The 72,089-nt window shown below is 37.6% G+C and overlaps 1 protein-coding gene and 2 pseudogenes across 5 annotated transcripts; all 3 read left to right on the top strand.

Annotated features, from left to right (window-relative positions):
• Positions 1–2,475: 2,475 nt before the first annotated feature.
• Positions 2,476–3,034, top strand: LOC116866378 (annotated as a pseudogene).
• Positions 3,035–17,414: 14,380 nt separating this feature from the next.
• On the top strand, positions 17,415–23,525 carry LOC116866377 (annotated as a pseudogene).
• Positions 23,526–37,392: 13,867 nt separating this feature from the next.
• Positions 37,393–71,830, top strand: CPSF6 (cleavage and polyadenylation specific factor 6). 5 transcript variants are annotated; one of them, XM_032854851.1, is made up of 11 exons: positions 37,393–37,525; positions 45,263–45,472; positions 46,985–47,088; positions 50,449–50,594; positions 51,471–51,644; positions 51,775–51,885; positions 52,359–52,863; positions 55,286–55,401; positions 55,897–56,050; positions 60,060–60,252; positions 66,947–71,830. In XM_032854851.1, the coding sequence occupies exons 1-10, from the start codon at positions 37,466–37,468 to the stop codon at positions 60,244–60,246; spliced, it is 1,767 nt and encodes a 588-aa protein (XP_032710742.1). In that variant the 5' UTR covers positions 37,393–37,465; the 3' UTR covers positions 60,247–60,252; positions 66,947–71,830. The 5 variants fall into 5 exon arrangements, with proteins under 5 accessions (XP_032710742.1, XP_032710740.1, XP_032710741.1 ...); XM_032854849.1 differs by having other exon boundaries at positions 60,057–60,252; XM_032854850.1 differs by lacking the exon at positions 66,947–71,830 and adding an exon at positions 60,333–60,453 and having other exon boundaries at positions 60,057–60,252.
• The last annotated feature ends 259 nt before the right edge of the window (positions 71,831–72,089 follow it).

Genomic DNA, 72,089 nt, shown 5'->3' with positions numbered 1-72,089 from the left:
TTAAAAAAAAGAAAAGACAGGTTTTTTGAAACTAGGATTGATATAGTGATTTGTCTTTACAATATAATTGAATAGATTTTTTTCAAAACTAGGACCCCTGCTTCCCCCATCAAACATACTACCATCTCTCTTCTGATTTCTTTGGGAAACTAACAAAAGACACATGGGGATCATAAACTGTAGCTTTACTTCTGGCTCTCCCTCTGATCTTCCATATGATTGTAGAGCATTTCATGTAAATAACTTCCATGTCTGAATTCAAATTTGGTTTTTAATTTATACTCAAAGACCAGGAATACGCAGGTGTTACTGAAATGACTGTTGCGTGACTAATGATTTTTCCACATTAGGCACAAATAAAGGACTGCCCTTTGGTTTGTGGTTACAGGAGCTCTTCACAGGACCTGCCTCCACAGTCTGCCACTGGGAGTCGACAGGAAAGCACTTACACTCTGATTGCGTTCTCAGCTCTCAGTCACACGGCCTGCCACACATTGCATCACAATCTGTCCTTCAGACAGACCACCAAGTGGCTGACTGAGCTAAACATTCATTGCAACTAAATGAGATCATTGCCAGGCAAGGTCATCAATTGTTGGGTAACTAGCTGCCACAGTGGCAAAACCCACCAAATGGCAAAACCCACAGTGGCAAAACCCACCCACTTTTGATTTGTTGAAATGGCAGCAGTTTTTGGTTTGGGAAGGAGCAGTGTGGGGTGTGGAATAAGGGGTTAGTCTGGAGTCAGCTCAAACTTTGTAGGACTTTTTACTGAGCCTCCTATCAGCTGGATTGCCTTGGACTGTTTCTTAATCTCTTTAACCTTGAATTTCCTTATCTGTAAAATGAAGAGATAAGAAAGCCTACTTCTTAGACTGTTGCAAATATTTCAGAGAAATACATAAAATTCTATCACAGAGACTGGCACATAGTAGGCACTCAGTTAAAGGTAGCTAGTTTCTGAGACCCCTTCAATCCATTCTCCCATTGCTGTCAGGTGATACCTTCCTCAAATACTATTTTTATTTTGCCTTTTTCTATTGGCAATCTCCTATGCAAACATGCCTGCCCTGTCCATAATTCTCATACAAATGGTCCTTTCTTGTTCTTGCCTGGGTTTTCCCTAGCCTGGAAAGTCCTCCTCCTTTGCCTCTGTTTATCCAAATTGTTCCCATGTTTTTATTTGTTTTTTAAACCCAGCCCAAGTCTTAATTCCTTCTTTAGGGGAAGCCTGACTCATTGACTTCCCACTCTGTTTGGAAATGGCTCCTGTAGGCTGTACTTCACTCTAACTCATACCAAGATTTCTTCTGTGCTAATCTTTTTTCAACAGCAGATGGTAAGGTTCTTGGTACGGGGATGGTTATTACAAATTATATCTATATCTACCATGGTATTCAGTCTAAAGCCGACCACATAATAGACTCTCACACTTCTGTGTACAGATACAGCATTGTCACCTTCATGTTAATTTTGCTTGATGAGTAGTTACCTGTAATAGTCATGCTTTTGTTGGACCCAGAACACAGCTTTGAATGAAACAGAAGTCAAATTAGTTTTAAAATCTTTCTTAGAATTCAATTATAGAATCACAGAAACACCGTTTTCAAGCTTAAGTGTCCTACAGAGTTATCTAAATCGGATCCTTGTTATTTTACCGTTGAGAAAACCAAGAAGCATAGAGATGAAATTACTTGTCCACCATACCCAGTTCATGTGAGATCCAAAAGGACAAGTTGGTTTCCTAACGTCCAGGCAGTGACACAAGAAGGGGACAGTCCCCGGTACGTCTAGCACTGAGATGTACACACAATTAAGCGGGTACTCCTGATGGTGAATTGAATGTGTCAACTTGACTAAGCCATGGGCTGCTTAGGTGTTTGGGTAAATATTATTCTGGGTATGTTTGTGAGGGTGTTTCTGAAAGAGATTAATATTTGAATTGGTAGAATGAGCAAAGCAGCTTACCCTCCCCAGTGTGGGTGGGTCTCATCCAATCTGTTGAGGGCCTGAATAGAACAGAAGGTGGAGTAAGGGAGAGTTTATTCTCTGCCTGTCTTCAGGTATGTTGGTCTTTTCCTGACATTGGGCTTGAACACTGAATGAAACTTGGACCATCAGCCTCTTGGTTCTCAGGTCTTTGGATTCAGGCTGGAACTGCACCATTGGCTCTCCCATGTCTTGAGTTTGCCCACTGCTATCTTGGGACTTCTCAGCCTTGATAACCACAGGAGCCAATTCCTTATAATAAAATCATATAGATAATCTCCTATTGGCTCTGTTTCTCTCTGGAGAACCGAAACTAATACAATACTCAGCAATGAATGTCAGGGATTGACATTTTCACAGCTCAATAGTGAGAATTGTGAATTCCAACATCCTGGAACTGAGTCCTGGTTCTGACTCATGTGTTTTCCACAGAGCCACGTAAGCCATCTGCATCTCAGTCCTCCAGTTGTAAAATAGAAAAAGGAAATGGGGCTTGGTGTAGCTGCACGGAAGACCACATCGGGGAAAATGGCAGGAGAGGAGAAGCCTGTGAAGCCTCAGCAAGCTGGAGCAACCAAAGTAACGGAGGGGAAAGTTCCAGTCACAACGCTGAGAAGCGATCCACTGAAGAAGAAGCTGCAGACCTCCCAAAAAAGCCTACAAAGATCTCCAAGTTTGGATTTGCCGTAGGCAGTCACATGGCAAAGAAAGCCTTGGCCATACCCATCAAACTCGGATCAAAGAAGCCTAAAGAAACTGTTCCAACTCTTGCCCCAAAAACCCTGTCTGTAGAAGCAGCTTTTAATGAAGATGAAGATAGTGAACCAGAGGAAACGCCTCAAGAAGCAAAGATGAAGATTAAGGGATTGGAAGGGATACACAAACTTCAGCAGGACCAAACTCCTTCAGGAAAGGAAAGCATGGTTTTTCTGAAAGCCAGAAGGTATGGGAGCAAAATATAAAATCTCATCTTGGAAATGTCCATGACCAAGACAATTAAATGATATGTTTTGAAAATGAGGTGTCGGGTGAGTGTAAAGTTAAAAGAAACAGTTTCCTTTTTTAAAGAATGGTAGAAAACTATATTTGGAGCCACCTTTTTTTTTTTCCTTTAAGATTGAGTGGTTGGGGTACCTGGGTGGCTCAGTTGGTGAAGCATCTGATTTCGGCTCTGGTCATGATCCCAGGGTCCTGAGATCAAGCCATGCATCAGTCTCTGCATTCAGTGGGGTGTCTGCTTACCCCTTTGTCCCTCTCTTTCCTTCTGCCCCTCCCCCTGCTCATGTGCACACACGTGTTCTCTCTCTCTCTCTCTCAAATAAATAAATAAATAAATAAAATCTTAAAAAAAAAAGATTGAGTGGTGCACTAATAAATGAGAGCTTGAAATTAAAAAAAAAAAAAAAAAGAAAGAAAGAAAAAGGAGATGGGACTAGACATACATTCCTTGCTCCTTACCAGGTTGGTATCAGCCTCCAAAGAGATAAAGGATATAAAGGTATTTTACACTTAAAAATTACTAAGATGTTGTCGGCTTTTCTGAGTGACTTTTAAAATATCATGGGAAATAACAACATAAATGCTGTTGGCAGCAAATACAAATCAGATTTGTGGGTCTAAAAAATACTCTGGTAGCTTGCTTGTTCCATTTATCTTCCTTCAGGAGAAGCACCTTGAAGCCATTTAAGGTCTTAAATGGCAGAAAGAAAGAAAGAAAGAAAGAGAGGGAAGGAGGGAGGGAGGAAGGAAGGAGGAAGGAAGGAAGGAAGGAAGGAAGGAAGGAAGGAAGGGAAGAAAGGGAGGGAGGAATTTAGAGCCTTTTGTGTATAGTAGAATTCTCTTGTCTTGGGGAGGAATATCCACAAATGCTTGGGATATTTGCCTAAGTGCAGAGATAAGCTTTTAGAAAGGGCTGGTGGTAAGTTTTCTGCTAGGGTTTTCCTTGTTATTTTAAAGAGATAAGATATTTTTGTAGCGACTGTTTTCATTCTAGTTTATGACATTCTAAGGCATCTCTAAAATCTCTAAACCAATTACTTTTTACTTACTTGATGGTTAAAAAAGAAGTAGAGCTCACAGAGTATTTTTAGCAAACAGGTAAGATCAAAGGGTCTCAAGGTCAAACAAATCATTTGTTTGATTCCAAGAACACTGAGACTTACAGCTTGGTATTGACTGAATAGCCGTGTGCAGTAGAGTGCATGCACAACAGAAACAGCAGGCAACAAACAGAAAGCACCAGAGTGGAGTCAGAGTTTGGGGAAGGACTGGACCAAGGTCCACGACCTCTGTGGCCAATAGAAGTAAAGAGTAAGTGAAGGTTTCCTAACTGTAGATAATCCAGACTTGGCTGGAGAGCGCAGTTCTCCGAAAACTACCAAGTGAATTTCCAGGAATCAAGTGGCAATAAAGAATGCCATCACCAGAGAAACGGGTGGTGGATAAGGAACATCTAGGGCAGTGATTCTCAATTCTGGCTGTACAGGGAACCACTGGGGAAGATTTTTTCTTAATCAGAGTATCAGTCTATCACCCCTTTAGACTCTTATTTATTTATTTATTTATTTATTTTGTAAAGATTTTATTTATTTATTTGACAGACAGAGATCACAAGTAGGCAGAGAGGCAGGCAGAGAGAGAAAGAGAGGAGGAAGCAGGCTCCCTACCAAGCAGGGAGCCCAGTGTGGGACTTGATCCCAGGACTCCGAGATCACAACCTGAGCTGAAGGCAGAGGCTTAACCCACTGAGCCACCCAGGCACCCCTAGACTCTAATTTAATTGAGAGTCCAAGCACTCCCCATTTGTGTATGTGTGTGTGTGTGCATGGTTCTGTTTTAAAGTTTCTTGGTTAACGTTACTGTGTAGCCAGCATTGAGAACCACTGGTCAAGGTTAGTTGCAGTTCCTAAGAACCAACAGGCTTAATCATCATAGCTACAAGTGTTTAACTGCTATGAGGAGGGTCATCCCTTCTCTAGGACATTCCCTTTCCCAGACAGTTACTCTAATAAGTTAATATAAAGGTGCTGTTGACTCCACTCTGATCTACGTTAAGCACCATCCTTGCACCTGGGCAAGCAGAACCCGGAAGCGGGGCCCCACCCTTCCTCTTTCATTGCAGCACCTTCCTCAAAATTTTCTAGACCCTGTCCGGTGCATGGAACCCCAGGCTAGACCAGGATTTGTGTGGATCCTAGTCCCCATTTCTGTAATTTGGGCAACTCTTCAATACCATATCAGAGAGGTCGGCCAGGTGCCCAGAAGAGCTCTGGTATCTGTACCTTTAGAATCACCTTAGAAGCCCATGGATGGCTCCTGTTCCAAGAGGACAATAGTAACCATATGGCCTACTGGCCAGCAGACATCTTTTCCTCTTGCAATCATGTGAAATTGGGCCACTGAAATGGTGCTGACACACTGATACCAAGCGACGCAGATTGAGCCATACATCTAGGAGTGGTCCTGCCCAAGAGAATCTTAACTCATTCCCTTGAAATAAATCCATGTTATCTTTCTGAGATCCCTTATAGTTTCTCATTTTCCCAGCCTCCCTCCAGCCAAATTCCTTCTGGTATCTCATTCTCTGTAGAGTCTGGATTTCTTGCCTCTAAATCCCAGTGTCCTCATGAGTGAGGCACTAATACCAGCTGATGACTATCTTGAATGCCAACTGTATACAAAGACCTGCAGATAATGGTGAATTAAATCTCATTGACTGAGTCCCTTAAGTCCTAGATATCCAGGATTCTGGATTCAGTATAAACAATTGTCTAATGGTATTTCCATACTTCTCTCTCCCCTCCCATCCCTTTTACCTCCTTCTTCCAATAAGCTGATGTCCCAAGTTCAGTCTTGAACACATGTGTCCGGTGCTGTTTCCTGTGTTCAGACTTGCAGGCTTAACTGTGAATCCGCTTGCATTCTGGTTCTGGCCTCTAGACTACATGGATTGTCCCTATTGAAGAACATAATTATGACAGATGCTGTAAAATTCTGGCTAGAGCAAGAACAAGCATCCAAATATGGACAGTTCTAGGTTTCCCATAGCAGGTAATAAAGGAAAAAATGAAATAACTATTGTGTTTTGTTTTGTTTTGTTTTGTTTTTGCTGAATTACTGGTATTTGTAGAAGTTATGGCCCAAGGTAGTGATGACAGCAGGAAACTTTTATTAGTCATTTACTCAAAAATAAGTTCTGATGCTGAAAAAAAGAGAAAACTTTAGTATTTACTGACTGCTTACCATATTCCAAGTACAACCCCATGAGTTGGGCATTTTATCATTATCCCTATTTTTCAGATGAGGAAACTAAGGCAAAGAGAGGCTAAATAACATGTGTGTGGTCAAATGGACCATCAGTAGTAGAGCTGAAGTAGGAGACCCATCTTTCTAACACAGAGGCCTGCCTGTTAACTCCTGACGAGATTAACTTTAAAGATTTAGTTACTTATTTGAGAGAGAGAAAGAGAGTGGGAGGGGAGAGGCAGAGCAGGAGTCTTCAGCAGGCTCCTCGCTGAGTGTGGAGCCCAACACCTGGAGCTCTGTCTCATGACCCTAAGATCATGACCCTGACTGAGATCATGACCCTGACTGAGATCATGACCCTGAGATCAGGAACTGAGGCCAAACCAAGCTTCAGATGCTTAACAGCCTGTGCCAACCAGGCACCCCCCCTTATGAGTTTTACTGTAAAAAGGCAACTTTCCTAGCACTTATACAAAATAAACTGAATATTTGAAGGATGGTGCTTTCCTTTTCTACTTCAATACGCAAATCCATAGGGTCAGTGAGAATTCTCAATCAGGAAAGAGTCTAGTGATACATGCAGAAAAATTAAGAATGAATTGTGCATTTAACTAAGAAAATTTCTGATAAATGTTAGTTTTTTATTATTATATAGAAATGTTTAAAATATATATTAATAATTTAATTTTATTTTAAATACTAAATTCATTTGTGTGTCAGATGTCTTATTGTTCTGGCAACTGATGCCTATTTAAGGCTCCCAACTACTATTCTGGTAGGCTTCCTTCTTTTTTTTTTTTTTTTTTAAGATTTTATTTATTTATTTGACAGAGATCACAAGTAGGCAGAGAGGAAGGCAGAGAGAGAGGGAGGGAAGCACGCTCCCTGCTGAGCAGAGAGCCCCATTCGGTGCTTGATCCCAAGACCCGGGGATCATGACCTGAGCCGAAGGCAGAGGCTTTAACCCACTGAGCCACCCAGGAGCCCTGGTAGGCTTCCTTCTGACAAAGAAATTCAAGAATGATATTGGGGTGCCTGGGTGGCTCAGTGGGGTAAGTCTCTGGCTTGGGCTCAGGCATGATCTCAGGGTTCTGGGATCAAGCCCTGCATTGGGCTCTTTGCTCAGCAGGGAGCTGGCTTCCCCCTCTCTCTCTACCTGCCTCTCTAGCTACCTGTGATCTCTCTCTCTGTGTCAAATAAATAAACGAAATCTTAAAAAAAATGATATTGAAGCATATTCCCATCTTTCTTCTTCCCTTACACCTACTCCCCCATATTATCCTCCCACTTGAACTTGGAATTAATCAGAATGTATCTAAATTCCAAGATCAAGTAGCAATGGAAAAGTGACTTATTTTTCCAAGTCTGAAAGCCTGACGTTTATCTTTCCATCCACGGTAGCACATCCGGTCTAAGACAGACTCCCTCTGTGATTTATTTACGTAATTGAAGGATTCTTGAGAATTCCCATTACTGAATAGTCAATTAGGAGTTTGTTATTTTTCTAATCTAAAAAATTCCATAGTGGAACATTTAAACAGACTGAAGGAGAAGAGTGTCACTAAAGAACACTCTGTGGTAGATTTTAAATGATATCATTCGTTTAGTAACATGAATCAGCACAAGAATCACTTCAGACATAGCACAGAGAACAAAAAATGAGCTATTTTCTTCATACAAGAACACAGTAGCAACAGGACCGTAATCTTCTTACGGCTGGTACCTAATGGTTGAACAAAGTATCTAAACATGTAGGTTGATTATTTCTGAATGAATGTGTAATGTTATTATATTATTTCACTATTATTACTATGTCTATTATTATGTTATTTATTATTTTTGATGCAAATATAAATTTCTTATTTGATGTTTCAAGGAATCTGGTGGATTTTTTTTAAGTCATTTTTGATGGACATATCATTTGAGAAGGATGATTTTATACACTTCTGCATTCTGGCCAATATTGATTAATTAAGCCCGCTGATAACAATTGAACTACTACTTTGAGGTGGTTGCTAAGCAAGACTTTCCTTGTTCTACATGCATATGCACTTTGTGTCTCTTACTGCCCTCTATTGGCTGGAGCAAGATGTGCTGACTTGAATGGAATTGTTGGTTCACGGACCTCAAATCTATTTACAGTAAATACATGCGCAAGGCACTTAATACAAGTTACCCTCCAGAACAGTCTGGTCTTAAGAATCGACACTAAGATTAATTGGCACCTACCATAGAGTATGATGGTGTGTGAAAACCCCGAAAATATTTCTAGGGATGAACCCAGAACACCGGCAGATGCATCGTTTCTCACAAACTCCTCATCTTGCAAATACGGTGTAGAAGCTAAACTCCGCACGAATCTGAGTTCAAAGTTTGTGCTTGTCCCACATCACCATGCTGCTTCTCTTTCATATAATTAATGTGAGGTCCTTCTACCACCTGGTTTCTTCTGTCTAGAACTCTTTCACATTTCTAGATTAAAGAAACAGCTTTGGTAACTACACATTTTTCATAGTGGGATGCCACTAAATATTTTTTAACACTAGTAAAACTACAAATAGGAGATTATAGAGAGGTAACAATCAGGAAAATAAAGGGAGGAATAGTTAAAAGTGGTTATCTAGTGGAGTGGGGCTGGGAATGGGGAAGAAGGGAGACAAGAGTCTTTTACTTTGATTTCAGACTCTCTTGTACTGTTTTATTTTTGTACATGTGTATGTATCAGTTTTATAATTATCTTTCTAAACTTTAATTCTTTCATAATTAGTGTAGTTCGGAGACACTGGAAGAACGATTTCTGTGCCTGGGGAATGTTATGGTGTTGTGGTAGGTGTATTAGTTAGGGTAAGCTAGCTGCTATAATAAATTAATCCCCAAATGTATAAGGACCTAAACACCATATAAGTTTATTCTCTCTCAGAACAAGACAGTTCCAGGTGGTTGATTTGGGGCTGGAGGAGGAGGAGGGAGAGATGGTGTGTTGCACACAGTCGTTCATGGACCCAGAAGGCAGAGGCTCTGCTATCTTGTACATATGGTTTCAAAGGTCGCCTGAGAATCAACATCAGGTGAACAGAAGGGGAAAAAACATGGAAAAGTATGAATGGGAGGATACTTTTGGGCCAGGCTTGGTAGTGGTACACATTACTTCTGCTCACATTCCATTGTTGGAACTCAGTTAGTTGGCCATACCTAACTGCAAGGGACGCTGAGAAATATGGGCAGCAGAATGCCCAGGAAGAAGAGAATGTGGATTTTTGGTTAGCAATAGCAGTTCTGTCACAGAAGACAATCATACTTACTTCAAGAGTTCTTGCTTCTGGGGGACCCATAGTCATGTCTAAAGATACTTGAATTAAAGGTTTCCCCCAAAAAGAAGATGTAGAAGATGGTTTGGGCACATCTCCTTAGCCTACCTCTGATGTCCACTGAAATTGAGCAAACCCCATGCTCACTGCCCATGTCCCACACTGACTGCCCTATAACTCTTAGCTCTTCTGCCTCTGGGGTTTTTCTGAAGCCACAAGAGTTCCTTTTTCCCTTGTGCAGAACAGCCCAAAAGTACAGGGGAATTAACATCCTGGGGACAAACCTCAGTCAATGGTGGGCAGAGTAGGTGGGTTCTAAGAAACATAGCACATGGATTTTCAGAAAGTTTCCACTACAGTGGAGCCCCCGTCACTCGGTGGTAACCAAGCCAGTAATAAGCCATGTACTGACTTTTTCCTCCTGCCCTACAACACCCTCTGCTTGCTCCTCATTCCTGCTTCCTTAAGTCACCGGGCAAATAAACTAACTGAACTCAAGTCCTGGTCCAAGTCTCTGCCTTGGGAAAGAATGACCCAAATTAAGACCAAAGAGTTAAATGCTTCTCCTGGTTTCTCAAGAAAGGGACTCTAGGAATTTAAGAACCCACCCTAAGGAAGGACTGGGGAAGGATTTGTTCTCTATTTTAGAGTCCTAGGCTAGAACCTGCTAGAAGGTGTTGCTGGCGCAGCTTCGAAGTGTCCATAACAGATTCCTGGCTTCCAAACACTTGGTAACATTCTCTCAAAGTGGGAATTGCACACTTGACAGAATAAGGCTCCCTCTGGGACTGCAAGGGCCATAGTCTAGGTGATTTGTTTGCAAGAAACAGAAAGCCTCTCAAGGTGGCTCAAGGAAAGAGTTTCATTATGAGAATTCAAGGGACTTCCAAGGAACTCAATGCAGGAAGTACAGTCAGGTCTATGGTAACCAGAAATCGCTGAGCAGCCTTTCTCCTTCTCTATCTTTCTGGGGACAGTGTGTTCTCTCAACTCTGCTGTATATCCACTTCAGTCTCTGGAGTCTGGCTTCTGGGTAAGGCTTTTAGTTTCTGCTCCTCCATAGCATCATAATTTCTTTTTAAGATTTATTTATTTGAGAGAGAGGGAGAGAGAGAGTGCATGTGCATAAACACGGTGTGCCTGATTGGGGGGGGGGCAGAGAGAGAAGGAGAAAGACAGAAGTAGACTCCCTGCTGAGCAGAGTCTGACACAGGGCTCAGTCCCACAACCCTGAGATCATGACCTGAGCCGAAACCAAGAGTCAGATGCTCAGCCAACTGAGCCACCCAGGCACCCCCCATAGGGTCTTAATTCATGTGGCTTTGCATCAAAAATGCATCAGCCTTAGCTTAAATGCTGTATAACCATACTTAAATGCCTTCCTCTGCAGCTGGGGCTTGGTGTGTGGGAATGTTGGAGATGGAAGTCAAACTAGAAAAAGAAGTTGGTCGTGGCAGGGAAATTAAGATGGATATAGTTTTGAGGTGGAAACTTTGGGACAGAATGACCTCAGAAGGAATCAATCTTCTGCATTTAAGGCCAAAGCAAGTTAGAAAGGGAGCCAGAGAAGGTCTGAGTGTTAAGTGTCTAAGGTAGAAGGCAAAATTAAGGCAGAGCTGGATAGTGAAAGGAACTGAAGCAAGTTATAGCACAAGTGTTAGGAGAGCTGTGGGGCCATGCCAAGAAATGTATATATCTATAACTGCAAGTGATAGAATGCCCAAGTGTGGCTAAAACAATAAGAATAATTATGTCACATTAGAAACCTGGGGATGGGTTGTTCCAGAATTGAATAATAAAGAGTTTGAAGGTGTCAGGACTCTGGGTTGGCTTCTCTGTCGTTCTCTGGGTATTACTCTAAGACTGCCTTAATACCAAAATATCACATGCTCCCATATGCAAGGCAGAGTTTTTCTTTGAAAGTCTCCCTCTTATCAAGGAGTAACACCTTTCGCAGATGTCTACAGCATGTCTCTTCAGGTACCATTGCCTAGAATGGGGTCACATACTTCGTCTCTAATCAATTACTTGCAAAGGACAATTTCACAACAGCAGGGACTTGACCTGTTTTATTCACTGTTGCATCTCAGAACTGAGAGTATGTTTGGTATATAGTAAGGATTCAATAAATATTTGCTGAATGAACAGATTACCATGACTGACTTGGATCAATCTGCAATTCATCTCCTGAGGCCGGGGCCATAGCACATCTTCCCTGAGCGTATTCTGTCCCATAACTATACCTCATTTGGTTTTGACCCTTGTTTCACACCATCCACAAGATGGATTGTCCAGCTAAATAAAAAGGTAAAGCAATAAAACTTACAGAAGAAAACATAGGAAAATATGTTAATGACTACAATGATCTTTTGATATATCAACTTGACTAAGTTATAGTCCCCACTCATTCAATCAGACACTAATCTAGATATTGGCATTTTATAGATGTAATTAAAGTTCAAAATCAGTTGACTTTAAGTAAGGGAACTATCCTAGATAATGTGGATGAATCTGACTCAATCAGTGGATGGTTTTAACAGGACTCAAAAAGCATGATTATAAAAGAAAAGAACATGATAAATTGCACTTCATTAAAAATGCCATTAAAAGAATAAAAAACCAAGTCACACACTGGGAAAAGTTATTCCCAACACATATTTCTGACAAAAGACTTATGTTCAGAATATGTAAATAACTCCTACAACTCAAAAGAAAAAAGGGGTGCCTGAGTGGCTCATTCAGTTAAGCACCCAACTCTTGATTTTGGTTCAGGTCATGATCTCAGGGATGGAGCCCTGCATTAGGGTCTGCATAGGACATGGAGCCTGCTTAAGAGTCTCTCTCTCTCCTTCTACCCCCACCCCCCACCCCGCCAAAAAAGAAAGGGAAAAAAAAGAACAACCCAACCAAAAGTGGACATACAACTCGAACAGGCATTTCACAAAATAAGACAACCAAACATCCAATATGCATATGAAAAAGTGCTCAGCAATACTACTCATTAGGAAAGTGTAAATTTAAAACCATAATGAAATACTACCAGACACCAACCAGAATAACTGGGTTAAGAGGACTTAGAGTGCCAAATGATGGCAAATATTTGGAAGAACGGAGATTCTTTACATTGCTGATGGGAATGAAAAATGTTATAACTACTTCATAAGCCAACTTGACAGTTTCTGCTAAAGCTAAACACTGCCAACCCTATGATAGCAACTCCAGTTCTAGGAATTTACTCAAGAGAAAGGAGTACTGACGTCCACAAAGAATGTGCATAAGAATGTCAATCACAGCTTTATCTGTATTAGCCAAGGTGGAAACAACTCAACGCCAATCAACAGAAGAATAGATAAGTAAGTTGTGGTTTATGCATGAAGTAAAATACTACATAGTGATTAAAAGAAGAGAACAGGGCACCTGGGTGGCTCAGTGGGTTAAGCCTCTACCTTCAGCTCAGGTCATGATCTCAGGGTCCTAGGATCGAGTCCCGCATTGGGCTCTCTGCTTGGCAGGGAGCCTGCTTCCTCCTCTCTCTCTCTGCCTGCCTCTCTGCCTACTTGTGATCTCTGTCTGTCAAATAAATAAATAAAATCTTAAAAAAAAAAAGAGAAGAGAACAGACTACTGGTACATGCAACAACATGAAGTATCTTACAAATATTAAACTGAGTGAAAGAAGCCAAATTTAAGAGAATACATACTTGTATGTTTCTACTTCAAGTTTAAGAACAGTCAAAACTAGTAAATAATGATAGAACTGAGAATACTAATCACCTCCCCCATTGTTTTACAGTACAAATGTGGAAGAAATAAAAAGGCATCTTTTGAGGTCCTGGGAATTTTCTACATCTTGATCTGTGTGATGACACAAGTGCATGTGTGTACAACAATTCATTGAGCTATGCACTTAGGATTGGTGTTTTTGTGTATATGTATTGTCCCTCCACAAAAGTTATTTTAAGAAAGAAAGAAAGAAAGAAAGAAAGAAAGAAAGAAAGAAAGAAAGAAAGAAAGAAAAGAAAAACCCACTGGGAATTCTATTCCCAAGGAATCTTTGGGTAAGCAATGGGTATACCCACTTTAGGCAGTCTGAGAACAGAGGTTCCTACTCTTCCTACAATATCTCAAGTGCATTCCCCACTTAGCCTCCAAAGAAAGAGGGTTTCAGGAGCACTCTCATAGGACATCTATCTAGAAAGCTGGTGGAGTTAGAGTTCTGGGAGCTCAGAATTCTAGTTACTATTCCTCCGATTTTTACTTGGCTTGGTGCAGTGGTGTATAAAAGGAAAGCAAAAGGATCAGATGGGATTTCTTCAAATTTAAACCAGTGCCAAAAATTCAATTTCATGAACATTGTAGGAGGCCTGGGTTTTTACTGTCAGAACCAGTAAAGAAGATAGATCTGGAGACATCATTATTTATGGTCAGCACAAATATACACAAATCTCAGTTGACAACTGGGAGGCCTCCCTTTCTTCCTGCTAGTTTCATGCAAGACTACATTGAAATTTCTAGTTTCTAAGGTTGGTACCCAGGAACATCTCCTCATGTATTCCATTTGGCTAGAAGGCTTAATTTCAATAAAGCAGCAGGTAAAGACTTTCTGCTATCAAAATTATGCAAAGCTTGTTCTAAATTACTTCCTTCAAAATATAGAGCCATCTGTTTGTTAAACATTCCACTTAAACTTTATGCCTATTTCTTCCTTAAAATATGTCAGACTGAGGATTTCTGGATTGATACTTTATACAAGATTCAATAGAGTTGCAAGCACAAATACTCTACTATTACTTAATGGAAAAAATTATTGAAAATAATAGGTGAAAGGGATTAAAAGTACGCTCCTTGTGATGAGCACAGAGTAATGTATAGACTTGTTGAATCATTATTGTACATCTGAAACTAATATGACACTGTATGTTAATTATACTTGAACAAAAATATATGTAATGGGTTATTAGTGACCTCCCATTCTTGAAATTAAATGAGTATGACTTTAAAACTTAAATAAATGAATTACAGAGTTGATTTTTTCCTGTTTGCCCTTAACTTACCTCTTTTCTGCCTTTACTCCTTTACTCTAGGCAAAGCTTCCTGAACACAGTATCAATTCCTAGTTATTGATTTTTTTAAAGATTTTATTTATTTATTTATCAGAGAGAGAGAGGGAGAGAGAGCACAAGCAGGCAGAGGCAGAGAGAGAAGCAGGCTCCCTGCTGAGCAAGGAGCTCAATGTGGGACTCAATCCCAGGACCCTAGAACTATGACCTGAGCTGAAGGCAGCGGCTTAACCTACTGAACCACCCAGGCATCCCCTAGTTATTGATTCTTAACAAAAGCTGCATTTTAACATCTTAGCAAGAGTCAGTATCTGTCTTCAGATAGATCTATCTCCTGGAAAACCAGATAACTATACTGAAGGGCCTAAAGCAGGACTACATTTTTCCTCCTTCCCATAGTTTCCTTTTAACTGTTCTTTGTATGATAGAAAACCATTCAGTGATCTGGCTGCATTCCCTTCCTGTTGGAGACACGAATTAGGAATGGCTTTCATGTTTAAAAATGAGCTTGCCACGGGAGCATTATGTAGCTTTTTCTATGTCTGTGATGAGTGATTAGAAAAGCTTCCTTGAAAATCTTCCATGCTAAGTCACTTTGCCTACATTCTATGATTAAAAAAAAAAATAAAAACCTTGAAAGACTTTGATTTATTCACTTACTGAAGACTCAGAATGGGGTCCTTAAGAAAAATTCTGTCTTGGTTATAGGTACTCCCTTGGTGGACCTTTGAAATGAGGAGGGTGTGGCAGATCGTATTTGACAAAAATGGCTACAACAATACTTCTGGTCCCACATGCTCTTCCAAACCCTGCCACTTCCCCATCAATGTCTCTTGGAGTCTATTTCCCCTACTCTTGAAACTGGGCAGATTTTCATGCATGCCTCAATGAATAGAATGTTGTAGAAATGACAGTGCATGACTGACCTCCAACACTAGGTCAAAAAAAGATAATATGCCTTCCATCTGGTTCTCTCTCTCCATCTTCTCTTTCTCTCCCTCTTCCTGAGTCCCTGTGTAAGAAGTCCAGCTATCCTGAACCCATACTCTGGAGAAAACATGTGCAGAGTTGAGCATAAAGACTTGCCCATGGAGCCTCACTATTCCAGCCCCCGCTGATCAAGTCTTCTTAACCTGGTACCAGACGGGTGAGTGAGCGGGCCTTCAGATGATTCCAACCCCAGTCACTGTCTGTAACTATATGAGGAAAGCTGAGCAAGAACTGCCTAGTTGAGCCCAGTCAGCCCCTATAACCATTGAAGATAATAGTAATTGCCATTGCTGTCTTAAGCCACTAAGTTGAAAGATAGTTTGCTAGGCAGCAATAGATAACTGGAACAGAGGGTAGCTAATTGACCATCCTGAAGGTTTTGGTTAGATACCTCCATTTTCATAAAAGCTTGTAAAAAATATCATCTAATGATGATAATATATATTTCTACTTCAAATGAATGACATAGAACAAGGAAATTTCAGGCCTTGAGAGAAGACACAAAGTCCAATGATCAGCTCCCAACCCTTGTGAAAGGTCTGGTTCAGAGAGGGGATCTCAGTGGGGAAGTGTCTGAAGGACTTGAATCCTCTGGGTTTCCTAGATGTGTTATACTTTTGATTTAGCTAAAATTTTAGAAAGTTTCAGTCTAACACCATATTTCCTTGATCTCCTATAAAATTACTTCTGTGAGTTGCACCATAGGACAAGCCTCAGGTCTTCATGCTATAAGACACAACTTTTAAAAAGCCCTATAGGATTTGCTGTAAGAATGTCATTGAGGACACGGTTTACTACATCACTCACTGTCCCAGATATAAATCTCCACACCAGAAACTTATTTTAGAGCTAAGTTCCAAGAAAGGCTTGAAAAACTAGAATGTTTTGCCTTTGTTGTCAAGAGAATCATTTTTGGCCTTTATTTTTTTTTTCAGCAGAAAACTCAGTTCTGACCCTGTGGCTTGGATAATTACGTGGAGCCCTACTGCTTGCATACTCATTCTTCTCCACTGACTTGTCTTTTCCCAATGCATGTTTGTAATGACCCTGGCTTTATTTATTATTTATATTTTCTATTTGATCATATGTATTCTTATAAGCTTTTGCAAATCCCTTGTGGAACAAGACATAACAGAAATAAAGTGAGAACTAAATGAATATATAAGTAAATTACCCTTCTGGGATATCACCAAATTATAAACCTTCCACTGGCTTAATGATTCATCCATTTACTTCACAAATATGGATTAAGCATCGGCTAGGAGCCAGGCATTGTATTAGGGAGGGTCAGAGCTGAAAAGATCTTTAATTTTTTAGAAGATTTATTTATTTATTTAAGAGAGAGAGAGAGAGAGAGAGAGAGAGAGAGAATGGCAGGGAGAAGGAAGATCAGAGGGAGAGGGTAAGAGTCCCAAGCAGACTGTGCTGAGCATGGAGCCCAACTTGGGCTCAATCCTAAGACCCTGAGATCATTACCTGACCCAAAACCAAGAGTCAGTCACTTAACCAAACCCTGCCACCCAGGGGCCCCTGAAAAGACTTTTAAAAAACCACAGTCCTTGCCCTCAGGAAATATAATGCTTAAGGGGTTCAGAAATTTGGGGCCCAGTATCAGCAATCAGCAATTTCAAATACTGACCTCTTTGAGGTTCTGTTAGTCATCATAAAGCCAGAGCTCCTAAGCTTTTTGGTAAATAAATCCAGGGGCTGGGAGGAGGAAGGGAGGGCTTTGGGAAGGTAGATAATCAATGAATACTCACCTTTAGATTCCTGGCCAGGAACTTGAAGACACCACCATCTCAAAAACTTCCTGTTTTGGAGAAATGGTTGGCAACATTTGCCCCTCAGATCCCGATCGCCACTTGTACACTAACCGGTTGAATTCTCCCCTGTGAGACCAACGCTTGTAACTCTAGTTTGTGACTTGGCTTCTGGTTTCCCTTCTTACCTGAGTTTCTGATGCCTACTCAGGTCATCTATCTTTGTATCAGCTGGGTAAACTTTTACACCTGTCTCCCAGGACACACCAAGGTCCTCCAACTCTGCAAGTTCTTGGCTTCTTGGGCCAAGGATGGCAATAAATCTGATCTGCCTTGTCCACCTTAAGCCTTCACTTTTTGACTCATTTCTGACAGTGCGACGTGAATGCCTTCATTTTGGTCTTTGCCCTTTCTTGCCAGCAGGGGGCTCTGTACTCTTGTGTCCAGGAGTCTTCCTACCAGTCGGAGTACTTTGTGGTCTTTTCCTAAAAGAGCCACCCCTTCTCATTCCAACAGTGGCTAATGCGGTTACTAATCCTATTACCCTAGAACCTAGATTCCAAAGAAGATGCTTGATTTGCAAATGCAAATACTTATAAGTATTTTATAATTAAATAATGAATCCCTTCTGGCCTCACGAAACTCCCAGTTCTGGGTATTTAACAATGAAAATAAGCCTGTTTTTCTATAGCCCTTCTCTATGGAGTTTGAACAAACTGTAGTACTCTGAGCTAAATTTAAATAGGTTAAAATATGCTTTTTTTGAAATATTCATATGCTGTCTTCCATTTATCTAATAAGAGATATGTGACCTCAACTAATTTCCCAGGCAAATTGCTTGTCAAAAAGGGTGAGTGTGGGGCACCTGTGTTGCTTAGTTGGTTAAGCGTCTGCCTTCGGCTCAGGTCATGATCCTGGGGTCCTGGGATCCAGCCCTGCATTGGGCTCCCTGCTCAGTGGAGTGTCTGCTACCCCTACTTGTACTCTCTCTCTCTCTCTCTCTCTCACTCACTCTCTGCCCAATTAATTAGTTAATTAATTGAAAAAACGTGTGATTGCTCTTCCTGGCAGAGTCTTCATGGCTGCCATTTTTTTCTCAGTTGAATGGAAAATGGAAATAAGATTCTCCCTTCCACATAGAAAAAAATCATGTAGGGGTGACTTTAGTAATTGTCCACATCATCAGCCACTGAGCACTCTTTGCTTAATGATTACTTAAAGAGTCAGCTGCAGAATGAAACCACATTTAGGTGATGATGGCCCTATGACTTCAACACAAAACCTGAAGGCTGAAGCCATCCCTCATCAGTATGGTACATTTCATCCTGCTTAGGCCTCCGTTAACACCATCTACCCTCCCTCCCTCAAAGGGATATGTCAAAGAAATATCTGCCTGTAAGAATCATTCACCCCAGTTTGGCTGCTGTTTTGAAGGATGAGGTTTGAAAAAGGCATTATTTTACATCCTCCTGTCCACCTGATTGTGCATAGTAAGTCTTAGAGCAAGACCTTCATGTTGTGCTTCTGCAGAGAATGACTAGGTCTATCTCATAAACAAAGAGTATTTTATCCACAACTCACCGCATTTCTCTACCCAGAACACATTCTTTCACAGCAGCAGGTTCCACATTTGCTATTTACCCATACCTTTAAGCACCACCATTACCACCACCTGCTCCCCCCACCGCCCCACTCCGTGGCCAACTGGCCAGTACCTACAGAAGCCATTGACAGAAGCTTGCAGGAAATCTACCTATCTGCCAAAAAGCAACATTTTACTGCAGTGAACGCCAAAAAAATTTATTAAGGGGAGAACACCATCTAGCTATTTTTCTTATGCAAATATATCATCTGCTCAGCTAAAACTGAGATGACCAGCACTGGGGTTCCTCCAGGTCTGGAAAAACATTGACCACATAGCCTACTCTTATCAGTCAGAATGTATTCTATTGCAAGTCATGGAAAATTATTTAAATGATTAAAAATGATCTAAACAACAAAGGCAAATTAGCTCATAACTCATGTAACTCAGAGGTCCAGAATGAGGCTGGCTTGAAGAGGCTTGAAGCTGCAGTGCAACTCATGTCACTAAGGACTGGGTTTCTCCCTTGTCTCCACACAATGTTCGCCTCATTCTCAGTCTCTATACCAGGGCCCTGGGGTAGTTCTAGAATCCTCTCATGATAATGAAATGACTGCAGCAGTTCTAGCACATTCCATCACACCGCACCATCCAGCCAGATGCAAATAGTTCCTGAAGAATGAGAGACTTTCCTAGAAGTCCCAGCAAACATTCCTTGGGTCTCATCAGCTGTGACTAAAATACGTGACCAACCACTCGGCTCGGGTCATGATCTCAGGGTCCTGGGATCGAGTTCCGCATCGGGTTCTCTGCTCAGCGGGGAGCCTGCTTCTTCCTCTCTCTCTCTGCCTGCCTCTCTGCCTACTTGTGATCTCGCTCTGTCAAATAAATAAATAAAATCTTAAAAAAAAAAACTGTTTCCCTTTTTAAAAAAATGACTAAAATTCGTGACCAACCCTGAACAAATAATGTATCTAAAAAATGAGATAGGAGCTGAGGAAAGAAAACAAGATGAGGACTGGATTTGGGGGTAATGGAAACAATGTCTATAAAAACTTCCTACACATGTGCATTTACCCTGTCTTGCATAACTCCCCACACTACTTGACACCAGTGAGAGAAAACTTTGTTCATCTTAAATTGATGTAATTTTTCTGTTTTCAACTCAGGTGACCACTCTCCTCAAGTTAGCTCATCCACTGCCAAGGCCTTAAATACCTTCCACATGAGAGTTGACTCTCAAAGCAGTACCTTCAAGCCAGGAAGTTTCTCCTGAAAGTTAAAGAGATATGTTCGACTCAACCAGCTATCTACATTTGTTTTGTTCAAAAACATTTCAAACTCTCATTTTTTAAAAAAGAATCCTATCTCTCAGAGATACATACTGAAATAGTTATAGAAGAAATGATACGACATTTGGGATTTGCTTCGAAGTCCTCCAGTGGAGACAGGAAGCAGCTCAGGTTGAGCTGAAATAAAATGAAATGGTAGTTGTTGAAGACAAAGGTGAGTATGCATGAAATTATTATACTATTCTTTCTGCTTTTGTGTATGTTTGACGTTTTTCATAAGAAACTTCCTAAAGGTACTTCAAACTCAGCCCGTTTGTGAAAGTTGAGATATAGATTCAGCTATACAAATAGAGACCAAAAATAATACTGGCTCTACAGAAGAAAAGGATCTATTTCTCCTTCATGTAAAAGTCTGATATATCACTCCACAGTGTCTGAGACCCAAGTTCCTCCCATCTTATTGCTCCACTATCCATCGTATGGAGTTCTTTTGGGCTCCACGGACCCAGGTGGCTCAATGTCATCACATTTTGAGCAGCAAAAAGGAAGAGAGGAAGAGAGTATGCCACTCCTTTAAGAGCTCACCCCAGATGGGGCACCTGGGTGGCTCAGTCAGTTAAGCCTCCGATTCTTGAATTTGACTCAGGTCATGATCTCAGGGTTGTGAGATGGAGCCCCACCTCAGGCCCAGTCAGGCTCCGTGCTCAGCAGGGAGTCTACTTCTCTCCCTCTCCCTCTGCCCCTCCCCAGGCATGCGTGAGCTCGCTCGCTCTCTGTCATAAATAAATAAATCTTAAAAAAAAAAAAAAAAGAGTGCAGCCCAGAAGTCACGAACATTACTCCCACTCAGGTACCATTGCCCATGACTTAATCATATGAAAAACTGAACTGAAATTTATTGTCTTTCTGGAGAGACATGTGCCAGGCTAAAGACTTCTAATACCAAGAAAGAAGAGAGAAAGATATTGAGGGGAAACTATCAGTCTCTGGCACATTTTCCCCACTGAGTCTCCCGAACTTCCTCTCTGGGGAGACAAACCACCAAAGTTCCATCCAGTTTCTGCATCCAGCTCTGGGTAATTCTCAGTCCTCTTTATCATGGTCCCGTCATGGTCCGGTCGCCTATAAACTAAACTATAAACTAAAAGACAAGAGGGCTGCCCTCCAATCTTCCTGTTATAAATTGTAGAGCAGGAATGGGGTAGCCAATATGCACATACACTTTAAATCTACTTGAAAAAAGGAAGAATGGGAAGAAAACAGCAGCCTCTAGTTCATAGCAATCATCAAATCCCACAGAGCAGTAACTGCAAAGAATTCCTACCCTACTAGTAGAGTTAAGTTCTGAGATTATCCCTAGGAACATCTGGCAGTTGGTATTCTTGTTGCCTGGGGGTAGGCGGTGGGGGGGGCGGTCAGTGGAGACCTCTCTCCCTTCCCTTCCTCTCCATGACCCCAGTTTTTGCCCTATGGGAGGTTCTTCTTGTCCATTTGTCTCCCGTGCCACCCCTGAAATAGGATTGGCAGAATGTGCCCTACTTAGGTCTGCTTAGTTTTCAAAAGGGACTTCTGCGTACAGGAATGGGGGCTTTTGTGCAGTAATCAAACAGCCTGGGGGCTCCTCAGTGGCTCAGTGGGTTAAAGCCTCTGCCTTCGGCTCAGGTCATGGTCCCAGGATCCTGGAATCAAGCCCTGCATCGGGCTCTCTGCTCAGCTGGGAGCCTGCTTCCTCCTCTCTCTCTGCCTGCCTCTCTGCCAACTTGTGATCTCTGTCTGTCAAATAAGTAAATAAAATCTTTTAAAAAATAAGACACAAACAGCCTGTGGTTTCCTCTAGACATTTGTTCAAGTCTACAGACTGATCTTTTATGGAAAAGACATGGAAATAGACTCTTTCCTAAAGCCAGGCAGGCCCATTTCAGACTTCTGACTTCCAGTACTCTAAGATAATACATTGGGGTTGTTTTAAGTCACTAGGTTTGTGGTCATTGGTTAGAGCAGCCATTGGAACTAATACATAAGCCTTCTATTTATTAACATAGGGAAGCTGTGATACTACTGAACCGAGGGGTGAGGAAGGTATGTTGGTGGTGCCTTGGCTCCGGAAGACCTGAGCACACATTCTCGGGCCATATGGAGGAACATGCAATAAAGCCTGCGTTAAGAGCTTCCAACCAGGTATATAGACAGGCCCAGACTGCAGGCTCTTCATCAGATCTTTTTTCTCCCCTCTTCTGTCCCTGGCTTTTCAATTCCTGGCACAATTCTCTGACTTCTAATATCTGCCTCTGACCTTCACCCTCAGTCTGAAGATCCAGAATTCTCTTCTGCAGCTCACTCAGCTTGGCAATGCATATACCTCTGTGTTTGACACACTCCCTTGATTCCTGTGACATTTAAAATTTCAGGAAACAGACCTCTCCCACCAGCCCGCTGGTGCTTACAACTTAGGGAAGCAGGGATTCGGAGAAGAACAATGTTGTGATTAGGGTATCATGTTATGAAAGACTTTGCATCAAATAAATCACAAATTTGACCTATTAAATATAAAAAATATATAAACAACTAGAAAAGCCTGTAGCACCTAGAAATTGTAATAAGCTGCTCAAGTATTATAAAAGAGAAATAAATGTCCTATCTGCATAGATTTCCTAAGAAGACCAACTACACTATGAAGAATATAATCAGAACATTCAATTCAACATTATTAAATCATACATTTGACTTACCCGGGGCAAATATGCTAATTATATACATTTTAATAACTAATTAGACATTCAATTAATGCCTTGCTGATGACTTCCTTGTATTTATAATAACTTTGATGGAAAATCTAGGGGATCCGAATGTCATTAAAAATTATTCTGGAGAGGCGTGGAATGGGCGGCCGTGGCCTTTGGGCTGGGATGAACTGCACTCTCCGTGGAGGCCAGGGAGCTGAGCCAGAGCTGTGGCCAGTACAGTGGGAGCAGCTGGACTGATCACGGCTGCCACTGGATTTGCAGGCCATTATATTTTGCAAGCCATGAAACATATGGAGCCTCAAGTAAAACAAGTTTTTAAAGGTCTACCAAAATCTGTCTTCAGTGGTGGCTATCATAAAGGTGGGTTTGAACCCTAAATGATGAAACAGAAGCAGCATTAATAGTAGGCATAAACCCTGCTGCCAATAAAGGGGAAATAAGAGATGCTCATCAATGAATTATGCTTTTAAATCACCCACACAGGGTTGGATCTCCTTATTTTGCAGCCAAAATCAATGAAGCACAAGATTTACTAGACAGTCAAGCTAAAAAATGAAGTAATCATGTGGTGAATTTTAAGTTCTTGCTAGTTTATGTATACAAGTGTCAGCTTTTATAACAAAATGTCTCAAAGATACATGCTTTAAAAAAATTATTCTGAAATATGATTATTGTTACAGCATCTATAAGCGAAACAACTTAATACTATGAATAATTTAAATATTCAACAAGAGAACAATAACTAAGATGGTTATGCACAGCCATAAAATATCATTTGATCATTCAAATTTATCTTTAGAAAAATATCTTAGTAATATGAGAAATTGCTAATTTTATAGTAAATGAATAAAGCAAGATGGGAAATGATATACAGTATCATTTCAACTTTGTAAAAATATGCATTGAGAAATAGGGTAAGGTCACACAAAGGTAATATATACCCATAAAAGTGATATAAAAGGATATTTATTGATATAAAAAGACAACATTATATCCTTGGGTGAAAAGGGGGCACACATCATGACACCATTTTTTAAAACAAATGTATATTTCTACATGTGCATCAGAATATCTGGAAAGATATACATGAAATGTAATAGGATTATCTCTAGTTATAATGCTAATTTTTACTTTCCCCTTTTTACTTTTCAGCATTGTCTACATTTTTCCATAATTATCATATATCAGTTTCCTATGGCATATAAAAAAATACACAGTTACTTCCAGTCAGGGAAAGAAGCAAAGGAAAATACTCAAAGAAAATACCCAATATGTTATTAGTAGTTGCCTCTACACAGTGATTCTTCCTTTTACTTTTTTCTTTTTTATGCATTCCAACATGAAAGAAGATACATCACTAGGTACAGATTTCCAGTCATAAGGTAAGTAAGGACTGAAGATGTAATGTCCACGATGACCAGAGTTAACACTGCCTCGTGGTGTATTTGAATGCTGTTAACAGAGTAGATCCTAAGAGCTTTTTTGTTTTGTTTCGTTTTGTTTTGTTTTAAGATTTTATTTATTTATTTGACAGAGAGAGATCACACGTAGGCAGAGAAGCAGGCAGAGAGAGAGGAAGGGAAGCAGGCTCCCTGCTCAGCAGAGAGCCCCATGTGGGGCTCGATCCCAGGACCCGGGGATCATGACCCGAGCCGAAGGCAGAGGCTTTAACCCACTGAGCCACCCAGGCACCCCCTAAGAGTTTTTATCAGAAGACACAAACACTGCTTTTATTTTTTTAATATCTATATAAGATGGTGGATGTTAACTAAATTTATTGCGGTAATTATTTTACAATCTATGGAAGTCAAAGTATGATGCTGTACACCTTAAACTTACACATTGTTGTATGTCAATTATATCTCAATAGAACTGGGAAAAATAAAAAAAGAAAATACATTGCTGTCTTTATTTTTATTAATGGTTAAATTCTCTTAAATTTTCTTGTCTGATAATAACATCACTATGACAGATTTTTTTCAGCTACTATTTGCTTGTCACATCTTTTTGTATCCATTGATTTTAACCTGTGAGTCTTTGTATAGGTGCGTCTCCTATGTGATGTCAAGATCATTTTGATTCTGATAATCTAGGTCTTTTAATTGATGAGGCTTTTTAACATACATTGTTTGTGTCCTGTTGTATTTGGACATAAACTACTATCTTGTATTGTGTTTTCTATCCATACTTCTGTTTTTCTTTCTTTTCTCCTTTCCTGGCTCTTGTTAGATGAGCAAAAAATTTCCATCTCCCCACCACCTTTCTGGTTCCTGATGTGAAGGCTATAGATCATGTTTCTCTGATTTGGGAGGCCAACTTTAATTTTTTAAATAATATATCTAGCATATATAACAACTCAATATATTTTTTTCTGACAGTGTCTGAAGTTATTCAATAGTTCTTTTTTAAAGATTTTATTTATTTATTGAGCGAGAGAGCATGTGGGAGACAGCACGAGCAGGGTGAGGGACAAAGGGTGAAGCAGACTCCCCACTGAGCAGAAGTCTGATTCAGAGCTTGATCCTGGGACTCCAGGATCATGACCTGAGCCAAAGGCCAATGCTTAACTGACTGAGCCACCCAGGTGACCCTTCAATAGTTCTATCATACTCCAGAACAGAATCTTAGCACAGGCTATTTCCAGCATTCCAGCTTTATCACACTGGCTTTTGCCCACATTTATTGATTCACAGTGGCAATACAATAGCCCTAACTCTATTAGGTATCAAGTTCACATTCAAAACAGTAAAAAGGAGAGGGGGAGAAAGGTTATAGCTATCCTGTTTATTAAGAAAGCAAAAGTTTTCCCATAATCTACTGTGGAAATTTCAGCTAAGCTGCATTGGCCAGAACCACGTCATGATCCTATCCTTGCTGCAAAGGAAGTTAGGAAAACTAAGGCAACAAAGTGTTTGCCAATAGATCAGGATTCTACTCTCACTTTAGGCAAAACTTAAATACGGCTCTTAAAGGGGGAAGAAAACGCATCCCTTATACCATGACCTGGAGCAAATCACTTTCCTCCATTGTAAAATTAGCACATTGGATTAGGTTAACTATATTGGATATTTGAAGTGATGAAAATCTGCATAAGGATAATAATAGCAGAATAGAAGATATTTGAGAAATATTGAAAAGAAGCAGAGCCTGGGTAACTCAGTCAGTCTGACTCTTGATTTCAGCTCTGGTCGTGATCTCAGGGTTATGAAATCAAGTCCACTGTTGGCTCGTGCTCAGCTCAGAATCTGCTTAAGTTTCTCTCTCCCTCTCCCTTTGCTCTTGCCCCTGCTTGTGCTTCTAAATAAATAAATAAATAAATAAATAAATAAATAAATAAATAAAATCTTTTTAAGAAAAGAAATATTTAAAGGAAAATTCAACAAGTCTGAGATTGAATGAACCCAGGCTTTTCAATTTGTATTTTTTTCCTTTCATTTTTGTTTCAACACTACCTAGTAAACACTTAGATCTCAATTCCAATTTATTTCACTTGTTTATTCAAAGATTTGTGTGGTGGGACCAGCATTGTTTTACCACCAAGCTGTTTAGCATTAGGTTTCTCCTTCTGTGGGAAGGAAGGAAGCAAGCAAGCAAGCAAGCAAGAAAGGCAGACAAACAGAAATAGAAAAAAAGGAAGGGAGGGAGGGACTTGGATTCATAGGTCCTTCTTAGTTCTGAAATTCATTGACTCTTTTTTTAACAATTCAATTCAGCCAACATTCATTAAATACCTTATTCAACTAAGGCATTATTCCAGATGCTATGGGAATATAAAGGTGAGGAAAATGTGTTCCTTGACCTTAAGGAATTCAGAGTATAGAAGGTATGATATAAGGGTTTATCATCATTATTATCACTACTACCATCCTTATCACCTATGTTCATTTTCTTCAGACCTGCTTCCTCCTAGGCCAATCTTAATTGTTGGAGCTGTTGAAGCTGCTGGAGCCTAGTGTAGAGATAGTTTGTAACTTCACCCCCGGTATTTCTGTTCCTGGATCCATGTAGTTGGGGTTGTTTATTGATGAAGGGAGACATAGTACAGAAAAAGAAGTGAGTGGCAGAATTAGCTTCATTTTTGGAGTCTATGATAATGAGACGAGCTGGGGATACAACAGCCTGCCAGTCAGAACCCAAGCTCCTTAATAATAGCTTACTTAATGCATGAGATGAAACATTTCTTCTTGACTCTGAGTGAGAAGAAGACATTTTTAAAAACTGGTAATGCTCACTATTGAACAATTTAATCACTGAACTGGCTATGTGGAAAGCTTAGCCAGAGTTGACTAATACATTTTAAATCTTAACGCTTTTGAGCTTAGAATTCGGAACAAGGCTGGTTCTGAAGTAAGCCTGGCTTAGAAAGGTGCTGTCTCCAAAGTCCCTGCTCTCCAAAAAGGTGGATGACAGCTTTCTGATACCACAGGTGAACATCCATGGGAGGCAACATTTGCTCATTTCTATACTTTCTATGCTGGGTATTCTCTTTGCTTCTGCAGATCTATTTACCACCCTTTCCACCCTGCTCTCTGCTCTAGTGGGTCACATTTATTGGCCATTCCAATGGTACCTCCTCCCCTCTGACTTCCAGTTGAGCTGAACCAGTGGTAGGCCCCACCAAGAGATCTAAGGTCAAGGGAGATGTAACATTAGGATTTATTTTCCAAAATCTCTCCACTGTATGCATGAAGGCTACAGCTGATTCAGTCAGTCTTCTCCAACAGCTACAAATCTCTCTCTCTCTCTGAGTTTTAGTAATTGGTTTTTCCCTTTACCCCTCAGACTTGCCCTACAGTGCTTCATCATCTTCTGTTAGTTTCTCTTAACCCTGTCTAAACCCCCATAAATGGTTACTCTATTACATATTCCATTTCCCAGTTGAGTGTACCATCTCTTCCCTGCCAGGTTGTAACTGATACATATTCCCAGAGATTCCAATGTAATATCTGTACTTCTAAGGATTACCAGCTCCCCCATCTCTCATACTGTATATATACTTTCTAATTTGAGTTGATGCTTATAAAGCATGTATCTCAGGGGCTGGCGCATAATACTATGTGCTCAATAACTGTTGGCTTCTTTTCATTCCTCCATTTGAGGTAAATATTATCATCTCTATTTTTTTCAACAGGTCCCATTGAAGTTCAGTAACTCTTGCCCAGAATGGCACAGTTGAGTCTCAAATGACAGAGCTGGGTTTCAAACCAAGATCTGTCACACTACACCTTACCATGCCACCTCTCACTACATGATAATGAAATCTTATTAACATTTGTCTTATTCATTCTTATTTACTATAGTAGCACCCATGCAGTAGTTGCAGTAAAAATATTTGTTGGATAGGAGAATAAATAAATTCTGTCATCATCGATACATTTATTTAGTTGCTGTGTAAATTGTTGGGAAAAAGGGTTAAGATTACTAATTTTGAGTCCCATTAGCTCCATAAAAAGCAGTTTTTGAGGTGTGTGGGTGGCTCAGGTGGCTAAGAATCTGGCTCTTGATCTCAGCTCAGGTCTTGATCTCAGGGTCCTGAGTTCAAGCCCAGGTAGGGTTTCACGCTGGGCATAGAGCCTACTTAAAAAAAAAAAAAAGCAGTTTTTGATATTGAAAAATACTTTCATTCATATTAATGTTATTGTATTTTGCTGAAGTCCAGCTCTTCACATGGATTTTATATTCCAATTTCATCTTCAGTAATTTCCAGAAATGAATCATTCAAAACACAAAGATAAATGCATTTTACACAGCACAGAAAAATACCACTTGTATCAAACAATACACCTTAAAACCATGATGAGAAATGTCTGTTTTTTAAACACAATTCCACACAAGTGCTGAAAAATAGTTTATGGCAAACTACAGCTTAGCCTTCACAGGTTTTTATTTTTCAGTCAGGTGTGTGACTCATTATTATTACAGGTTTCTAAATATCAAGCTCCATCCTGAGTCCAAAGTATGGCTAAACTGCATTAAAAAAATCTTAATTTTAGGCTATTTTTTAAACATTTAATTTATTATTATTATTATTATTTTTAGTAGGCTCCATGCCCAGCATGGGGCCTGAACTTACAACCTGAGATTGAGACTTGAGCGGAGATCAAGAGTTGGCCCCTCAACCAACTGAGCCACCAGACGCCCCTACTATTTATTATTTTTTTTTTAGAGTAAGCTCTATGCCAACGTGGGACTTGAACTCACAACCCCAAGATCAAGAGTCACATGTTCTACTGACTGAGTGAGCCAGGCATCTCTATGCTTTCCTATTATTAAAACTAAAGTTGAAATTCTGTCTTGATAATAAAGTTAATAAATACATGCTGTAGCAGTATTAAAAACAGAGAAATGTATATATAAGAAATTAAAATACTCATAATCCCATTATGAGTTCAAATATTAATATCATATCATTAATATCATTCAAAAATGATATTAACATTTGAACATGTTTCTATGCAGTATTTTGTCTGTACATAATTGAGATGAACTTTTTTTTTTGGCCAGTTGCTAATCACCCTGGAAGTGTGTGCATGACCCTGTGCTATAATTTTTTTTTAAGATTTTATTTTTTCATTTGACAGAGAGAGAGAGAGCACACGCATGACCAGGGGAAAGGCAGAGAGTGAAGTAGATACCTCGCTAAACAGGGAGCCTGATGTGGGGCTTGATCCCAGGACCCTGGGATCATGACCTGAGCTGAAAGCAGATGCTTAACCAACTGATCCACCCAGATGTCCTGACCATAGGCTATAAATTTAATGTTGCAGCTCTGGACTTTGAATCTCAAGGGAATGTATAAAAAAAGAGCAACACTTAGAGTTGGTACCAGGTGACTGAGCTTAGTCAAAGATGTGGCATCTAGCAATGAGCTGAGCAACCATTAATGGTGGAGTTCAGTAGAGTGACGGCAACGGTCTAGCAGCAACAATGCCGGCAGTAGCTTCCTAAGCAGTTTATCTCTGCAGCATGATCCTCACTTATTTTGCCTCCTTTGGCTTCTGCCTATTTTCCAGAAGGGGTTCTCAAGGCTTGAGTCAATTTTCTGAGTTCACTGATATTCTCACAATGCATATCCTTATTGTCTAGGCCAATTTGAGTTTTGTTTCTTTCACTTGCAGCCAAATGCAATCCAAATGATAAAACAGGGCAAATACCATATACACAATGCCAATGATATGCCAATGTTACACAATTTATGACTTATAAAACCTGTACTTTCATACGGTACCATTTAAAAGAATTTGGTAACAGGAAGTGCACTGTTTGAAATGTGGAACTGGGGCCACCTGGCTGGCTCAGTCACAGAGCATGCGACTCTTGATCTCAGGATTGTGAGCTCAAGCCCCATGTGCATACAGCCTACTAAACAAACAAAAAAATGTGGAACTGACTGATTCAAGGAGCGGCAATCAAGGGTGTAATGCCCCATTTCTCTGGCATTGCAATAAGTCTTTCTTATTTAGCCATAGCAAATTGGTTTTACTAATTATTTGGTTTAAACCCATTGGTTTAAGTAATTATTTCTGGAGAGTGCATATGTATTCATTGGGATATGGAAAGATAACAGAGTATATATTTTTATATTTTTTTAATTAATTTATTTTTTAAAGGTTTTATTTATTTGATACAGAGATAGAGAGCACAAGTAGGCAGAGCAGCAAGCAGAAGGAGAGGGAGAAGCAGGCTCTCTGCTGAGCAGGGAGCCCAATGTGGGGCTCGATCCCAGGACCATGGGATCATGACCTGAACCAAAGGCAGCCACTTAACCGACTGAGCCACCCAGGAGCCCCTATATATTTAAAAAACAGAAAAGTTAAGAGTAACTAATATTTAATATAGGAATAGTGTCCCCACTCAATTCATGTCAAATGACTTCATGTTATTAAGGTATGTGGCAGGCATAAATATAGGTTTCCTGGGGGTTGATATATCCATATTTTGGGAGCTTTCTTAAAGAAAAATAACAAAAAATTATGAACAAAAAATAACGTATAAAAGCAAATTGTTATTTAGAAGAAGAAAAGAAACAAAGGAATTTCAATTTCATGTGATTTTCTCTTTAAAAGAATATGTAGCAAGTTGAGGGGCACCCGGGTGGCTTAGTTAGTCAAGTGTCTGCCTTCCGCTTAGGTCATAATTCCAGGGTCCTGGGATTGAGTCCCATATCAGATGCCCTCCTCAGCAGGGGGTCTGCTTCTTCCTTTGCACCTCCCCATGCTTATGTTCTTTTTCTCTCTCTTTACCATGCTCTCTCACTCTCTCTTGAATAAATAACAAAATCTTTTAAAAAAGAATATATAGCAAGTCGATAATTTTATATGCCTCATTATATAGTATATTCCCGCTGGTAGAGAGTTCCATTTTGATAAAGCATTAATGAGAACCAAATTTTTCACTTGTAATTTTGCATGTCTCTTTATAGACTAATTTTCAAAAGAATAGTATCTAATTCCATACATTTCAAACTTTGTTTCTCCTCCAGTACCCACATACTTCTATTGCATAGCATGGTTGGACACACTCAGATCATCACAGAAGCTGGATGAGTTGCAAAGTGGGAATAAAAATATTTCTGGAAAGCATTCCTGTGTCAGGATGGTTAACAATAACTTATACACAAATATTTTCCATTAAATCCAAATTAAATGTAATCCCTGATTCGACTTCCACTCAGATGCAAAAATATGGCTGTTGCCACGCCAACCCCTATCTAACACAAAGGGGAGTATGTATGACAGAGAGGAAAGTGGCGTGGAAATAGTGGTTTTAGACAAATTATGGAAGGGGCCCATGAAAGCAAGGGATTTTGAATAATTAACATTTTTTACTTCCCACATTAATTGCTCCTGTTGGAGGTAGTCCTGAGGAAAGACGGGGACTCTCTCCCCAACACAGAGGATTCTAAAGGTATTCCTTTATACAGGCATTCAGTACACTGTACTTGCTGTATATTATGATACATGGCAGCTTATGAGAGCCCAGTTACATAAACTTGGTGATTTTTATTTTCTCGCTTTAACTAAGTTGACCACTACAAAATGCGCAAGTGTTTTAAAAATCCTAAGAAACCATGGCTCATAACTAATACTTGTAATGGAAGTACACGTGAAAGACAAGAAAGTGTCAGAGCCTATACTTAATTCTGATATGAATTCCTGTCAGTCCCATAAGGAAATGAAAACAAGGATGATGTAATCAGATTTGATAAGAGCAGGACCCAAAATTTCAAGGCTATTTGAAATACGGATTTATAACCACTAATGATAATATGAGGCCATCATAACAACCATGCATTTAAAAAATCTTATTTATTGGAGTGCTTGGGTGGCTCAGTCAGTTAAGCAATTGACTCTTGATTTCAACTCAATTCATGACCTCGGGGTTGTGAGATTGAGCTCCACATCAGGCTTCATGCTCAACAAAAAGTCTGCTTAAGATCTCCCTCTGCCCCTCCCCTGCTCATGCTCACTCTCTCTCTATAAAATAAATAAATAAAATCTTTTTAAAAACCTTGTTTATTTCATCCTTCAAAATTATATATTTGTATGGGTGTTTATGGTATAAATATGTTAATATAAAATGCTTTATAAAGTAATATTTACATTTATGTATACTATGGCTGCATGTTTAAAATGTTAAGGGTATTTTTTAAAATTTGGGGAGCAGGGGCACCTGGGTAGTGAAGTTGGTTGGGTGTCCAACTCTTGGTTTCAGCTCAGGTGGTGATCTCAGGGTCATGGGATCAAGCCCCATATCTGGCTCCATACTCAGCACGTCTGCTTGAGATTCTCTCTCCCTCTCACTCTGCCGCTTTCACTCATGCTCTGCCTCTCAAATAAATAAATACATATTTTTTAAAAATTTTAAAAATATAAATTTGAGGAGCATAGAGCTAAACTATGACCTATAGTATGTTAAAACCAAAATCATATTTCTATGGAGATTATGCCATCGACTGACTTGAAGTAAGTCACAATGATATATGTGTCAAATATTTATGGATTTGGATTTGACTTCTCCAGCCATCAGGTCTTTTTCTACGTGTTGTCATCCAATAGGTGGAATGTGTTGGACAAGCCTTGGGGTATCTGCTTAGTTCAGAGCAATTGTCTTTTACTGACAACTATCCACTCTTTCCTAACTCACAGAGTAGATTTTGTAAGCTGTGTTTTTACTCTATGACTCCATCTCCTTAGACTAACTTGATTGGACTAAAAGTAGAATCCTATAAAAATTGAGCTAATCAGTTGCTAGTTCTTTAGATTTTGTGACTGAAACTTAAAACAGATAGCCATTTTCCTGAATGGTGCTTGTTTGAACTCTGGAGCTGAGGTTGCCACTGTTGCATAGACATGTGCATGGAAAAGGAGAGAAAGTTCTTCTGTATAGAGAAGGACATGTACAGAACACCTTAGAACCTCCTCCCAACCTCTTTGTTACTCTTCTTAAATATTTTGATTTTATATTGTTTATATCGTTGGAATGATGTAATTGTGGAAAGGACAGGGTCACAGACAAAGAATGTGGGCAGCATCTAGAAGATGGAAAAGGCAAACAACTGTACTTGCCTCTAAAGCTTCCAGAAGGAATGCAGACCTGCCGACATCCTGATTTTGGCCCAGTGAGATCCATTCTGGACTTCTGATCTCCAGAACTATAAGATAATGAATTTCTGTTGTTTCAACCCACTACATTTCTGGTAATACCATTGTCAAGTTGCTCTCAAGGCACTGTGGACTTTGAATTCTGTGTAGATTTGAATAATAGAATTTCAAAACTGAGGGGGACCTTCATGGAGGACTTGAAGTAAAGGACTTGTCTAAGGCTACTTAGCTGGTCAGTTGTAAAGTCAGGATAAAAACCCAAATCTCTAATCTTTCATCTATGTACATTAATGACTTATAAGATGTCTAACAAAGAGGGTGGTATGTAGAAGCACTGATGAATAAGTGGAGAGTTTTTACTTTTTGTTATTATTATTATTATGCATTTTCTTTTGTAAACTACAATATTTCATTTCTTGAACATTGCTAAGTAAGCAGGTACCCTGCAACAACATTTTATTTTTTATTATTATTTTTCCTCAGAGAGAGAGCTGGGGAGGGAGAGAGAGAGAGAATAAGCAAAGGGGTGGGAGGGGCAGAGGATGAAAGAGAATTTTAAGCAGGCTCCATGCCCAGCCCAACACAGGGCCCAATCTCATGATCCTGAAATGACGACCTGAGCTGAAATCAAGAGTCAGATGGTTAAGGAGCTGAGCCACCCAGACACCACTATAATATTTTAAAATCATCAAAAAGCCAGCCAGGGAGTGAGGAATTACCTGGTCAAGATGTAGAAAGGATAGGCCTATATATTCAGAGTGCTTTTGCATTTCAGATTCAAAAGAGATGGCTGCGAGGTTACCCTAATCCAGGGTGATCCATGAGATACTAATACTCATTAGTATCTGGAGATGCCTTGCAGAAAATAATGAAAATCCTCTATGGAAATAAAAATTATCCTAGGACTCATATTATTTCTTCAAGTATTTCAATTATGATGTCCTGCACACAATGATAGGTAATAAGACAACATGAGTGAGGGACACCTGGGTGGCTCAGTCGGTTAAGCCTCTGCTTTCGGCTCAGGTCATGATCTCAGGGTCCTGGGATCGAGTCCCGCATTGGGCTCTCTGCTCGGTAGGGAGCCTGCTTCCCCTTCTCTCTCTCTGCCTGCCTCTCTGCCTATTTGTGATTTCTGTCAAATAAATAAATAAAATCTTAAAAAAAAAAAAGACAACATGAGTGAGAAACAGTATAAGTAACACAACAAATAGGGTTGCCTCAGTGGCTCAGTTGGTAAAGCATCCAACTCTTGATTTTGGCTCAAGTTGTGAGATCTCTGAGTTGTGAGATTGAGCCCCATGTTGGGCTGGGAATGGAGCCTGCTGAAGATTGTCTCTCTTTCCCCTCTGCCTGCCCCTCGCCTCTCTCTCTTTCCAAACAAAACAAAACAAAACAAAACAAAAAAACCCACAACAAATGGCTAAAACAAAGAACCAACAATACACTTAATGGGACTCCAGATATTGGAATTAGCAGAAACCCAGATTGTACACCAACAATGACAACTACACTCAAAGAGATGAAAGCCAGGACTCACTGTTTTGATAGAATGCTATAAAAATGAATGTAACAGATTTTAAAAAGAATCAGATAGAAATTCTAAAACTTAAAATTACCAAAAAACTCCACCCCAAAACCAAAATTAATAGCTAAATAGATGTCTGACATCATGGGAGAGAGACTTAGTAATCTATTTTTTCGTTTCTTTTTTTTTTTTTTTAAACACAAGGTCTATACCCCACGTGGGGCTTGAACTCATGACCCCGAGATCAAGAGTCGCATGCTCTACTGACTGAGCCAGCCAGGCAACCCATTATTTTTTATTTATTTATTTTAATTTCTATTTGAGAATTAATCACCTAGAAAATATAACAGAAAAAAAGCTACTAAAAATGAAGAATGAAGAGATAAAAAAGAGAAGGTAAGGGAAATAGTGGGTAATATAGATTTAACATATATTTGTTGGAATTTTAGAGGGAGAGAAGAGTGGGGCAGAAGCAGTATTTGAAGAGGTAAAGGCTGAGTATATTCCAGAACTCATGAAAGGCATCAATCAATGTATTCAAGAGGCTCAGTGAGTCCCAAGCATCATAAATAAAAAGAAATGCACTTCCAAACATACATAGTAAAAGAGCAGGAAGCCAAAGTCTAAGAGAAAAAAATCTTAAAAGCAGCCAGAGCCAGGGGGAAAAACCCCCAATGACCTCCAAAGAAACCGTCACACTGACCGCTGATTTTTCGTAGGCAATGGTAGAAGTCAGAACCCTGGAATGATTTTTAAGTGTACTAAAAAGAACATAAACTGCCCCTACATCAAATCTCTCCTCTCCTGCCTCCTTTTTCACTTACAAGGACCCTTATGATTACTTTGGATCTACCAGGAGATGAAGGATAAGCCAAACTCCTTAATTTAATCATACCTGTGAAGTCTCTTTTCCAATGTAAAATAATAAAGTCAGAGGTTCTGGGGTTTGGGATACAGACATCTATCATGGGCCTATGATGCCCACGCCAATCTAAAAATGGGTCTCGCTCCTTATCATGAGTTGCTTTTGTCTTCCATAAAGCCCCATGGAAAAAAGAGAATCAGTTATTTCCAAGAAGTAGAAGAGGATGGGGGCATTTTGCTTATTACCTCATTTATACTACCATCAACCTTCAACCTTGGTGATGTACATATTATTACAAGTGTGAAGATTCTGAAATTGAACATGAGAGAGAGGTTAGGGTCAGCGTCCGGACCGCAGCTGACCATCTAGCTGGTAAACTGACGGACTAGTAATTGGTATCCACATCACCACACTGGTCTGTAAGACTCCAACGAAGCTTCTTCCAACATACCAAGTACAGGTGGATCTTCTTTGGCTTATCATTGTGTGAGCGATTTCTGTATCTTAGCCAACACTCTCTAATTTGGTGGTTTTTCAAATGGGTGAAAAAGAAACAGAGAAGGAGTAAGGTTTCTAACCGGAGAGACATCTTTGAATACTGGTGGCAGAAACTGGTCTCAATTGATCACGTGATCCCGGTTAAATCACTCACCTTCTATTTGGCCTCAGTTCCCTCATTTGAAAAATAGATGTTTGGAGCTAATGACGCCTTTCCCAGTTCCCTTCTCGCTCAGACATTCGATGCTTCTAAGAGAGAAGCCCCTTGCCTCAAGATGCCTCTATCGTGCTGGGTGGGCTCTAGGATGGCTGCATTCAACTTGGAGGCGTTTGAAGTATTCAGAGAAAAACCAACTGCGATATGAGGGGGTAAAAATGAAGGGCAACGAACGGGGGAAGAGGAGATGAAAGGAGACGGTGACGGGAGATAGAGATGCAAACATAAATGGCATGCAAATAACCTGAGTAGCTTGCAAATTACCCAAGATAACAAGCAACGGGAATCCCGCGTTTACTAGGCAGATGAAACTGTGGGTCTCTGAGGATGCGGGGATAAGAACATTGTTTTCGCTCTCAAGGCGCTCACAGAATGCTGGGTTACACTCCGTATTTAATCACGGACATAAAACTTCCACCTCTCTAGAAGCGTTGGCTGTGAGAACCGTGAGAAAAACTGAGAAATGAAAACAGTACAAAACGTCTGAATGTGCCAGAGGCAACGTGAAAACACCGTCTCTGGAAAGAGCTTGGACGTGCCCCCTAAGCCCCAGGCCTAACCTACACACACAAAAGAAGCCGCCTCCGCCAGCAGAGACGCAGGCTTTTTCTCCGCGCCCGCCGAGCGGCCGGGCTGCAGAGAAGACCGCCGCCCCCGGCCACCCCCGCCTCGTCCCTCGGGCCTCGGAAGTGACGCAGAGCGCCCCGCCCCCGCCGCTAGATCCGCTGCTGCTGCCGCGGCGGGCAGACCTGCAGGAGGCGGCGGCGGCCTCGGCCGAGAGAAGATGGCGGACGGTGTGGACCACATAGACATTTACGCGGATGTGGGCGAAGAGTTCAACCAGGTACGTGAGGGCCCGTGCCCACGCCGCTGAAGCGGGCGGCGCTGCGGTCCGGACGCTGACCCGGGGCCCGCCGCAGGCTGCGAGCCGGCGCAGCTGCAGACCGTGCGCCCTTGCCGCCTGTGGGCCGCGCCGTCCGACCCCGGCGCGGCGCCCCCCTCGCCCCTCGTTCTACCGCGTCGTTTCGCAGGCCGCGGGTGATGCGGTCCGCCGCGGGGCCCGGAGCGCGGACGCGGGCCGCTGTGCAGCCGCCGCCGGCCCCTCCCTCGCCGCCGCCACCCTCCCCATTGTTGGCGGCGGCCGGCGGGCGCTTCCCGCCGCGCTAGGCCCGGGCGGTGGGGCCGCGTGTGCGCGGCGGGGGAGAACGGGCCGCCGCCGCCGCGCCCCCTCCCCCGCTGCCGGGCCAAGCAGGAAGCCCAGCGGGGCGCGCGCCGGCCGCCGCCTCTCCCCCCGGCCCTGCAGCTCGGGCTCCGATTCCTCTCGTCGCTCCATTTTGTCTCCCCGGCCGCGCACGGTCGCCTCATGGAAGGCCGCATTCATGGCCCTTTGTATCCCGCGCGCCCAGTTTCCTGGGCTCCTGCTCGCGTTTGCGACAGGTTTCGGCGTGGCGTCTTCTTCCTCATCTCCTCACACTTTCTGAAGGCGGCTTCGGTGTGGGCACGTTTGCAACAAGTCCTTTGACTTTTGCACCATCGTTCGTGCTTAAAAGTCGGTCCTCGGGCCTTGCCTCGGTGGTCGAGGTCTTGCAGTGCTTTTGAGGCCCAGTTGTTCTTGGCTTTTGTGATGAAAATACCTGGGAAGGTAGATGGCCTGAGCCGAAGGAACACTTGGAAGCGTGTTGGTTGGATGGGGGGGGGGGGGAACTCACCAAGATATAAGAGGGGTGATTAAAATAAAAGAACGTTGATCCGAAATTCTTTTAGTATAGTTTAGAGGGATGTAAATAAGACCTGATTTTCGGAAGCGAATGTAAAATGCCTTCCGAGGAATCTTCTAATTTAGGTTTTGGAAGGTTGGAGAAAGTGAGAATGGAAGGTTTTTCCGGTATCTCACAAGCCACAGAAGAACTAGCCGCGGAGCTGTGATGTCTGATGTTGGACATCCTTGCAAAAGATCTCGTTTGTTACTAGAGTAGTGACGTGTAAGCGCTAAGCCTGCTGTTCCCATCTTTACTGCCTTTATGTAGTAACACATTTTTAAAAATTAAATTGTGCCTAACTGTAGTGCACCTAAATGTTTTATTTTTCTACAGTCCAGGTCCGTAAGAGAAGCTTGATATAAATTTAGTGGTTAATGCGTTTTTCTTTTTTTTCACCCACAACATTCAGGACTTTATTTCTGACTAGAGGCTCAAGATTTTTTTTTTAAAGATTTTATTTATTTATTTGATTGAGAGAGATCACAAGTAGGCAGAGAGGCTGGCAGAGTGAGAGAGGGGGAAGCAGGCTCCCCGCTGGGCAGAGAGCCCCTGCGGCGCTCGATCCCAGGACCCTGAGATCATGACCTAAGCCAGAAGGCAGAGGCTCTACCCACTGAGCCACCCAGGCCTCAAGATTTTTTTTAAAAAGAGAGAAAGCTAGAAATCCTTAACAGTTCTTATTTTCCGGAATGACTTTGTGCTTTTCTGGTTTAAGTGTTTGAAAAAGAAAAATATTTTTCAGTTAGCTGTAAATTGTTGCTACTCTGTTAAAGACTAGATATTGTAATCAAATGCTAAGTTTTAAATTTTTCGTTCTTTTTATTGTGTTTATATTTTGGATCGGTGAAGCCTGAGTTGTGTCAATGGCAAATCAGAAAATGATCTTGGGCACTGTAATCAGATTGTAATGCTTTTAAGATCAGTAGACAAAGACCTCTAGGAAATGTCTATTTATCAAATGGATATAACATTCCATCCAAAAGAGAATGTTCAAGACTATCTTCATCAGGTTTTCTTAAAAAGAAAATACATTTGCTTTGCCTTTTTCCCCATGATAAAAGAAGAATTGGGGTGCAGTTTTAGAATTTGAGCTTTCTTCAGGACCTCTTCATGAAAGATGTTTTATAAAGCTTTCCCATACTTAATTTGGGATGGCCATTTCTTTAATATATATAGTTGGAAGGAGTGATGCTTGCTTATCCTTGTGCAGTAACTAGTGCTGACTGAGCAGGAGGTAAGAAGAGATTAAAATTTTGTGGCCCAGATAAGGAACTATTTTATAGGGTTCTCTTAAAAATGTAACTCTCTGTTGATGTAAACTTAACAGCGTTTTGTCTCTCACATATTATATAATTTTTCCAGTAAAATCTTTATACTTTTGAAAAGATTAATGGGATTAAATAGAGGCTTTGTTTTTGTAATTATTTTGCATATCATTGGCCTTTATAATCTGCTTGCTCTGGTAATTCCTGTACAAAATATGTCCACAAAAAGATAGTTGGTCGTTTTCAAGGTCCATCCTCTTTATAAAAATGTTACTGTTACTGAAATGTTTTTCTGAAAATTGATCAAAATTAGAAGCAACTACAGAATTACTGATCTAATTTTCACTTTATTGTGAGCTGGTAACCTTATTTCTACTGGCTGCTATAGTAAACTATGACTCTTACTGTAGTTGGGTTAAGTGTTTTACTAATTATAACCAATCTTGACTTATTTTGGCTTCTAAACTGCTGTAAACCTTCAAAAAAAAATCCTTGTTCTTCACTGTGAGCTGCAGATTTAGTTGCATTTGTGCACTTTGAAATTCTTTGTGGTCTGTATTTTCCATTTTAATTGGTACTTTATGAAGCTTTTTTTTTTCCCCCAGGTGTGTATTTTGGTTAAGGACAGATTAAACTTATATCAGAAAGTATGAGACAGTCAGCTGTCTTAGGAGAAGAAAATTTGGGAATGGGGTGAGAATAAATATAGTGAAACTGTAGGGTTCCTTTCTTCACCAGATGAATTTAGAATGAATAAAGTTGGAGAAAGAGAGAAGGCACAAGGGACTTGGCTATTCTTTATGGGTGCTCTTTAGTTCTTAAATTAAAGGTCTTTGGATATAACCAAATTGAGAACAGTTAGTTGCTCCAGTGGAAGGAGAATTTGAACTACTTCCAAACCTCTACATTACTTGAATTTGGAGTTGAGAAGAAAACAGTTCTGTTTCAGCCTCTGTAGTATGTCTCAGTACAGGTTGAGCTGGGATTTGTACTCTCATGTGGCAGTTAGCAACCCTGCTATTTAACAAATACAGACTTTTTAATTTTGACCAAGACCAAATAAAAAATTTTCAAACTCAGTTGTTCAAAATACATTTTTTGATTATCTATTATTATATGCCAACAAGGAGGTTTACAAAATTCAGATAGTCTCTACTCTTAAAATGCGTTGTAGTGGGGGGTGAGAGACATCTACATAACTAAAACACTCTGACAGGTCACATATTATAAAACTCCTTTGTATCCTTGTAGAATTTTTATTGATGGGGAGAGTAAAAAATACTAGCAACCTGAGGAAAGTTTACACTGTATACATTTAAGTGTGTGTTTTGCATGTTTGGAGATGAAAAGCTCCTACTATCGAATTTAGTTATTGATCTGTCTAGTGGTAGGTCACTGGTAACAGTGCTTAGTACTTTGACCACTGAGTTTTAAAATGAAAATGTATATAGGTTGTGGCTGGGAAAAAATTCCTTTAGAAATTAAGGACCTAGACATCCTCGTAAGTCAGCTTGTCTTTATTTCATGAGTCAGTATATTTTATATTTAATCATATTCTAGCCAGTTGTCTAGCCGATTTTGGAAAATCAGTTTCTTGGGCAAATGTCAGGGAAAACCTTATTTTTGGTAAATTTATATTAAGAGAAAATCCTCTGAGATAAGGTTGTAAGGTTGAGAATGAGGTAGGTAGAGATTGACTCAGAAACTTTGGTAGAAATATTTAGGGGAGTAGAGCTCTTCCATTCAGTTTTACAATTTATGAGTGTAGTTTATTCAACTGCCTGTGAATTGTCCACCATTTGTGGTTCATGTGGCATATTTTTAGTACCAGGTTGGCTTCTTTACCATTAGTTGACCTTTTTACAGGGATTGCAAACTAATTTTCAAATGTACTCAGAACACAAGTAGATAAAAATCAGAAAATGATGTATTTTCTGTAAAGGTAAATATGAATTAGATGATATTCTACTGGATATTGCATACTGGTATTTTTCTTCCTTGGTATAGAATACATTTTATAAATGTAAATGCAAAATGTAAACCTACCCCCTTTATATTTCTCCAAATGAAAATGGCTTATACGTTCCTTTCTCTTTTTTCTTCTCTTCCTCCTTCTCCTTCTAAGTAGAGGGGCTTTGAAACAAGTGGCCCTTGCTGTACCATTACTGGTACTCTCATGTAATGCAGGGATGTTATTATTACAATTTAGGATCACCAGAAGCCATGTTGGGCTTGTCAGGGAGAATGAAGAGTTTTGTATGGTTATTCCATGGTCAGCCCAGTGGTGGTATACAGAATGTATGTATATACAGGACATCTGTGATACTAAAATTTTGTGGGAAGTGATTAAGGAAAATATGTCTAAAAACAAGTGCTTGAAGGGAAGAAGAAACATTGCCTATAAAAGAGAGTTAATAGAATTTTGGTTATTTTACTATCCATGTTGTTTTAAACTGTTTTTTCTAATGTGGCAACAGCTACTTGTATATCATGTAGAACATAATCTTGAAGTGTAAAATCTTAAAAGGATGCCTTGCCATTAGAATGATTGTAGCAATTTAGAGTGTAGGGAAGGAGAAATATTACTGGATTTTTTTTTTTTTTGACGAACCCTGAGAACTATTATTTTATTGGAAGTTACATGTTATGTGCAGCTCTATCAATAGATTAGTTATTATGAAAAGCAGATAGACTGGGCAGCATTTGGCATCTAAAATAGTTAGAGGGGCAGTGTTGATTTTTGTTTGTTTTTGAATGCCATTAAAATTTCTTAAAGATGATAATTGAGAAGATTCTTTCCATAGTAGAACTTGACACTGCTGACCATTTCTCTCTGACACAGTAGAAGCGATTTCTTTTTTGTGCAGTACGTGTTCAGAGCTCACCTTCTTGGTATATGACCTGTGATACACATTTTGCATAGTTTCAGAATATGTGTTTTCCCCCTTTTTAAAATGGGAACAGAAAGTAGATGTGTTCTGTATCTTTTTTTAATATGGAGGATAGATGTGATATGCTGAAGCTGAAAAGGAAGATTACTGATACCTCAAGAGTATGTGCTTTGAATTGCATTTTTAGTAATGGCAGCAAATGTATTCAGATTCATTAATATTTTTTCACCACGTCCAAATGCATTACCGTTGGGGCTAGAAGTACAGGCTGTGGCCTTGGAACAGAGCGAAGCTAACTAGTCCACATGGATATCAAACCCCAGGACCCTGGTCTCAATTAGCATCATACTTCAACCAATTGGAAGCAGTCCAACTACCAGACAAAATGGCTGATCCTAAATATTGGTAGAATCATATCAATGTGGAAAATTGGTTGGTGTCAACATAGGAATTCGTGGACGGACAAAAATAGTAAGTGATTGTGATTCACCAGGTTAGTGTAGCTGCGATTATGCTTGTAAATTATTGTCTACTTATGTAAACATTTTCCTAGATTCACAACTAATGAAAAATCAAATGATGTGTTAAACCTGTTTCATGAAAGTATACATTTAAATAATCCTTGCATTCTTTTTTACTCTCCCTCAGACCATATATTGTGATTATAGTCTCTACTGAGGAGGATGGAAACACAACTCCCTTTGAATAATAATAATAATTCCACTTGATGTACAGAACTGGATTGCAAGAGTTTAAAATGCCCACTGCCCCTTGTGGGAATCTTTTTAGTGTCTTAAGTGTATGGAACCACTGCTGCAACTACGCTTCCTGAAGCTTCAGCTACACTGAAACTTCATAACAAAACTTAAACTCCTTTTTCCTAATTTTTACTGTCACTGCAATTTGAGCATGTTACTTTGTTTAACAAAAATTCAGTTAAAAAAGATTGTTTTGATATTGCTGTACAAACAAAATAAAATCAAGGCATAATTTAGTTATTTGTGGTCTTAGTTTTTGCCCATTGCTAAAGATGGCTTTGTTCTGTGACTTAACCTAGAGATCTTGGATTCCTTATTAGATAAGTCTTATAGACATTCTACCTCATAACAAAATGTTATGTAAAGATGCTGTTATGTAATTAGTAAATTGGTTGACTCAGTTATGCAGAAGATTACCTGAAAATGACTTTGTAAATTTCAGATTCCTTTAGCTATGTGTATAATTGTTATTTCCCCTTTTAGGTTTTTTCTACTTTTAAAAAAATCTTTACTGCTCTTCTGGATAACAAAGCAAAGCTATGTTCTCTTGGGGCCTATAATAACAATATTTTGTTGATCTGTTTATAGTCCTGTTACAAGTGCTTTCCTTTGGGTCATTTGTCTAACACCTATTACTCCTTAAAACTATTAGAACTTTTAGCTCCTCCTTATGTGCCATTTATATAGTAGTTCCTCCTTAATAAATTATATTAATGAGAGGATATAACCCAGTATCTGGGCTCTCAAGTTTGTTGTTTTTTGATTGTAATTCTCTTCTTTTATTATCTCAAATTTTCTACCTCATAAGAAAAATGAAATAGTTCACATTGATTTAGATACTTAGTGATGGAAGGGGAGGAAGATAAAAGTAGTTTTTTCTTCTGATTCTGGCTATTCAAGCCTGTGGCCCTTACAAAGGGCAGTTTAAATGGTGTTGAGTGTTCTGCCAACGTCTGTATTTCATTTTTCTTGTAATTATTTATGGTAGTACCCTTTTTTTTTTTTTTTTCCATTTTTCTCCTGTGTACATTTCTGTTTCTTGTTTGCTTTCCTTTTTTGCTTGCTTACCATTCAGGCATGTAAGTGGCATCCACTGGCATTGTTTTTATTCTGCTGGTGATACTCAGTGGCAGAGCTTTACTAGATCCTTGTTCATATCCTCTTTCTCTTGCTGATTGACTAGATATCCCTTGCTAAATTGACTAGAGATCTAAGCGGTCAGGTAAGCATTAACTCTTTTTTCACTGAGAATAATGAAACTATTGCTGGATACTAATTTGGATAGTTTTATGCATATTTTATTTATTGTTTCTCTTTTCCTTGTTCATTTGTAATGACATTTGGAATAATTTATGTACCCACATTTCTTCATCTCTTCCCTTTGGCTTAGCTCACTGTGCTTCTTTCTAAAACTAATACCTTTCACAGAGTTGGGAAACAAGATACTGAATACCATAGAAAATAATAGTTGTATTTGCCTGCAGTTAAATATTAAAGATTTATAATGGCTCTGACTTTTGTTCGTGATATTTTTGTGTCATTTTTTAAAAGCCCATCTCTTTGCATTCATGTATTGTTACTTCTACTCTAAGAGTATTGTACTTCCAAGGAAAGTTTTACATCACTACCTATTTTGCCTCCATATCATTCTTATCCCTGAGGAATGTTATTTCCTATATTACAATATATGTAAGTGGGAAAATAGGATTTATTGTACAGAAACTCACTTTATATAGGAACCATTCAAGAATACATCTGTGAAGTAAAGAGAAGATTTTTATTGAGATCTTTGGGGCTTTATCTTCTACCAGATTTTTAAAACAAAATAGTTGAATGAATTTGTATTCCAGTCTGTTTAGTGGTAGTCTGACTGTTGTATAATTTAGAGCATTATTTCTGTGTCTCAGGAAGCTGAATATGGTGGGCATGATCAGATAGATTTGTATGATGATGTCATCTCTCCATCTGCAAATAATGGAGATGCCCCCGAAGACCGTGATTACATGGATACTCTCCCACCAACTGTTGGTGATGATGTGGGTAAAGGAGCAGCACCAAATGTTGTCTATACGTATACTGGAAAGAGAATTGCATTGTATATTGGAAACCTAACATGGGTAAGTAAACTTAACATATGAATTAAATTATTGGTAGTTGGTTTTGAACTGTTCAAGTAGTTAATTTGTTCCGGTTTTATAAAATAAAAATTTGAAGATTTGATGTTCTGTATGCTTGTTTATGCGATGAAGAGAGAAATTCAAGTATATTTAAACATTATAAATTCCAAATCTAGTTTTGAATTTTATGGTCATTCAGCTTGTTTTGGTAGACATTCCACTTAAATATAATTCAGTTATTTTGAGTTTAAATCAGATATTCTTTATATTTTACTACTTCTACACTTCTGCTACCCTAGTTTTACAAAGAAAAATACTCACGTAAAGTCTGGAACCAGGATTCAGAACTCTAGGAACAACAGTTTGATCTGGGGTTTTTTAATTTTTCATTATTAGGCTCCTGGCTGGGTCAGTCAGAAGAGTGTGCAGCTCTTGGTCTCAGGGTTGTGAGTTGGAGCCCCATATTAGGTGTGGAGATTACTTAAAAAAGTAAAATCCTTTTTAAAAGAAGTTTTCATTATCTAATTTATATTACAAACTTACTGAATTTTCTGCTTTTAAATTTGAAATCTCATTTATGGAAACACTGCTATATACTTTGTATTTTAATTTGGGTTTTTTATGAGATTATTGATTGGGCGTTTCATTAACTGGGCATTCAGTGTATACTTATGATTTTATTAGCATTAAATCTTAAAATTCATTGAAACAGCCATATAGAATCTTTATATCTCTGCTTAGAAGCATTTAGTACATACATTTGAAAGTTTAAAAGTTGTCTAGAAATCAAAATCTGTCATCCTTTCCTTGGTAGAATTTTAAAATATTCACATTTAAAAAACAATTAGTCTCCAACCACTCAGTCTGAGCAATTTTATAATATTGGAGAGCGTATCAGTATCAGGAGTGTGATTGCTAAAGAAGACTGAATCTTAGATTGTCCATCTATTATTTTTGTGATCTTGGACAAGCTTTAAATTTCTCCACTGAACCATGTGTGAAAGGGGAATAGTGATAGGACTTACAGGATTGTTTTAAGAGTTAAATATTTGATATAAAGTATACATGATAGATACTCAGTACATGTTAGTGTTGTTTTTTAATCTTACACTTAAACATAAGGTAGAATTTATTTTCTGAAATAATTTCCTTTAAGGAAAGAAGTGGTAAGTGAGATTGGTTTTATTAAAAACTTAATATCATAGGAGTTTAAAGTTTGGAGAGATCAGAAAGTCTTTAAGAGTAAAAAAAAATTTTTTTTTTTTTTTAAATGAATCTTAGCTCCAAGGATATATACCTTTTGATTTCTGAAACTTTTATCAGGGGATGAAGTTATGTCCTCAAGTGCTTTTATACCATTTAAAAATTAAAGATTAACTGACAGTAACTCTGCTTAGATTTGCACTGAACATAAACTGTCTTGTTTGTTCTGAGTTTACTCTTAAAAACAAGTTTAAACAATACAAATCTTGGCTATGTTTTGATGGTTAATGAGGGGGAAATGTCTTGCAGTGGACAACAGATGAAGACTTAACTGAAGCAGTGCATTCTTTGGGAGTAAATGATATTTTGGAGATAAAATTCTTTGAAAACCGGGCAAATGGCCAGTCAAAGGGGTAAGAATTTTAATTTCATTGTTTCCCCTAATAAGTTAGTACCTAGTGATTATAATTTTGGGAGTAACTATTTTTAATGCTAACTGTGTGCACGCTTTATTATCCACATTGGCAAAAGGATCTTGGGCAGAGATTCCCTTCATTTCACTCATTTCATTTACCCTGTGTTCTAACTTAATAAAACTAGTGCAGTTGGAAGTGTGGACAGATTAGATTAGATGTATTTAATTTTCCTGGGTTTGAGTTTTCTCCATTTGTGGTTGAAATGATTATTGAAAAGACAGTTTGAAGAAGCATTATCCTGTGATTAAGGGATGGGGAAAGATGGGCAACTGGAGAATAATGTAAAATGAATGTTTTGTTTAATTTAACTGTTAAATTATATAAATGAGATAGGATCATTAGAGCACCATTATAAAATATAGGTACCCAGAGATAGGAAAATAAAAAGCCACAAGGTCACCATCCATACACGATCACTCTTAAGATTTTAGTGAATATACTTGTAGGTTTTTCCCTAGTGCTCATAGCATATATTTAGTGCAAAAAAAAATTAAAAGAACAGGATTATAATTCACATGTTTCATAACATGAGTAAAACATATTTATCCATAAATTCACTTTGTCGCTAATGTCTTAATTCTTTCCATCATACCTTGTGTGCTACAGTAATTTATTTTACCATTCTTATTTGGGTTTTCAGTCTTACTATAAATAATATTCCAGAGGCATCACTATATATAAACCTTTAGGTGCAGATTTTGGATTTTTTTAAGATAAATTGCTAGATGCAAAATAATAAGGAATATGCCTTAGTCTGCTTTATGTTCAGAGTATGAGTTTACATTAAGAATATTTTGTAAATATATGGGGTATCCAAGCGCTTCTTATGAACTTCACTTCTATTACCTGGTCCTGAGCCACTTACTCTTACTGAACTTTTGTAATAGCCTGGTGTTCTTGCTTTCACCCTAAATCCCCTGCAGTTTATGTTACTGCACAATGTAAATACTGGAAAAAAGTGACATCAATATTTGTCTGCTCAGATCTTCTTCTAATGGTCCCCTCTCTCTTAGAATAAAAGACAGAATCTTAACTGTGCCCTAGAAGGCACTGTGTGACCTGTTCACCTGTCTAACCTTAGATCCTACACCATTCTTTGCCTTCTTTATGCTGTTTCAGCCACATTTATCTCTGCTGTTCTTTAGATATTCCTACGTAGGATTTTTACACTAGTAGTTTCTTATTCTTGGTTGGTTTTACCCCCAAATATCCACATGGCTCTCTTTCACTTCATTCAGGCCTCTGTTGACAGAGTTCTCTTTCCTCATCATTCTATGCAAAATATTACTTTCTGCTCCTTTCACTCTGTTTTGTTTTTTCTTTATTACAGTGTATTTTCCTAATTGGTCTTGTCTCCATTAGATCGTAACCTCTATGAGAGGAAGGAGTTTGTTTTGATCACTTCTTGTGTCCCTAGCCCTGGATTGGGTCTGGGATATAGGTGGTGGTGTTCCGTAAATGTTTGTTAAATTAATGAATTCATTAAATTGTTTCTGAATGTTGTGACCCAGGATAATCTTGAGTCACACAGTAGAATTTGTTGACTAGAATAAGGGATCTAGTTAAAGGGCCATTTTGAACATTAGGAAGACCTCCTAAGAGCCCTTCTGAGAATAATTTAGAATATCCTATAACTATATGAAATTGGTAGCCATTTGGGGTTTTTTTCTCTCATTTTTTCCTTTTCTCCTTTTTCTTTTTAAATTTTTTTAAAATTTTACTTTAATTGCGATATAATTCTTTTTTTAATTTATTTTTCTTAATTGAGATATAATTCACATCCATAAAATTTGCCTTTTAAAAATGTTCAGTTTGGGACGTCTTGTTGGCTCAGTTAGTTAAGTGTCTGCCTTCAGCTCAGGTCATGATCCCAGAGTCCGAGGATTGAGTCCTACATGGGGCTGCTTGCTCAGTGGGGATCCTGCTTCTCCCTCTGCCTGCTGCTCCCCCTGCTTGTACGTGCACACACTTTCTCCCTCTCTCTCTGACCAATAAACAAAAATCTTTTAAAAAATAAATAAAAAATAAAAATGTTCAGTCTGATGGTTTTTAGTATATTTATTATCACTGTCTAATTGCAGAACATTTCATCATCCCCAGAAGAAATCGCATACCCATTAACAGTTTATTTCTATGGTTTTGCTTATTCTAAACATTTCATATAAGTAGAATCATGTAGTATGTGGTCCTTTGTGACTGACTTTTATTCAGCATAATGTTTTCAAGATTCAGCCATGTTGTAGCATATATCAGTATTCTTTTTATGGCTGAATACCATACGGATATACTACATCTTTATTCCATCCATCATTTGATAGACATTAGGGTTGTTTCCACTTTTGGCTATGGTCAATAATGCCCCTATGAATATTCTTTTACCAGTTTTGTATGAACACATATTCAGTTCTGTTAGGTCTGTGTGTTTATATATACTCAATAGTGGAATTACTGGACTATATGTTAACTCTGTATTTAACCTTTGAAGGAATTGCCACATGATTTATCAAAGTAACCATACCATTTTACATGCCTGTCAGTAGTGTATGAAATTTTAAATTTCTCCATATCCTCATCAACACTTTTTATCTTTTTGATTATAGCCATCCTAGTGGATATGAAACAGCATCTCATTGTGGTTTTGATTTACATTGCCCTGATAGTTAGTGATGTTGGGCGTCTTTTCACAGTGGCATTATTCATAATAACCAACAAATGGAAACAACCCAAATGTCTATCAACTGATGGGATCTTTTTTTTAAATGTGCTATATCCATATGAAATACTCCTCAGCTATAAAAAGACATTAAGTAATGAGCCATGCTATAGCATGCATAACCCTTGAAGACATGATGCTAAGTGAAAGAAGCTAATCACAAAGGACCACATGTTATATAATTTCATATATATGAAATGTTCAGAATAGGCAAATTCATAGAGACACAAAGTGAATTAGTGGTTTCCTAGGGTTGGGGGATGGAAGGAAATGGAGTGACAGCTAATGAGTATGGAGTTTGATTTTGAGATATTGAAAATGCTCTAAAATTGCTTGTGGTAATGGTTGTAAACTCTGAATATACGGAAAAAAAAAACCCCACTGGATTGTACACTTTTTAAATGAGTGAGGTATATGGTATGTTATTATTTTGAAAAAATTAAAGATGCAAGTGTGAGCTTGTGTATTTTTAATTTAAGAAATATTTTCATTTTTCTTAGATAAAGGTAAATGCACATCATTTCCTTAACAGTAGTTTTGTTAATCTCTCCCCACCTACCCTCACTCCTTTAAACATCTTTTAGGTTTGCCCTTGTTGGTGTTGGATCTGAAGCATCCTCAAAAAAGTTAATGGATCTGTTGCCTAAAAGAGAACTTCATGGTCAGAATCCTGTTGTAACTCCATGCAATAAACAGTTCCTGAGTCAATTTGAAATGCAGTCCAGGAAAAGTAAGCAATCCCTCAGAGGCCTTTATTCAAAGATGTACATTTTAACCAATGTTGCTAGTATTTGTTAGATACTACACTAGAGAAGTCATCTTAATACTTAGTTTATTGGAGAATCCATTTTAGAAAGCCCATCCTTTGGTTTTAAGTCTGGTTTATGACTATGGTCCTGTGTACTGAAAACTCTATATGTCTCAGACCCAGTATTCTATAACAGTGTGCAGGTTCTATAGCCCTTCCATTCTTATCCTGTCATTCCCATCCTAGAGAAAGAAACTACATTCTAATCCTTAGATTGAAGGGAAATTATGTGGATGTGTGTTGTGGTGGGGGAGAAACCACTGGTAATCAGAAAATACTTGTTGATTTTCTCCTTGGCACCAAGACCTTCCCCCACTTGGTAAAGTGAATATAGGAAAGATTTGCCTTTACACACTTAATGAATGCTATCACTTAAAGAGACACAGTGGATGATCATGCAGTTAACAGAAATTCAAGTGGTTTTTCTTTTAATGTCTTAGCACTTAAGACTTAACTGAAGAATAGGATAAAAAATAATCTATGCTTACTGAAATTCAGATTTCTATTGGGAGAATTTTAGTTTTGGCTGCTGTAGAGTACTGGTATTTTGAAATTAACTCATATTTACTTACTGGAAACACATTTAAGTCTGGATACTTTGAGACTTCAAAAGAACTTAACTCGATGTGAATGTTTTCTAACCAGTATTTCCTCATGTAGTGTGGACAGGCCCAAGACATCCGCAAGTTAGCCTATAGCATACATGAACTTTGAAATAGAGTTGTTTCTAATAGCAGTGGTTACATTTCAGAGGACTATTTTAATAAATGCTATTTATGAGTATTTGGATATTTGCAGCTACACAATCAGGACAAATGTCTGGGGAAGGTAAAGCTGGTCCTCCAGGAGGCAGTTCACGTGCAGCATTTCCACAAGGTGGTAGAGGACGGGGCCGTTTTCCAGGGGCTGTTCCCGGTGGGGACAGATTTCCTGGACCAGCAGGACCAGGAGGGCCACCCCCACCTTTTCCAGGTAAAATTTTTCTTAAATTACCATGGATAAAATGTGTCTACCTTAATACCTCTTTTCCTTTTCTCTCTTTTTCAAGTAATGCATTATTAATGTGACTTACTCTCCTTGTTATGCTATTTTTGGAATCCAGGAAATTTGATCAAGCATCTTGTTAAAGGAACTCGGCCTTTGTTCCTGGAAACTAGGATTCCATGGCATATGGGGCACAGCATAGAGGAAATACCCATTTTTGGCCTAAAAGGTCTTTATTTTTCTCCAAACTTGCTTGACTTATATATAGAATATTTACATCCGTCTTATTTTCTTACCTCTTAAAAAATCCTTTCAAGACCATTTTTCCTTGTTTCACTTTCTAGCTTGGCATCAGAGTAGAATATAAGGTGGGTGATTTCACTGTAAGAAATGTGTGTACGCTGAAAGATGGAAACTATCTCTAAGCATTGTAATCTTCTTTATTAACGTTTTTTGTTTCAATAATTTTTCTTAAGCATAAATTGAACTAGTTAAATTTGTAAAGATACACTGCACTTCTATAGTTGTTAGTGTAGCATTTACCATATGGGTTTCATTTAAAGAGAAAGAATCTTGGTCTATGAGTTGTGCTTTAAAAGTATATTCTTGACATAAAGGTTACAATACCTTATTGAAGTGTTCTTTTCTCTCTCTCTTCTCTCCTCTCCTCTCCTCTCCTCTCTTCCCTCCTTTATTCTGTAGCTGGACAGACTCCACCACGTCCACCCTTAGGTCCTCCAGGCCCACCTGGTCCACCGGGTCCTCCACCTCCTGGTCAGGTTCTGCCTCCTCCTTTAGCTGGGCCTCCTAATCGAGGAGATCGCCCTCCACCACCAGTTCTTTTTCCTGGACAACCTTTTGGGCAGCCTCCATTGGGTCCGCTTCCTCCTGGCCCTCCACCTCCAGTTCCAGGCTACGGCCCCCCTCCTGGTCCACCACCTCCACAGCAGGGACCACCTCCACCTCCAGGCCCTTTTCCACCTCGCCCACCTGGCCCTCTTGGGCCACCCCTTACACTTGCTCCTCCTCCGCATCTTCCTGGACCACCTCCAGGTGCCCCACCACCAGCTCCACATGTGAATCCGGCTTTCTTTCCTCCACCGACTAACAGCGGCATGCCTACATCAGATAGCCGGGGTCCACCACCAACAGATCCATATGGCCGACCCCCACCATATGATAGGGGTGACTATGGGCCTCCTGGAAGGTAAGTTATATGTATCTATGACAGTAGACTTGGTGTATTTGTTTGGTAAAAGATACTCCACACTGTCATCACCAAGGTTTTTTTTTTTTTTTTTTTTTTTTTTTTTTTTTTAAATTATGGCCTTTTTCCCACATATTTAATTTTTTGTATTATTTTCTCTCATTAGAAGAGGCAATATCATATGGTGAAAGACACACAAAACAGCTTTGGGAGTAATCCACTTCTGCCACTTGATAAAGCTGCATGATTTAGATTTAGCCCAAGATTTAGTCACTAAATCTTGGGGATTCATTTTCATTATTTTTTAAGTTAAAAGAGGTTAGTAAAGATAATTTAAGTGAGCAAATGGGATCCTTAAACTACTTATAAGATTGTAAAATGAATCTCAACTTACCATTGGGGATACTACACAGAGCACTAAAGTTTCTTCATTTTAGGAATTAGATCAGTTTGTTATATAAGTACTATTGATTAGCTCATGCTGATCAGGAATCCTGAGTAGCAGATTACCAACTTTTAATTAAAATGGAAACATTCAGTGATTTACAAGTATATTTGGGTAGACGAAGGGGCTTGTAAAACAGTTTTTATGGAAATTAGAATAATTAATGGTGATGTTTGAAGGAGAGCTGGGTGGAAATCACTATTGAAGTAAGTGATCTCTTAGCGCCCTTTGAAAGTCATTTAAAAACTGTCCATACTCAAAACATAATTTAGAGAGCTAGGTTTCTACTCTCCAAGAACTATTTGAATTTGCCCCTTTAATTTCTTCTGAGTTTATATTTCTAAACTATCACTGTTAAACTACTTTGTATTTCATTTTGTCTGATAACATCCTGAAGGAATGGATTTGAGGTTCTGCCTAATTCCATGCAGTTACACAGACACATGGCAATAACTTTGATGTTGTAAGCAAAACTCATTGACCATTATCTGTTTGTAGAAGTTGCATCTATTTGACTGTCAACAATGGTGTTTTGGGGCACCTGGGTGGCTCGGTTGGTTAGGTGTCTGCCTTTGGCTCAGGTCATGATCTCAGGTTCTGAGTTCGAGTTTGAAGTTGAGCTCTCTGCTCAGTGGGGAGTCTGCTTCTCCCTCTCTGTCTGACCCACCCCCCACCCCACTTGTGCTCTCTCTCTCCCTCTCTCTCAGATAAATAAATCTTTTATTTAAGATGCTGTTTTCTTTAGAAAACTGTTAGAACTGTTGAACTAGTATGTAACTTCTTCTGTTCACTTTAATTCCAGTGAGTGACTTCATATTAAATATTCACAATTAGAATATAAGAGTGGGTTACGTGACTTGGTTTGACTGTTTAAAATTTGAGTTTCATATCCTTTTCCTAACATAACAGAATTTCTGCAGTATTGGGTTTTCAAGAATGGTGGGGATGGTTATTAATGACTAATTTTTTATCAGAAATTAGAGAAAACTTATTATTTTAACATGGGATTTTTTTTTAAGAGGGATAGAATTGGCACAAGTCGCGGCATTTAGTTGAAATTACACCTATATTTTGAACAACTTGTAATTTGCTCTGGATGTTTATAAAGTTTGGGGAATGACAGTAATATTTTAAAAGCATGCAAAAAGTTAGATTAACTGTTTCCTCATTTCATTGGAATGAGCTGCTACTGTGTCCCTCAACTCAGTGTCCTACCTAGTAACTGGTAACTCAGATGGCAAGACTTTTCTTTTCCTGTACTGTACATGTACAGGTTTTTTTTTTTTATTATTGAAATACAGTCGACACATAGTTTACATGTAGTTTTTAAAGTTGTCAAGTAGCTTTAGAAAATTTTGGCACTTAATCCATTTTTTTTCAACAGTTTACACTTACTATCTTTTATTTGCCTGATACTCTTCCAGGGATTCAGTGGTAAACAAGATGGTCTAAGATCTTGTCCGCATCTGAATTTCTATTCATTAATTAGACATTTGTTATCCTTCTCTTGTAAGTTGGGCCCTGTGCCTAGAGGATCCAAACATAAATGTAACCAAACTCCTTAATTGTGTAGGCCTGTATTTTTTGTTGTCAACATTTAAAAATATATATAAATAGAAGATATAGTAATATGTAACTATTTATGTTATATATATATTCATCAGAACAATTTATTGTGTCTTCTTTTTGTATGACTCTGAAAAATATTATATTGTAAATATGTAAATACATTATCTCTGGCCTCCAAAAGGCAAAGTTTCTAAGTTGCTACTTTATTTCAGCTGAAAGATAGTGGAATAAGAGAATTTTGCTTAGACTTACTCTTTTTGTAGGATAAATAGTATGCTTCACTTTGGAAAAAACAACTGCTAGCTCTGAGGCATTTGTCAAAAGCAACTAATATGAATTGTTTTATACTGTTCTGACTAACTTGGAAAATTTGTTGAGTGCAATTTAAGGTTTATATTTATTTTACAGGGAAATGGATACTGCAAGAACGCCATTGAGTGAAGCTGAGTTTGAAGAAATCATGAATAGAAATAGGGCAATCTCAAGCAGTGCTATTTCAAGAGCTGTGTCTGATGCCAGTGCTGGTTTGTGTATTTCTGTATTAATATTTCTTATTTATGTTATTAGGAATGGCCTAAAACTATGTGCAGTCTTGAAGATTGGTCATTTGTATTTATCTGAACAAAGATTGGTCATTTAGTATTTATATTCATATTCCCAAATCATATCTGTGTTTATTTAAAAGACATTGAAGGAAGCTGTGTGTCACAGTAATGAAAAAAATCCATAATTTTACATTTTTAGGTATAGATTTAAATTTTAGTCTTTACATTTAGTGGCTTAAATTTGACTCTCATATTTACAAATTAATAACCTGCTTTACACAGCAATAATAATAACAAATTGTGCTAATTTCATGCACATAAAACGTTTTTCCAAATGGTGAAACACTAAAAAATTAAGACCTCTTCTGCAGTTATTTTGTTCTTTTATAAAATGATTTATTACTCTTACCCCAAATGGTTAGATGGTATTTTGGAAACAATTTCTTTGATTTCAGTCTCTCCTTTCCCTCTTAGGTGATTATGGGAGTGCTATTGAGACATTGGTAACTGCAATTTCTTTAATTAAACAATCCAAAGTATCTGCTGATGATCGTTGCAAAGTTCTTATTAGCTCTTTGCAAGATTGCCTTCATGGAATTGAATCCAAGTCTTATGGTTCTGGATCAAGGTAAAACTTTCCTGTCTCATGTCTATTTAAAACTGTTATTTTACAAACAAAAAATACTGTGTTTGGGACTTTAACATATGACTTTGATTTTACTTATTACTGTTTATGCAATAGCTATATTGATTTTTTTTTTCTTCTTTTCTTACATTGAATCAAATGTCAGGTGTTTGCTTGTTTTTAAAACCCTTCAAAGGTTTCCAGTTATTCTTAGAATAAGACTCTAAACATTGAGGCAATGTGTGATACTTGCCTGTCTTTTCAGCCTCATAGTGTCCCTCACCCCTTGCCCACTATTCTCTAGTCATGGTGGTGATCTCTCTTCTCTTTCTCTTGATCCATTAATACTTAATCACCTCAGTGTTTTTATACCTGATATTCCTTCTGCTGGGAACCCTTTTCCCTGGCTCTTCACATAGCTCACTTCTTATTCTCCATGCTTTAACTCAGTCTAACTTCTAGAAGAAGTCTTCTCCCAGGTTATTATGTCTTGTTGTTCTTTTTATTTTTTTCATAGTATTTACCATAGTCACAGTACTTACCATAGTCTTTTTTTTTTAAAGATTTTATTTATTCATTTATTTATTTGTTTGTTTATTTGAGGGAGAGGGAGAGGAAGAGGGAAAGAATTCCCAAGCAGGCTCTGTGTTGAGCACAGAGCCTGACATGGGGCTCATTCTAATAACCCTGAGATCACAACCTGAGCCAAAACCAAGAGTTGGACCCTTAATTGACTGAGCCACCCAGCTACCCCTATTCTTTATTGTTACTGCACATTTCTTTTCACTAGAACACATACATGTTGGAAGATGGAAGGGGCCTTACCTGTCCTGCTCACTGCAGTATTTCTAATGACTAAACAGTGTTTGGTACAGAACAGGTGCTAAATAAATATTTCTTTGAACAAGGAAGTTAATGTCTATTCTTAGTTTTCTAATTAAGTAGTTCCTTTTTTTTAGTATTACAGCTAACTTTGAAATTTTACATATTTTGAAAGGTAGATCTTTAATCTGTATATGATATTCATAGATCTATCTTCAGTATACTTTATCTGGTGTTAGAATCTTAATTAAGTTAAGGGAAAGGACCCTGTCTTTGTCATGGTTCTCAGCTTTCTAATTAGTACCTTTCTGACCCAGTGTAAGTAAGCATTTTTGTATCTGAACAAATTTGTCATAGCTGAAGACCATACCTTACATAGTCTTCTTTTAAATTTTTTAAGCCTTACTAAGTAAGAATTTCTAGGTATTTCAGCTTACAGGCAGTTGTTATTTCCCTATTGTGAATTTCAGAATTTAGCAGGATTTCTTTCTTTTTTCTTTTTTTTTCATTTTTTAAATTTAAATTCAGTTAATTAATGTATAATGTATTATTGATTTCAGAGGTACAGACCTGTGATTTATCAGTCTTATATACTACCTGGTGCTCATTACATCACATGCTCTCCTTAATATCCATCACCTAATTACCCTGTCCCTCCACCTCTTTCCCCTCCAGCAACCCTCAGTTTGTTTCCTATGATTAAAAGTCTTATGGTTGTCTGCCTCTCTGGTTTTGTCTTGTTTCATTTTTTCCCTCTTTTTCCTTATGGTCCTCTGCCTTGTTTCTTAAATTCCACATCAGTGAGATTATATGATAGTTGTCTTTCTCTTATTGACTAATTTCGCTTAGCATAAGATCCTCTAGTTCCATCCAGGTCATTGTAATGGCAAAATGATGGCTGTGTAATATTCCATCACACACACACAGACACACACACATCTTTATCCAGTCATCTGTTGATGGACATCTGGGCTCTTTCCATAGTTTGGCTATTGTGGACATTGCTTCTATAAACATTGGGGTGCACGTGCCCCTTCAGATCACTACATTTGTATTTTGGGATAAATAGCCAGTAGTGCAATTGCTGGGTCATAGGGTAGCTCTATTTTCAACTTTTTGGGGAACCTCCATACTGTTTTCTAGAGTGGCTGCACCAGCTTGCATTCCCACCAGCAGTGTAGGAGGGTTCCTTTCTCTACATCCTTGCCAACATCTGTCGTTTTCCTGACTTGTTAATTTTAGCCATTCTCACCGGTGTGAGGTGGTATCTTATTGTGGTTTTGATTTGTATTTCCCTGATGCTGAGGGATGTTGAGCACTTTTTCATGTGTCTGTTGGCCATTTTGATGTCTTCTTTGGAGAAATGTTCATGTCTTCTGCCCATTTCTTGATTGGATTATTCTTTGGGTGTTGAGTTTGATAAGATCTTTATAGATTTTTGGATATTAGCCCTTTATCTGATAAGACATTTGCCAGTATTTTCTCCCATTCTGTTGGTTGTCTTTTGGTTTTGTCAGCTGTTTCCTTTGCTGTGCAAAAGCTTTTTATTTTGATGAAGCCCCAGTAATTCATTTTTGCCTTTGTTTCCCTTGCCTTTAGAGATGTGTCTAGCAAGAAGTTGAGCAGTCAGGGTTGAAGAGGTGGCTCCCTGTGTTCTCCTCTAGGATTTTGATGGATTCCTGTCTCACATTTAGGTTTTTAATCCATTTTGAGTCTGTTTTTGTGTATGGTGTAAGGAAATGGTCCAGTTTCAGGGGTGCCTGGGTGGCCCAGTTGGTTAAGCAGCTGCCTTAAGCTCAGATCATGATCTTTGGGTGTTGGGATTGAGTCCTGCATTGGGCTCCCTGCTTAGCAGGGTGTCTGCTTCTCCCTCTATCTCTGCCTCTCTGTCATGCTTTCGTGCATGTCACTGTCTCTCTCTTAAATAAAGAAAATCTTTTTAAAAAGTGGGGGGTGATCCTGTTTCATTCTTGAGCATGTGGCTGTCCAGTTTTCCCAACACCATTTGTTGAAGAGACTGTCTTTTTTCCACTGGATATTCTTTCCTGCTGTGTCAAGTATTAATTGGTCTTAGAGTTGAGGGTCCTTTTCCGGGTTTTCTATTCTGTTCCATTGATCTTTGTGTCTGTTTTTGTGCCAGTACCATACTGTCTTGATGATTATAGCTTTGTAATAGAGCTTAAAGTCCAGAATTGTGAAAAATTTAGAAGAATTTCTAAAAGTATTTTAAGCAGTATACTTCATTTAAATTACCTGGTTTTTGTTTTTGTTTGGTTTGGGGTTTTTTTGTTTTGTTTTTAAAGATTTTATTTATTTGACGGAGAGCGTGTGCACAAGCGGGGGGAGAGGCAGGGAGAGAGAGAAGCAGACTCCCCGCTGAGCAGGAGCTCGATGTGGGACTTGATCCCAGGACCCTGGGATCATGACCTGAGCTGAAGGCAGACACTTAACTGACTGACCCACCCAGGTGCCCTTGTTTTATTTTTGAAGGCAGCTCATGAAGTAATTCTTTTTATTGAGTAACAATGTGAATTATATCCCAGTGTTTTCTAGTGGTCATAAATTTTGAACTTGTGAGTTTTGAACTCACAAGTCATAAGTTTTGAACTAAGTTTTGAACTCTGCTTCCCACCATGCCCCCCAGGTCTCCACCACACACCCCCTGCAGCAAACATACATAAGAAAGTTTCTTAGTGGAGTGGGGCTCATGAACAATCATATTTGGGATAGTTATAAATGTAAAATTGATATGTTTACCAGTTGTAAAATTGATAGGCTTAGGTCACCTCTTGATGGTAATTTTTATGTATTTAAGTTTCATAATTTCATGACTTTTATGTCTAAGAAACTACCTTCTGTACAATCTTTAGTTTGAAACAACATGTTCGTTGAAATTTTTTCTCCTTTACCTTTCTGTTTTTCGTTCAGTTACTACGTGTCTGTTTTAGGCTATTACATGTTATAGATGATAAGATGTATTGCCCCTGTGTGTCTGGTTCTTAGTTTGGGGGTGAATATTTTTAAAAATGGAATTTCTAGTTCAAGCTTACAGGTGAGTTGGTAAATCGTTATTGGTAGTTCAGGATATCCTAAGTCTAAACTAGGTTTGTGAAGAATTTTTTGCCTTGGGTACTTTTAACCACTGCTGTTCATTTACAGAGAGCATTAATCCAGTAATTTCTTTTAGAAGACGTGAACGATCAAGAGAGAGGGACCATAGTAGATCACGAGAAAAGAGTCGGCGTCATAAATCCCGTAGTAGAGATCGTCATGATGATTATTATAGAGAGAGAAGCAGAGAACGAGAGAGACATCGGGACCGGGACCGAGATCGGGACCGAGAACGGGACCGAGAGCGCGAGTATCGTCATCGTTAGAAGAAGGTGGGTATTCCTTGTTCCTGTTATATTTAGCATATGTGTTATTAACAGTAATTATAACTCCAAGGCTATTGTTTATACAGTATATACCTACATTTTAAGTGGTCCAACTACTTGTTCTGAATTTAATCTTCTGGAAACATCTGAGACAAATGACAGGTGAGTAATGACAGGTAAAAAAAAAAAATTTGATGTTTTATCCTTGAATATTGCTGAGTTAAAACTTTAAGATTGTTGATGGTCTTTAGAAAGCAAGAAAACAATCAAGAGGACTCATGTCTACTTCTAAAATCTGAAAATTGGAATTGTCTTAATTATATAGATAGTTTGCATGTGATTTGAAATACAAAATACAGGAAGTTAATTCATACACACGCACACAAACGTGCGCACACACACACACACACACAGTGCTTGGACTTGTAAAAGTAAATTGAAAGTTTCCCTCCTTGAACTGACTCCCTAAAATTTTTAAAGACAATCTAACACTATAATAGCTTATAATACAGGAGGATGGTTTCTCAGCATTGAAAGAGCTTTTGTACTTAAAAGAATACTCTTTAGAAAAGACACTTTTCTTGGCATCTGGTTTTTGTTTTAAAATAAAACATATCCTTTAATTTGCAAAGAAGATATGAAACTTAATTAAAATGGATTCAGGGTACTCCATATCTAAGAATTTTAAGTTGTATCAAATCATGCATCCCAGGTTAGAATAACCTTGAAATAATTTTCTTTGATGTTTCATTCATAAACCATAATCATGTGTCTTTTTTTCTGTATTTTAAAACTATTTCTTGTGTACATTTTTCATAAAGCGGGAAGTTGTCTGTTTATACTTCATTTTCACGTGTTTTTATTTTTATATTTGTGAACAGCATTTATTCATGTGAAAAGTAGGGGGAGGGCACTGTGAGACTTGTGCATGTGACACAAAGGATATTCTGTAAACAAATAATTTTTCTTTATATGTTGGTGGTATATCCAAATTAAATTAGGCTTAAACAAATCCCTTACAGGTAACTACTCTTTACATAATTATTTTCCATAATCATGGGAAACCCTGAAAATTTAGTCATGGTAATTGTTAGTATTTAAGTTGTTACGGGCAAAATCAAAGACTATCAAGTGTATGTAATTTTGTGGCAGAATAGCAGTTTCTTTAACTATAAGAGATATATCTTAGCATATGAGATCCTTTTTGAATGATACTATTTATAAAATAAACATGTAAGTCTTATTTTTATGGTACATTAGCTATTACATTTTCACAGTTTTATGGGCTATTTGAAGTGAAAGGCCATTTTTAATACTTCCCTAGCATTTTGACCATGCATCTTAAATATTTATCAGAACTTGAATTTTAAAATAATTTTCCATGTATTGTATTATAGAACTTAATATAAATCCCAAAACATTTAGTATGAAGCAAAACATCTCTCACTTTAAAATGAGCTCATTGAAATTAATACTGCTTTTGGATGTAAGGATTAATTAAATGTTCTGTCATGTAAATTTAAACACTAAATTTTAAAGATGTAGTTTTTTCCCCTTTGGGTTGAATAAATCTTAATCCCATTTTAGGAAAAAATTCTCAGTATCCATCAGTTGCTTAAGGTGAATTTTAGCCAACTTACTTGAAATGCTTAGTTGTATCAGCCATTTCATTTATGGTAAAGTACAGGTTCTATGAGTTATATCTTTATTTAGACTTTGCCAGTTATCAGCAAGCTTCTAATTATTGAGGGCATAATAATGAAACTTCCATAAATTTTTAAACATCTCCAAGATTGGATGTGCCCATCAAGGAGCTTCTGAACCAGATTATACCCAACGTTAATGATTTTTCTTCCTGGTTTCAGTTAAACTAGCATAGTCAGCCAGGTAAACTCCTTGAAAAGTCCACTGTTAATTTTAATACTTTGAATTAACTAACATTACATTCTAGTAATGGGTACACCTAACTATATCATGGCTTGAGTTTCATTACATTCAGACATTAACTATGAATTCCTAACTTGAAAACTATGGTTGACATTTTTTCCTAATCACTGATGTGTACCATATCAAAATTCCCATGTTTTGTTTGTACATTAATCAAAATTGAGTTGTAATATTGTTATGTGCCTTCATCCAAGCAAAATTTTACATAAGCATTTCTAGGGCAAAAAATTCTGTTATCCTGGAATATTGTACCTTTGCTATACCAAACAATATTTATTGCGGATGTAGATGTGAATTTACAGGGTTGGGGACTAGGATTAAATATTTTCAAGTGAAACTTCTAAACAAACAAGAAAACTATCTGCACATTTAATTATTATCATAATAGGGTCTGTTGACCTTTTTAGAAGTTTTTAAATATGAGTCCTTTTGAGCTTTCATGTAAATCTTAAATGGACTAAATGGAGTACAAGTAACTTGGAAGCTAACTTGAATGTCAGTAAGCGTGTATATAAATAAAACAATAATGTAATTTATTATTAAAATGATGAATGGCTAAAAGGGCAAGTTCTTAATTTAACTGGAAACTTAATGATGTCAGCAAGCTGTTAATGTCTGTCCCATCTTAATTTTTTTTGTGTTTGAACTGTTGGTAATGTTAATTGCATTCTCTCATTTAAAATATGTATTAATTTTTCTAAAAGCATTCAGTATCAAGTTCAAATAGGTAATACTTTAATGGGAATATCAGTATTGTAAATTTTCAATATGTAAATACCTTGTATTTCATATTCTGTAATTTCTGCCTCTATTCTCAGACCACTCTGAGCAAAACAAAAGTAGTTCAGTGTTTTAAAATTGTACACTTTTTACAGAAATAATTTTCACAGTTATTTTCTTTTAGATTGCATTCCTCTTATCGTTTGGAACAATGCCACACAGCAAATTTCTGTTAATGATTCAGGGGTGTTTTTTTTGTGTGTACAAAAAATAATGAATCCAAATTATTTTTTAATATACTCTTTATTCATGCTTTTTCTCTCCCTGAAATGAGGTTTTACATATTTTCAAATCATTGTCCATTTCTTTGATAAAATTTTAAGCATCTTGTGTGGAAAAAGGATTAAATAACTACACTTTGTTGTAAGACTTAATCATAGATACCATAATCTCAGGTTGTGTTGTTATTGCACAAGATTTAGGGTGGTTTGCATTCTTTACTTAGTTTATAGTTTTTCATTAATGTAGGAAAAACAAAAAAAGCCAAAAGAATAAAAAGGTTTTTTTATATGCTGAGGTGTACAGCTCCTTAAGATTTAGTGTTACTTTGAGGCCAATGTGAAAATTAAGTTCTCTTAACCATCCAATGAATGATACTGGTGGTAATGATACTTAAAAATTATTTCTGCAACTCTTAGGTCATCTGAGATCTGCCTAATATTATCCAGCCTTGTGTTTGTGTTCTCCCATATGTCTTACCTGCTGTGCTTCATCTGGATATGCTAGTTTTCACTTCTTTTGCTCCAGGTTTTCTTGCTTTTAATATTTGTAAAACCTTACTACACAGCTGTCTTAACTGAAGTGACAGGAGGGTAGGAAGTAATCCCGAGAATGGATGTATAGTGTGTTTTTTGCTCACTGTGGTTTAAGAATGGGTTTTGTTTACAAATGATTAATGTTCCCTGTTAAAAGAAAATTCAGTGCCAATGTGAGTCACCTTGCTCTCACCTTCATCTCAGTGTGAAATTTACTACCATTGTTTTAGTTTGTAATTTAGATCACTTTGAATTAAGTAATGTTTTGAATGAATATTTAGTTAGCATTGTTTTAAAGAAAACCTAATAACCGAAAAGGGGTAAGTGTGCCGCATATGCTATGCATATTTACTAATTTGCCTTCTGTGGTAGGGTGTTCTAATCCTCACAGGAAATTCTCAATCACATAAGTAGCTTATTTTGAAATGTCCATTTTGTGAAATTTGGGGGACAAAGATGAGTTTTCCTTGACTGTGGTGAGGTTTATTTCTATAGTGAACTGCCCTAGAGCAACAGTCTTGTATCTGTTTTATAATATAATGAAAGACTTTAGTTAAAATGAGGTAAGGTAAGTACTGTGACCACAGGTAGAAAGAAGGAAATTTACCAAATGTTGTGGTAGGAAGGGAAGTTTTGTAAATACTTAAAATAAACAGAATTTTCATGTACTATGTTTTAGCCACTGCAAGAAGGAATTTTGATTTATAAGAGTTGACTTATATTCAGAATCTTCTATTTGTTTTGCCCGCTCCATCCCCATTCCTGTCATTAAGGAGAAATTTTCAGAAAAGAGAAACGTGAATTTTATTTCACTGAGTTAATAGAAGCACATCTCTAAAAGTATATTGGAATTTTTTTCAATTCAATATTCACTTCTTTTAATTGATTATTAATGTGAAAGCCTGTGAAAGAGCCATATCAGATACATATTTGAATCTTACTAGAAAGGTGAATTGGCCATGAGCATAGAAATACTGATGCTAACAAATTTACTTAGATGAGTTTTAACAGAAATGCTCATAATTTGAGCTGTTAGTATTGGCTTGATCTTACATTATCTCAAAATACAGGTGCTTCTCTGTATTGGAAATTTTACTTAGTGCTTACTTTAGAGACTTCACTGGAGAGCTGTAGATTACATTTGTCTTAGTTTTTTTAACAGGTGTCTACATAGATCTTCCTTTTATAATTGATAGCTAAAACTGTGTGACTTTGACATTAACATATTTGACTAAATGGTATTCTGAAAACATGAGCATTGAATGTATTTGTCACTTTTAAGCTTTTTTGATATCTTTGTTTATGTAGATGTCTAACTAGAAATTTGAGAGTTCCTATGGGATTGGATTATTGGAAATGGGTTGTATTGCCTTCAAATTTGCTTCCGTTTGAGATTGTAAAATTTGTATTTCCAAATGGATAAATGTAAAGTGTTTAGAAAGAGAAATAAAAACTGTCAGACTACCCCCAGATTTTATGTCTGTATGGTAAAAATGAGAGAATTTTAATAGTAAAGATAAATGAAGTATATTCAAGCGAAAGATGAGTGTATTTGTCCTGCAAAAAAGATGTGTGTTACAATTTCACAAACAGGATTCTCTGCAGAAAAAGTAGTAAAATTCTCCTTTGTGGAGTGATGAATAAGAGTAAGTTGCAGTGTATGCCACATGTTTTTTGGAAGGAATGGGTATTTTTTGTTCGCTGTGACTTTAATTTTTCCCTCTTTAATGACCGATCTCTCTCTCTCGCATCATGACAAAAAGGTTAGGGAGATAACATACTTTTTGCAGTAAGATTTATTTATTTCCCAGCATCTTTTCTGGTTAGAACATATTCCTTATCTGTCTTTAATACCAGTTTTTAAAAATACATTGCAAAGAACAAAAATAAAACCTGTGAAAGCTGCCTTTCTAGATTTTTTCCCATGAAATAATTCCACCTAAAGCTTCAACATAAGATAAAAGTACAACAAAAGGTAACATTAGAAATGGCTTAAGTATCTCATTTAAAAATACAGGGAAATAGAAACTCTTTAAAAGAGAAAGTTCAGGATTAAAACATCTGGGGTTTTTGTTTTTTGTTTTCTTTTGCAGTTGTAAAATTTAGGTTTTTACTGCTAGGCAGTGTGAGTGCATATGTGTATTGATGCTCTGAAGATGCTTACAGCCTAGTTGGGGAGGAAAGGACATAAAATATGACATTTGTAGTTGTGACAGAATATTAATTACTCTTAATTATAAAGCAAAGTACTTTCCAATTTTATGGCAAGCATATCACTAAATATTGTGCCCTTTACTTCTTACTACATCATCTTATTAAAATGCTCTCTTGGAACTTACATTTTAAATATTTGGTGTTTCAGTGATGACTTACATGCAAGTTAATTGAATGTTTCTTTTGTGAACCTCTACCTGAAGTTTGCATATTTTTGTATTCTTGAAATTTTAGTTTACCAAATTGATTGTTTTTTTTTTTCGTTGTGTGAGTTTTCAATGAAATTTATCATTGTAGATTCTTTTTTAGCTTGTTTTTGGTTAGCTTATATACCACATTAGTTATTTCAATATAGGTGGAATAGAGTGAAAGTAAAGTAAATGTTTTAAATTTGTATTACGTCTAAAGATTTGTACGTGGATGTCATATTTATTTAAATGTGCATACTGAGCTATATATAAATTTTATTTATAAATTTTGTAACATGAAACAGTTTGATTTATAACATTTGCAGAAGTTCCTGTATGCTGTCAAATAAATACAACTAATTTGTAAAATAATTGCATTTTATATTCAGTTCACATTTAATTGTTAATGAGTTCTTTAGAATTGGTATGTGGGTGAATGAAAAATATTTACATTAAAATCATTCAAGCATTTTCCCATTTATTTTTGTAGTATGCATACTTTAGAAAATGACTTATAAATGTTTCCATCATCACAGAAACAGCAGCTGCTATATTTTCATTTTTGCTTGTCACTAAATTAATAAGGCAGTAATAACTAAGAAGCATGGAATCAGAATGTCTCAGTTTTAATCAGCACATAAATTGGGAGCATTTCTCCACCATAAAGGCAGCTACTGTTTCAGTTAATGCTTCTTGTGTTAGAATACGTAACAGTGAAGTAGATGCACGACTTGTGTTATGTATAGTTAAGCCAGCGTTTTTCTGTGTATTATGGGGAATAGCAAAATCTACATCACAAATTTTGACACATTACAGCTGAAGGAAGAGGAACACCTTCCAAGACAAAACAGTCTTCATGGGGGAAAAATGACGCTTGTCCAGCAGTTTGCTTCTTGTGATTGAACTGAACCTGTAAGGATTCATGGATAAAATGAACAGGAATAGATCTGAATAAAGCAAATCTGCATAAATGGTAACCAGTAGCTCTACTTTTATTTTTTATGTTGCTTAACTGTTTTATTTGAAGGAAACCTGTGTGATTTAAAAAGTTATAGCTTTTGCAACTTTATTACTGGTTATATACATTTGGCCATTATAATGTGCAAGCAATTGGAAAAAAAACGTCAAGTAAATGCTTGTTTTTATAGTAGTTTGTTCTTGTTAAAAATGTTCATATGATAATGTCTGTAAACAGCACCACTTTGATTACAATAGATGTAGTGTTGTAATAAACTGTTTAATGGGGCTGATGTGTAAAGCTGTTCAAGTTATTTGATGTTTACACCTCAGGGAAAGTCTTGTGTTCAGCAATATCTAAAGATAATGTTACTATGACATTTATACTGTCCTTTAAAAAAGCATTGCAATAGCGTTTTTGGATATGCACCAATCTAATCTTGCGTTCAGTGAATTAAACATACTAATTAAGTGTCTCTTGCCCTTGATTTTGATATTAGAATAGGTGATTACATGGATATTTAATATTTCTATATTCTGCTTTTCTAGCTGTTTTTACCTAGTTAGCTTGTGATTTTGCTGAATGGTATGTAAACTTGTAAAATTTCACAGACATAGCAATCCAGTCGATGTGTTAGGGGTCAAAAAAAATTTTGTGGTTTTAACATTTTAGTAAAAACCCATACGTTATTTGCTACAGTAATGCAGCTTAATGACAACACAGATGTACTGAAACACTTAATTGTAAACTGCTAACATTGAAGAAATATTTTGACAATTCTGATTGGATGCGGCAGTTATTTGCTGTTTTATATTAATAGTGCTTATGGTTTATTTTTGAAGCCATAGGCAGTGTAAATACAGCCGTGCAGCAGACAAATGGGAGTAAGGAGATCATTAGTTTTATTTTCTGGTTACTATAGATTTTGGAAGGGCGTGATGCTTACTAATACCGAGTTGTAATCTCCTGTATGTGTAATGGGTGATAATAGGTTTACCCTGTCACCAGTTCAAGGAATCTTACGTGTATTCATGCAACCTTCTGATTCATGCTAGAGTTACTTAATCAAAGATTTTTTTCAAATCTGCCTTGCATATAGACCCACATTAAAAGCACTTGGCTGGCATGTGTTCTTAATTACAAAATTAGCATAGGCAGGGTGACAACTTGATTAGATACTTTTATAGGAAGGTCATTCCGAATCACTATTTCAGAAATTTGAGTTGAAGTCCTAGGCAAGTTTAATTTGTTATTGATCTGATTATCTTTTGAGTGATCTGATAATACACATTGGTTTTTTTAAAAATACAGCCAAATTTTAGGGCAGTGCTTAAAAGTATTTAGTTACCCTGAATATTATGTCATGTGCAACTTACAGAAGCCCTCCAGAGATTTGCAATGCAGTTCTTCCCTTCCATTTTGCCCACTATCACACTAGTTCTTACAAAATTAGCTATTTCAAGTTATTCCTATTATTGCTAGTTTTATTTTAAAACATTTTGTGATTAGAGTATTTGTGCATGGGATCACTGGCGTTTATCAGAACTGTTTGCTCTCAGAAAAATTTTTCAAGTGTTCTGTCTTGTTGAAAATGCAATTGCCTTTTTAACATTATTTGAGAGTTGAATCAAAATCAGTTTTCTTGTTTTGTGTGTAGGTGTTTTGTCATTCCTTAGCTTTTATATTTTAATCACAATGCCCTAATGTGAAGAAGTATGGACATAAATATATTACAAGGGAAATTAGTTAATAGTAAGCTTAAAAGGTAAGTAAATGTCCATGAGAATAAGATACTTTCTGACATTTTAAAAATGGAATTCTAAAAATCTAACCGCTTGAACTTGAGATGAAACTGGAAATTTTGTACTAATTAAATCATTTATCTTTTCGGGGTTTTTTTTGTTTTTTTTGTTTTTTTTTTTATCAGTGGAACCCTTTAATTGCTCATTCTATATATCACTCTTCTCCCTACGTGGCTGATTTCATTACATAACTTTTGTTGCAGACAATGTGAGTGTCCTAGAATTGTTTGCTGCTAGTCCGTTATTTTTAAGTGTTGTCAGAAGGAAATACTTTTTTGTCCATTAATTTTTACAGTCATCTTCTACCTGATAACACACGAATGTATAGCACTAAAGGTGAAAATTGCAAGCCTTGTTTTATTCTTCTTATCCCTCTGTCATTTTTGAGCTAATGTTATTTGAAAACTCTTTCTTTTTTTTTAACATGTAAAAACAATCCAAAGAGATAAATCATTACATAGACACCAAAAAAAAAAAAAAAGAGAGAGAGAAAGAGAGTTTCAGAGATCTTTTCATTTCTTTTTACTAATAATTGTAGTGGACATGAAAACAAATTTGAGTTTAACTGTAAACCATAGGCATTTATTAGTGCTATACGGTCACATTCCTTTCAGCCAGTAGTTACGAATGAGTGATGCAGCACCTCTGTGGTATTGCTTCTGAGGCAACACTTTGAATCGATTTTGCTGCTTATAGTTAAAGGATATATGTTTTGGAAAGGATATTCCAATGTAAATTTGGAAGTGTTTATTTTGTCAGTTTTCATAGACAAGATTTGGAGTAAGTTGCAGTGGCTATTGATCATAGTTTAGCCCATTTAATGGCCCCTTTACCTAGAATATTCTTAAGCAGTTAACTACAATTTGGAGTTCACAGATAACTTATGGATTGTAGCTTAAGGTATTATTTTCATTTAATTCTCCTGTGGAGAATACTGCTTTGTTTTTTACTAGTTTAAGGTCAGTTCTTAAAATAAACACGGGATTTTAATGAATGTTGTATAACATTTTATAGTGAAAGGGGAAAATTGTTGGAAGGGTAAAGACTTTCTCTTTCCCTTATGTATTTAAATGTGCCAATAACCTAAATACATACTGTTTTATACAATGAAATGCTACTATGAGACTTTCTGTTGGAGTGCTCTCAACATTTTGGTTTTCATACCTGAATGATCATTGCATTTTCTGTATTTTATAAGATGGCTTCAATTTTGTGTTTTAAGCTTCAGCCTGTTATTTTAAGAGGAAGTTTATGTTCTGATTCTTTACTGAGAATACAGTATTGAGAGTCTTAACTGTTTTACAGATAACTGCCTTTTAAATTTTATTCATTAAGTTCATTTGCATCCCATAGCCGTCTGTAAATGTTTCCAGCAGTTGTATGTACTTAAATGCACGCTTATCCATTGTACATATTAGATGTTTTTGTGCTAAAATATATTAAGTGGGATTTTTGTAGCAAAGCATTCTATTTTTCTGTTCTTACTCTGTGTGTGTGTTGTTTTTTTACATTAACCTTCAGTTTAAACACTGGAGTATTTATTTCATTTTTTTAGCAACTTGACTCTTAGAAGCCTTAGACTAATTTTTTAATAAATATTCAACCAAAAATTATAAATTTCCTAAGATGTGGCCTTACATATAGCATTCCTTGTGTTTGTAATGTGAGATTTTTGACTAGAGAAATCAAAAGATTCTGGATTAAAGTTTCCTTGTAAGTTGAAATAGAAAATGTGTTAAAATGTCTAGGCTTCTGGGAGGAAGTTCTTACACTCTTCTTTCTTGGCATTAGAAAGAAGCAATATGAATTTTTACAAATATTCAAGCAATTGTATCCAGTTTAGATTGATTTAGGTTTGTCTTAACCAATGTTTCTTTAAAATTTCAGGTTGTTGGCATTCACTCTGAGTATGCAGCTACTGTGGTTTTTGTATGGGACATATAAACACTTGGTTAGGAATAGACAGATTTTAATGTTTTAAAGACTTCCTGCTATATTAACATATTGTAATAGGAGTCTTAAAATATTAGGTAGCATTTAATTGAAGTCACACAAATCCTGAAATGGTATCAGCGGATAGTAAATACTACAAAAAGTTTTTCATGTGCGAGCATCCTAAAATTCTGCCATGGGTGTAAATGTTCTGCATTAATTTCATAATTGGACAGACCCTGCATTAAGTAAAAACACTTCATTTTGAAGATGTTTTCTTTTTGTCACACTGTTACTTCATAACACTTCTCAGCATTCTGTAAGTTAAATTATTTTAAAAGACAGTGGTGAATTCGTGTTTATTTTTTTACTTTGAGAATTGTAGTACTCAGGTGGTATTTAATGGGAAAGGATCCTTGGGGTAAATCATAATGTATTCTAAGGAATGCATCTATAACATTGATGACTTTAGCCTTAAAAAAAGGTCTATTCTTACTCTTCTTCCTCTTCATCCCATGGTATATTAGCAAAGTAGTTTACAGCCTTGTACAGCCTTACAAAGTTGTTTTACAATTTTTAATGGAAAGCCCTTAACAAAAAAAATTGTATCATATTACCAGTATCCATGAATTAACTAAATCACGGTTTGTAAATAATTTGTCTAATACCAGAAGGCCAAAGAAAGTCTTAAAATTTTAGCTATTGACTCTGGTGACTTCACAATAAGATTTCTGTGCAAAAGGTAAGGTGATATTTGATCAAATAGACATCTTTTTGGTGTCCATGAGAACTAGACTTCCATAATAGCTTCTATTAAAAAGCTCATTCCATTTTATTAAAATGTTTGTAATTGCAATTTTGTGTTTAATGTTTACTTTGTCTTTTCTTTCTTTAGCATTTAGGTGACTGTTCAGCAGTTTGCTATATGGCCATTGTTGGCCCTAAACTGCATTAGTAACAAGCATGGTATTTATCTTGTATTGAAAATAAAACACAGTTTTGATAATACTTTACAGTTTGTCCTTTTTATTTGGTTCATAATTTAACCATTGTGTATGCTATGAATAATTCTTATCTATTGGTAACATGCAGTATAACAGAAATTGGACTGTTGTCTGTATTTATTCTTTAAGCCAGCCTCCTAACCAGTGGTTATTTTCTTCTGTATTGAATGTTGATGGTCTTTAAAGCAGATGATACCTAGCTTAAAATTAGGCTTTCAAACATAAAAACAGCTCTAGGTTGTTTTATTCTCAAACCTTGGGTT

This window comes from Lontra canadensis, unplaced genomic scaffold (assembly GCF_010015895.1).
Source record: "Lontra canadensis isolate GAN:19392208 unplaced genomic scaffold, GSC_riverotter_1.0 scaffold9, whole genome shotgun sequence".
Taxonomy (NCBI): Eukaryota; Metazoa; Chordata; class Mammalia; order Carnivora; family Mustelidae; genus Lontra; species Lontra canadensis.
Note: the sequence above shows the minus strand (reverse complement) of the source record. Positions and strands in the feature narration are given on the sequence as shown.

What these genes read in the sequence shown, in the direction of transcription:
- CPSF6 (XM_032854849.1), top strand. Translation starts at nt 37,466, where the DNA reads ATGGCGGACGGTGTGGACCACATAGACATTTACGCGGATGTGGGCGAA. An exon ending in GCAAATGGCCAGTCAAAGGG is followed by an intron (nt 47,089 to 50,448) that starts GTAAGAATTTTA and finishes AACATCTTTTAG; the next exon opens with GTTTGCCCTTGTTGGTGTTG. An exon ending in TGTGTCTGATGCCAGTGCTG is followed by an intron (nt 55,402 to 55,896) that starts GTTTGTGTATTT and finishes TTTCCCTCTTAG; the next exon opens with GTGATTATGGGAGTGCTATT.